Source organism: Aegilops tauschii, chromosome 7 (assembly GCF_002575655.3).
Source record: "Aegilops tauschii subsp. strangulata cultivar AL8/78 chromosome 7, Aet v6.0, whole genome shotgun sequence".
NCBI classification, from domain to species: domain Eukaryota; kingdom Viridiplantae; phylum Streptophyta; class Magnoliopsida; order Poales; family Poaceae; genus Aegilops; species Aegilops tauschii.
Genome location: NC_053041.3, coordinates 23,488,169 through 23,550,391, shown reverse-complemented (window position 1 = coordinate 23,550,391; position 62,223 = coordinate 23,488,169). Strand labels below are relative to the sequence as shown.

The following is a 62,223-nucleotide window of genomic DNA, read 5'->3' as shown; positions in this document are numbered from 1 at the left end:
TAGTGGTTCGCACGATGTTCCTCCTGGACCGAGCAACGCCGTGGTTCCTTATCTGCATGAGGCTACTGCTGAAATGGAGAACACGTTGATTGAGTACACCGCAAATAACGTGTTTGGCGACTTCGACTAGTCCCTCAATCTCCTAGTGATCTACTTAATTATGTCCATTCGTGATGATTGTAATAAGAACATAAGTTTGTTGTTGTCTTTATATTGTATTGTATCAGCACATTTGATATAATGTATTCTATATATTACTATGAGGTTCTCTTATTGAAAATTCTTTGTTTTATATAGTTTTCTACGGGGACAATCCGATGGAAGAGGAATTATGCCTTGTGGACAGTGGTGCCACAAACTCCATACTGAGGGAGATGAAATATTTCCAAACTCTGAAAAAGACGAATGGAGATATTCTAACTATCGTTGGACGCGATACTGTGATTGTTGGTACTGGACGTGCCATATTCACCCTCCCAAGTGGTACGTATGTGACAATTGAGGATGCTTTACTATATCCCGATTCTGCATGTACCCTGATCAGTTATCGAGATATCCGTAAAAATGGTTTTCATATTGAAACCCATGAAGACAACAAAGAGGAGTATCTACTCTTTACTAAAGATGACGGATATGGCAAAAAGGTACATGAGAAAATTCCTTCTCTATCGTCTGGTTTGTACTATACGTACATCAAACCCGTGGAACATGTTGCATACAAAGTAATTTTTCAGAATGTTAACGCATTCCAAACCCGGCATGATCGCCTAGGCCATCCTGGAATAGGGATGATGAGAAAAATTACTAGCAATTCCATTGGTCATAATTTGCTTGAGTCAAAATTTCCTCAATATTTTGATTTTGTGTGCACATCTTGTGCCACGGAAAAGCTAATTTTGAGGCCCTCACACCTCAAAATACAAGCTGAACCACTTCAGTTCCTTGAACATATTCAAGGAGACATTTGTGGTCCCATTCAGCCATTATCTGGACCTTTCCGGTATTTCATGGTTCTGATTGACGCATCTACACGATGGTCACATGTGTGTCTTCTATCCACACGAAACCATGCATTTGCCAAGATAATGAGGCAAGTCATTAAGTTGCAAGCCCATTATCCTGAAAGTCGAATTAAATCAATTCGAATGGACAATGCTGCATAATTCTCCTCACGTGCTTTCAATGATTATTGCATGGCTTTGGGGATTGAAGTCCAGCACTCTGTTCCATATGTCCATACACAAAATGGTTTGGCTGAAGCGTTGATTAAGAGGATCAAACTCATTGCAAGACCTTTGTTGACGAATTGCAACTTGCCAACCTCTTGTTGGGGTCACGCTGTTTTACACGTTGCTGACTTGATACAATTGAGGCCAACTGCATATCACAGTTCTTCCCCTCTGGAATTGGTACGTGGAAATCCTCCAAGCATTTCCCATCTGCGTAAGTTCGGATGTGCTGCATACATCCCGATCTCACCACCACAGCGGGCATCTATGGGCCCACACAGGAAGTTGGGGATCTATGTGGGGTACAAATCGCCGTCGATTATCAAGTACCTGGAACCCCTGACTGGGGATCTGTTCACAGCCCGTCACGCTGATTGCATATTTAATGAGGAACATTTTCCGGCATTAGGGGGAGATTTCAAGTACCAGAAAGAATGCCCGGAAATTGATTGGAATGCTCATGCCATTTCATCCTCTGATCCACGTACCCAAGAGACCGAACTTCAAGTTCAGAAGATCATTAATTTGCAACGTCTTGCAAATAATCTGCCAGATTCATTTACTGATTTGAAAGGTGTTACAAAATCCTTAAACCCGGCCAGAAACGCGCCAGAAAGAGTGGAGGTACCAATAAAAACCACTCAACTCCCTATTCCTAAAAAGAGGGGGAGTAGTACGACCTCTGACCCAAAGCATGCTTCTAGCAAGCAGCAAAGGAAATCGAGGAAAAAAACCTCGGAGTCAGTAAATGCAGGTCAACTCAACGTTGACAAACACCTGATGGGTAGTATACACCCAGTGGAAGGGCAACCTCCACAACCCAGTTCCAGTATGCACAAACTAACTGGGACATCGGAACACCCAGACTCGATCGTATTGGGAAATCACGAAGAGTCACTAGGGATGCAGGAAATTTCCATCAACTATGTTGATTCTGGAGAATCATTTGACCGTAAGACTACGACTGTCGACATATATTTTGCTGAAAAGATTGCAGATACCCTTCTCACTGATCATGATCCAAGGTCTATCGTTGAGTGCCAAAAGCGCTCCGACTGGCCTAAATGGAAGGATGCAATCCAAGCAGAAATTGCCTCGCTTAATAAAAGAAAGGTATTCACTGAAGCAATACCTACACCTCCCAGTGTTTTCCCTGTGGGATTCAAATGGGTTTTTCTACGGAAACGGAATGAGAACAATGAGGTGGTGAGATATAAAGCAAGGCTCGTAGCACAAGGTTTCACGCAAAAACCCGGCATTGATTTCACTGAAACATATTCTCCAGTAATGAGTGCAACCACTTTCCGATATCTTATATCCTTGGCAGTGCAAAATCGTCTATCTATGCAGTTGATGGACGTCGTGACCGCATACCTTTACGGGTCACTACATTCGGACATATATATGAAGGTTCCTGATGGAATCTCTGTCCCGAATAAAAATGCAAAACGCAACATGTATTGTGTAAAGCTGAATAAGTCATTATATGGCTTAAGGCAGTCGGGATGGATGTGGTACAACCGACTCAGTGAGTTCCTTCTTCAGAAAGGTTACTCCAATAGTGCTGATTGCCCATGTGTTCTCATCAAGAAGTCCTCTACGGGATTTTGCATCATTTCTGTGGTTCGATCTCTAGACATAGAGAAAGATCCGTTCAGACCAAGGGATGATGGAGAAGAGGTGTTGGGACCTGAAGTTCCATACCTTAGTGCTGTTGGAGCGCTTATGTATCTTGCAAATTGCACAAGACCTGATATTGCATTTGCAGTGAATCTACTTGCTAGACATAGCGCAGCTCCCACCAAACGTCATTGGTCTGGAGTGAAGAATATCTTTCGATATCTCCAAGGCACAAAGGATCTTAGCCTATTTTTCCAGTTCCAGAAAAATCAGGACTCTGATATGATTAGATATGCAGATGCCGGTTATTTGTCTGATCCCCATAATGCCAGATCTTAGACCGGCTTCGTGTTCCTACATGGTGGCACTGCTATATCATGGAAGTCTTCGAAACAGACTCTGGTGGCAACATCTACCAATCATTCTGAAATAATTTCATTATTTGAAGCAACATGCGAATGTGTATGGCTTCGCAGAATGATAAACCACATACAACAGTCATGTGGAATGGGTTCGATAAAATCACCTACCATTATTTATGAAGATAATGCGGCCTGTGTTGCGCAGATGCAAACATGATACATCAAGAGTAATATCACCAAGCATATTTCTCCTAAATGGTTTTTCCACCATAATCTTCAGAAAAGCGGGGAAATAAGCATTCTGCAAGTCAAATCATGCGACAACCTTGCTGATTTATTTACCAAGTCTCTACCAAATTCTACATTCCAGAAATGTGTTCATGGAATTGGTATGCGAAGACTTAGGGACTTGCAGGTGTCAGGGGGAGTCTCTTCTTGAGATATCCTCATTTTAATGACATCACATTATGCTATCTTTCTTTGTGAGTATATGTTTCAGGATCTCATCAAAGATTTTATGAAGAACTTTTGAAGGAGAATCTTTTGAGATGATAGAGCTTCCCGGATAATCGTGAAGATGGTTCTACATGGTCAAGTGTAGATTAGGGGGAGTGTTAGAATTAATTACAATTTGTAATTAGGGGAAAATCTCCCCTTGCCTAAACCGTCGTGCGGTTTGTCCCGCACAGACTGCTTCTCGCTCCTGCCCCTGGAACTGACGCCTCCCTTCGATCGCGTCTCTCCAGATGGTATAAGTAGCGCCTGTAACCATCAATCAAGACAGAGATTTCACTTTCGATCTCAAACAGAAACAAAGCCACTGAAGCATGCATGTTGGACCCACGCTGGCTTAATCTATGCATGTTCGTACCTACGTAACCAAGAACGGCAGCAACTGTTGATCTTTTATAACATTTAAAAATCACAACATGGGGCCCACCTGAGTTGATTTTCTTAGGTTATTTTTCCTTTTTTTTAGGGAACCTTAGATTATTTTTCCTGAGTACCGAACGTCAACTCTGCAGGGTTATACAACGTATTTCTTTCCTCTGTTTTGCACACCCATTCCTTTCCATTTCCTTTATTTCCCTCCAATCCTCTGGTTTACTCACCTTTGATCCGAACAGGCCCTAATAGTACGACAACATTGCCTTAGTCTTGACAAATCTTGTAAAATCTACACCGAGTAGTACATTGCCTTAGTCTTGGCATTATTAGTAACACAAATCTTGTAAAATCTACACAATTCATGCATGCCAAGAGAGCGTGGAAAGTTTAGTCTCATCGAATAGCCAAGAGGTCCGACATACTGTACATGGTTGGTTTCTTCACACATCATTAAGAGGTTGAAAGAGTACATATACACACATGCTCCTGCGTCGCTGTCCTCGCGACGCCTTGCAAGCGTTGTGTTTCATGATTGAGCCTAGCCGACCACTGATGTCACGTCTCCGCATTGCGAGCCTATATGGGAGAGAGAGAATCGGGTTTTTGGGGGCACTCTAGCGTGTTTGCTCACTTTTCCTCCACCGTGATTGCGTTTGGCTATTCTCCAACAACGGCCATTTCCTCGATGTCGACGATCTGCTCGGCGACATATCTTTCGGTGTTGCCGCCAACACCTCTTCTTCTTGAGCATCATATGTGTTACTAATAATGCCTAGCTTAACTTTTTGTGCGCCGTGAACACATCTTCTGCTAGGGAGTTTTTCTTCGGATTTGTTTTGGCACTAGCGAGCATAAAATTACATGTCTAGTAGGTGTCATGTTTTTTGTTTAATCGGTCATCATGCTTAGTTTTGTTTTATCATAATTTATTAACTGCGTTTCAGAATTAATTTATATGGAAATTGCTCACATATTACAACAGTGCCTAGCTTTGAACCATACTAGATATGTTTGGGTCAACATAAATAGTTGTGAAATGGAGTGAGTATGATGGAATAGCCTACTGGACAAAGCTAGCATTAGAGCATCTACAATCAGGGTCCCATATCGACCCAAACGCCCAGGCGGGCTGTCCGGTCATTGTCCGGTCAGGATTTTGTCACCCAACCGGACCTGGTAAATCCAACCCAAACATCCATGCTATCTGGCAACCCTCATACCCGGCACGCATGTGGGGCGGATATGGGGATGTCTAGACGCACCCGCCACGTTGGATGTGGCCCACTATGGGCCACCACGAGCCCACAAAAAACCCTAGTTATCAGTCCACACTCGACCACTCTGCTCACTCACTGTCCCCTCCCATTCCAGTCCCCTATCCTCCTGGGCAGCATTGGCTGCTCATGCCCGCGCCAAGCCAGAGGATGCGGATGCCCGAGTCAGCGAAAATCGCCCTATGCGAGAGGCAGCGGGCCGCGCAGAGGGAGGCGGATCCCGGCCCTTCCAGCCCAAGCACCAGATCCATGCCTGTCGACCCCGAGGCGAAACTCCTCCGCGAGGTGATGAGACGGTCGTTGACGTCGGTGGTGACGGACACGAGGCACCTCCAACACAAGAAACCGAAGGCACTCCGACTTGGGATCGCAGATTTGGAGCGCCTCGCGATGCAGAAGGAGACCGCCAAGGCCAAGGAGGCACTGCACGCAAAGGAGCAGGCTCGCAACATCCGCCGCCTCTCCAGCTACGTCTCCTCGGCGTCAGACATGGCACAATGAGCAACGGGAAGGGGTCGGCCAAGAGATGGTGATCTCTGCCTCCCCAAACTGTCTAGCTAATATATTTTGTATGTAGTTTAATCTATCCAGCGAAGAACTATGTCCGGTGAACTATCTCTGACAACGAACTATGTTTTTTGGGTCTGATTGTGCTATATATTTCTAGTTTGATCTACGTTACCATGTTGATCTACGTTGATGCATGCTTTGTATCGATTTAGGTGCAGACATATGAGGGTTGCGGTTGTGGACAGGGAGAAATGGGATGTGCCTGGTTACTACCGGCAGACGCGCTCGGCCGCGCCCGCAAGCGTATAGGGCCCGAATTAGGCAACCAGGATTGTAGATGCTCTTAATAGCCAAAGTACGTCTACACATTTTTAGTAAAATTTGACAAAGTTGGGCGAGTGTTTTTTTTTCAAGAGACACGTTTTGCTAGACCCCCATTCAGATAACAAGTTTCAGTGGCAACATGCGCAAATCTATTTTTCTGGCCGGGCACAAATGCTCCTCATTCTTTTTTTGATAGGATCAAATCTGTTATAAAAATTCACTGAAAGTACAAAGCATCTCAAACATAGTTGCATCAGATTCTGAGACCACCGAATGACCACTACTGCCGGCAGAACGAGCCGTCGATGTGCCGCTGGCGCGCTCCCCTAACGGAGCCTGCTTGACCTTCTTGATGACAGCAGATAAGTCTTCGTGCACGCGCCCTAAGGACCAACATCCTAGAGCCACAGTCGTCGCCGTCCCTTGCATAGATCTGAAGCACCTGACACCAAATCCCGCCACATGATGAGAAACCCTAACCTCACCGCCTCAAGAAAATGGCAGGAATCTACGCCGGAGCTCCATCGGCTATGTCCAAACGTACGAACTCGAGAAAGTTTGAAGCCCGGAAGAAAAATTCGAAGAAGAAGTGTCGCCATCGATCCGAGAGTCGCACCTGCGAGGACTAAAAAACTTTAACCTAAATTACTAACTAGAGCGGAGGCACTGAGATTCTTTTTCCCGCCGGAGCAGCAGGCTGAGGGGAGGCGAGGCGAATCCACGGCTCACCGGTGAAGTTTGGAGAAAAAAGTTTGCCATAGCTGCCTAGTGTTAGAGGAGGAAACGAGAGGAGTCCGGTACTTCACAGGGGATCTCTCTCCTCGTATTACTTCGTATGTGTTCACGCAACTTGGAACCAAGCCTCCGCATTAGATCCTGGTCGGTAACGTCAGCGTCGACGCGGTTCATACGATCAGCCTGACCGCAAATGTTGTACTACTACTAGTAAATCAGTACTGAGCATGGTCAACTTTGGCATGCTATATATCAATATATGGCGTGGCTAGCTTTGAATCATAGAGGCCAACATCTCTTTGGGTCAGCAGAAATATTTTTCTGAATGTTGCCGTCAACAGAAATATAGCTAGCAGCTTGTGCGATGGACATATGTGTGCGCACTTGATTACTTGTCCAAATCGTAAAGTGGACAGTTCAACTGAAGAATTAACCCACCAAACATTATGCCTTGTAGGGTAAGTTCTAACGGAAGAGTCTCCGATGCTCGTGCATATATACCTCCGGAGTCTTTACAACCGAGGCACCAAAACACAAGCCATCGTCTACGTGCAAAGCTGAGACCACCTTGAGCAGCTCATAGCCACCACACCAGCAGCAGCAGCAATGGCGGCCGCCGGAGCAGGAGGGGACGACCTGAAGCTGCTGGGCATGTGGGCGAGCCCGGCCGTCCTGCGCGTGCGACTCGCTCTCAGCATCAAGGGCGTCAGCAGCTACGAGTACCAAGAGGAGGACTTCGACAACAAGAGCGAGCTGCTCCTCCGCTCCAACCCCGTCCACAAGATGGTGCCGGTGCTGATCCACGCCGGCAAGCCCGTCTGCGAGTCGACGGTCATCATACAGTACCTCGACGAGGCGTTCGCCGGCGACGGCCGCCCCGCCCTCCTCCCGGCCGACCCCTACGAGCGCGCCGTCGCCCGCTTCTGGGCCGCATTCATCGACGACACGGTATGATCATTACTCCATTGATTTCATTAGATCCGTCGTGTTCGTGGCAAGCATTGACCTCTTGTGAACAATTGTGTCTCACTAGTCACTTCCCTTCTGTGCAATCGAGCGCAGCTGCTGAAGGCCATGTACCAGGCGTCGTGGAGCAAGACGGAGGAGGAGAAAGTGGAGGGGAAGAAGAAGGTGGCCGCCGCCTTGAAGACCCTGGACGGAGCCCTGCGGGACGTCGCCGGAGGGAAGCCGTTCTTTGGAGGCGACGCCCCCGGGTACGTGGACACGGTGCTCGGCGGCCTCCTCGCGTGGGCGCGCTCCATGGACGTGATCAATGGCGTCAAGACCATCGACCCCGTGACGATGCCGCTGCTCGCCGCGTGGGCGGACCGCTTCGGCGCGCTGGACGCGGTGGAGGCGGTCATGCCGGATGTGAACAGGCTGGTGGAGTTCTCCTTGTCCTTGACAACGTAGGCTCATGCTGGGGACGAGGCCGCTCGCCACAGCAAAGCTATTTTGTTTCAAAAGATTGCCGCTATGTTTATTTTGGCTTTTCTCGTTGGAATTGTATTCTCTCTTTCATGTTCCCCACGTAGCGTTCACCATTTAGTTTTGTTGTTGTTGAGTGAGCCATAAAGCTTTATTGGTCATGGAAAATAATATCTGTCTATCTATCTTCAGCCAAACAAGCCACCGTTCGTCTATTTTTCTGACGGTGGGTGAATTTTATTGACTCGTAATGTCGCTTCAAGAGCATACAAGCACTATAAGCACACGCTCGGCCTTTGCACGACTGGAATGCACACAACCTATCATCGCACGCACACACAAAGATACAAAATTGAAACCTCTAAAAGTCAAGTCAAGTCGAATGGAACTCAAGCATACAACAACAACCATCAACATCAACCATGAGCGGTCGCAGCACCCGGAATGTGGGACAAGCATTTCAAAAACGATGCCTCCAATAAGGGATCGACGCAGAAGCGCTATGATCGCTAGATCCACCAATGGAGGTTAGATCTTGGGTTTTCTCCCGATTAAAATATTATAATTGTTGAGATGGAAAGATCTATACGTTACACAAAATTGTATCATGTGCAAATTTTACAAACACATACGGATAAAACCATATTGACGTAGCAATAAAAGTGCTACAACATGTATGGATGTCCTCGCAAAATATGTATATGTGATATGTCCTATGAGTGAGTATCTGATAACAAAACAATTAAGCATTGGATGATAGATAGGCTAGGGTTTCCGAGTGGCTAGTGATTTCGCCGATTCGGCTACGATGGCTATTGACGTTTAGCCGTTGTGCAACCCGCTTTGGGGCTTGCCTCCCAAGGCAACCTTGACATGCTCCTTTATGGGAGACCTCTGGATCAGGGAAGTTTTCTGGAAACAAGCAGCATGCCCGGCAGTGCTCTCGCAAGAAGGCCAAGAAAGATGTTGGCGGAAGACATCCTTGACTTGGAGTTCGCTACGTCCACTCTGACGTCCTGACCATGCCCCCGCCCTATGGCGTTCCGGCTTCGCAACGGCTCGATATCGTGCATGGCTTCACAAAGAAGATCAAGAAGCTCCGGCGCCGGACATGACTACCAATTGTTCGAGGATATTACTCAACCAAATCCGATAGTTTTTTTTTTCACTATATGCATTAACAGACCAATTTTAGGATGGTAGTTTCATTGTAATGCATGTTTACGACTCATTCACGATGGATATGATAAATGGTAGTCAAGATCCTCCAAATTATGAGATGAGTGTTCAAAATTCGTCTTTGTTGGATGTTGGGCAATCATTGGGCACTAGAAAAAGAAGGTGAAGGCAGGAGGAAATGCATACTCAACCCATGAAGATGTTTTATTGTATAAAGCTTGGTTGGCCACAAGTATGAATCCTATATGTGGAACCAAACAAAAGGGCTTGAAATATCGGGAAAAATAATTCATGGATGGTACCATGAACACAAGCACTACATGGAGCCACATGCAATCCATACCATCTGTGATGAGGGTTCTCTCCAATATAGATGGTCCGCCATCCAATAGACTATGAACAAGTTCTGCGGTTTCTATGCACAAGTGGAGAATATGCAGCAAAGTGGTATTGGAGTTACTAGCCATATAAGTTGTGTTTGCTTTACATTGGTCATGATCCTTCTTGCTTGCTTAGTTACTTGCATTATGTTGACATGTGAGTTTTGCTTGCTAGATGGGACTGGCCACCACTTCATACCGTCAAATTGAGAAGAAGCCATTCACTATGGGAAAACAAAGTGGTCAATACACTTTGAAAATCTCAGTAACCCCGCCAAGAAGAAGAAGAATGGTGTCACAAGCTCTGACAAATTATGTTGGATTGAATGAGGATGATGAGACAGGTGGAGGGGCGGGCGGACATGGGCTCGAGCCAATGAAAAATAGACACTAAAGGGGGGAGTAGTGGGAGAAGGATAGGGCCATGCGTGATGGCACGGCAAGAAAAATGACTGCCACATGGATGAACATCTTTTGCAACGAGGGGGGGTTATCAAAACATAGGAAGAGGAAGAGCGGACAAGCTCTTCTTAAATGTGCAAAGGGTGAGGATTGAGTTCAACCGGGAGAGGATGATCATTGAGAGGAAAATGATTGACATGGAGAAGATGGAGAAATGGTAAAAAAAAGGAGCTTGAGAAAGCAAAGACATGTGAGAGAATTGACCCTTGGAAAGGAGAAAGTGATGCTAGCGAGAATCACGGAGAAGTCGAGGATCATATTGGCCGACACTAAACTCGTGGACAACGAAAACAGGAAGTGGTTCATCAATAAATAGAAGGAGGTCAGTGAGCATAACAACGACGATCGCCTATGTATGAATTATTGAATTTCATTTGTCGTGGGTGTTTTTGGCTTGTGTTGAATTGCTTGTCTGCTTATTGGTCGCATGTTCTATGTGCATACCCTTGTATGGATTTGAGGTGTTGGATATGAAACGTGTGGTTGTCTGCATGGACAACTAGGATTGTCGGTTCATGTCTGTGGTAATACAAAGGGTCACATTAGCCAAGTGCGGTTGTAGATAAACCAGATCATATGTCGATCCGGGTTCGAAAAAAGCCCAAACCCGTACTACAGGCTCGATCGTGGCTCGGAGCCCGAAAATGACCCTTTTGCTCAAGCTTGAGCCCGGCCAAAAAAGAAGCCTAGAGTCCACAAGCCCGGGATGAATTTTGTTTTTCCAAACGCACATGTGTAACATGACAACTATATCTTGCATATAACGAGATATATGGTACACTCGCCTGAAGGGTTTCCTTCACGTCTATCTACTCGGACAACTCATTTTTGTCTCTTTCTTTTCCACTGTTTTCGATGGATTCGCTCGCTCATTACTTTTTCTGTTTTTTTTCTTTTCCGTCTTTTAGTTTTCTTTTGACTTTTTCTGTTTCTTTCTTCATGGTTTTTTTTTATTTTTTCTGTTTTTCTTTATTGACTGCTTTTCTTTGTTATTTCATGGTTTCGCTAGTTTTCTTTCCTTTTTTTTCTTCATTTCTTTGTTTCTTTCTCAGTTTTCACATTTTTTTTTGCTTTTCTTTCTTCATTTTTCTTTGTTTCATTCTTGTTTTCATCGCCTTTCCTTGTTTCCTTCTTGGTTTTCACAGTTTCCATAATTTTTCATTAATATTCTTGTTTTTTTTATTGGGTTTCTTTGTTCCTTTGTCAATTTTCATTGGTTTTTTTGTTCAACACATGTCAACTTTGTTCAATACGCATTCAACAATTTTGTATACATCAAAAACATATTTTGTATACATGTTCATTTTTAAAATACATCAATAATTTCCGAAACAAAATCTATGTCTGTTTTTTTCATACACATTGCTAATTTTTGGTATATATCTATTTCGATTTTTAATAAATTTTTAATATTTTATAAATACAAGATCAATATATTTTAAATACATTACCAACTTTTTTAATACATGGTGAACATTTGTTTAATGGCGGTAAACATTTTTTCACACGGAAAATACATTTTCTGTATACATGAGGATATTTTTATGTGCAATGTTTAAAATTTTCTAAATACAGAATTAAAATTTTAAAATATTTGTTTTGTGATGTCTACTATTAGTTAACGTACGTTGTATATTTCTCTTATACACCGGAAATATTTTTATACATATTTAGTAATTTTTTTAATACATGATCAACATTATTTCATACATAGTTGTATGTTTTTTATAAATATTTCGTATACATGACAAACATTTTTATATACATTTAACATTTTTCAAATATTTTATGCAAAGTTTTTGTAATATGATTTTTTAGAACATTTGAAAGTATAAGCAAAAGTTAAAAAAAAAAAGAAAAAGGAAACAAAAATGTGGGCAAAAGAGGCTACGGTCTGTGGCCTCCCGCGCTCCTGGGCCGGCCCATCTCATGCTCGCCTTCAGGCGAGTCTGACCTACGTCTCTCGCTTAGGGAGCTCCTAGTCGCCGCTCGTTGCGTCAAATTGACGTCCGCATGCGGGCCCCGCCGCAAAATTAAAAAAAAAGAGAAAAGAAAAATGTTTTTATAATTAAAACTAATTAATTAATCTAATCACTCACTGACAGGTGGGCCCAGTAGTTAATTAACTAAAAATTAATTAGTTTAATCTTCTGTTAGCCCACTGTCTATGACAGGTGGGGCCCGCTGGTTAGTTTGACCTGGTCAGCTGCTCTGTTGACCTGATGACGTCAGCATTGCCTCATGCTGACGTCATAATTCATTTTTGCTTAATTCAAATAATTCCAGAAATTCAAATAAACTTTGAAAATTCATATCTTTTAAACCGTAACTCGGATGAAAATGTTTTCTATATGAAAGTTGCTCAGAACGACGAGACGAATCCGAATACGCAGTCCGTTCGTCCACCACACCTCCCTAACCTATCGAACTAGAAACTTTCCCCCTCCGGTCCGTCTGTCCGAAAACGCGAAACATCGGGAATACCTCCCGGATGTTCCCCCCCTTCACCGGTACCACCTACTGTCGCGTTAGGACACACCTAGCACCGCTCATTGTCATGTCACGCATCGTCATCCTTATGTTTGCATTGTATTTACTGTTTCTCCCCCCTCTTCTCTCCGGTAGACTACGAGACCGCCCCTGCTGCTGCCCAGTTCGACTACGGAGTCGACGACCCCTCCTACGTGCCAGAGCAACCAGGCAAGCCCCCCCCCCCTTGATCACCAGATATCGCCTATTCTTCTCTATACTACTTGCATTAGAGTAGTGTAGCATGTTACTGCTTTTCGATATCCTATCCTGATGCATAGCCTATCCTTGCTACTACTGTTGATACCTGTACCTGCAATCCTACATGCTTAGTATAGGATGCTAGTTTTCCATCAGTGGCCCTACATTCTTGTCCGTCTGCTGTGCTATACTATCGGGTCGTGATCACCTGGGCGGTGATCACGGGTATATACTTATATACTATATACATGATACATGTGGTGACTAAAGTCGGGTCGGCTCGTAGGAGTACCCGCAAGTGGATCTTTGTGGCGGAGCGACAGGGCAGGTTGAGACCACCTAGGCGAGAGGTGGGCCTGGCCCTGGACGGCGTCCGCGGTTACTTCGACATAACACGCTTAACGAGTTCTTGGTATTTGATCTGAGTCTGGCCATTTGGTCTATACGCACTAACCATCTACGCGGGAGTAGTTATGGGTATCCCGGCGTCGTGGTATCAGCCGAAGCCTTCTTGACGTCAGCGACTGAGTGGCGCGCGCCGGATTGGACTGGAACGCCACTAGGCTAGGTCTGCTTCCGGCCGTGTACGCAACGTGCAGGTGTGCATAGGGCGATGGGCCCAGACCCCTGCGCGCATAGGGTTAGACCGGCGTGCTGACCGCTCTGTTGTGCTTAGGTGGGGCTGCGACGCGTTGATCTTACGAGGCCGGGCATGACCCAGAAAAGTGTGTCCGGCCAAATGGGATCGAGCGTGTTGGGTTATGTGGTGCACCCCTGCAGGGAAGTTTATCTATTCGAATAGCCGTGTCCCTCGGTAAAAGGACGACCCGGAGTTGTACCTTGACCTTATGACAACTAGAACTGGATACTGAATAAAATACACCCTTCCAAGTGCCAGATACAACCCGGTGATCGCTCTCTAACAGGGCGACGAGGAGGGGATCGCCGGGTAGGATTATGCTATGCGATGCTACTTGGAGGACTTCAATCTACTCTCTTCTACATGCTGCAAGATGGAGATGGCCAGAAGCGTAGTCTTCGACAGGACTAGCTATCCCCCTTTTATTCTGGCATTCTGCAGTTCAGTCCACTGATATGCCCCTTTTCACATATACCCATGCATATGTAGTGTAGCTCCTTGCTTGCGAGTACTTTGGATGAGTACTCACGGTTGCTTCTCTCCCTCTTTTCCCCCTTTTCTTTTCTATCTGGTTGTCACAACCAGATGCTGGAGTCCAGGAGCCAGACGCCACCGTCGACGACGACACCTACGACACTGGAGGTGCCTACTACTACGTGCAGGCCGCTGACGACGACCAGGAGTAGTTAGGAGGATCCCGGGCAGGAGGCCTGCGCCTCGTTCGATCTGTATCCTAGTTTGTGCTAGCCTTCTTAAGGCAAACTTGTTTAACTTATGTCTGTACTCAGATATTGTTGCTTCCGCTGACTCGTCTATGATCGAGCACTTGTATTCGAGCCCTCGAGGCCCCTGGCTTGTATTATATTGCTTGTATGACTTATTTATGTTTTAGAGTTGTGTTGTGATATCTACCCGTGAGTCCCTGACCTTGATCGTACACATTTGCGTGCATGATTAGTGTACGGTCAAATCGGGGGCGTCACAAGTTGGTATTAGAGCCGACTGCCTGTAGGAATCCCCCTATCCACACTCCTTGGCCGAAGTCGAGTCTAGACATTACAAAACTTTTACTAACATGGCTGTGTGTCTTACGGGCCCACGTCGCCATTGGGTGGTACTAGTATCTTTTACTCCTCGACCTTTACTCTGGGACTCTGAACTCTCTTCTACTCGGGTTAAACGAATTTACTAACTTTAACACTAGGATCCCGTGACCGCATTCACCCCAAAGTTGGATAAACCATAGTTGTTTCTTAGAGTAGTATTTTGAACAATTCACACACTGTCATTTGACTCCTTTGAAACGTCTTTGCTTTCAGATGGAACCCTCGAGGCAGGTCGTGCGCCACACGACGGCCATTGGTGCCTCGGGATCACCTGCGGTGCTAGCTGAGATGATGACCTATCTGGGTTATCGCTGGCACCCTGAGTACACCGTCTACGAGGAGTACCAGGACTTTAACCAGGAGCAGTACCGTGCCATCGTCCACCTCTACTCTCGGGAGTACGACTCCACTACTGTGCTGCACACCGCACATGGTGTTGGTGTGACCATCGATATGGCTGCCCACGATGCTGCCTATGCTGCTCTGACACGTCTTCGTGGAGAGTATCAGGAGTTGGACACCTCCCCTTTCAGGCACATTGCTATCGCATCTGATGTTGGTGCGGAGGGATACTATACTGCTGCCTACTCCACGGTCACCCGAGAGCCCTTCTACCATCAGCACCTTGTTCTGCATGCTGATGGGCTGGATCGAGCTAACCGAGCTCTTCGCCACGAGATGTACACCACCCGTCAGCACCTTTACCGAGCTCTGACGCTGCTGCACCCCTTTGTCCGATCTGGACAGGTACCGCGTACTGCGATCTACCCAGCCAGGACCGTGATGCCCCACGGTGTCGGTTGGCCAGAGGTGGGAGGCTACTCTCCCACACTTGGCCCTCTTCTGCCACCTGAGCGTCGGGCTCTACACCTGAGTATCCGCGGCCCCCAGTCTGCTGACGTCGAGGGCTATCCGTTGCCTCACTACCAGCTGTCGGGCTACGATTACCTCCACAGTACCTCTTGGGACTGATGTAGGCTTGCTTGTAGTATTAGTGGTAGTCGCCGCGAGCCTGTGTGCCGCCTATGATGTTTTAGTTTATGTACTGAACTCTGTGTGCTGAACTCTATGCATGACCCCTTTTGTAAGTTATGCCGACTACCTATGTAGTAGCTATCGTGCTCCTCTCGTTATGCATGTTTTCATCATGAATGATTCTTGTCTTTGCAATTATTTCCCAATGCTGAACTACCCCTGTTATATATTAGCAGGATGGTTAGACCAGGTGGTCGTGGTCGTGGTGGCGATGCCCCACCACCACCTGAGTACATGGCTGGTATGATCCAACAGTTTGAACTGAACCGCCAGTTCATGGAAAATATGATGGCTCAGTTTCCTCGCCCCAATATGAACCAGCAGCCAGCCCAAGTGACTCTTCAAGATTTCATACGCCTCAACCCAACCATCTACCGCAGCTCAACTCAGCCTCTGGATGCTGATGACTGGCTCCGTGACATCACCTATGAGATGGAGTCTGCCGATGTAGCCCCTGCCAGCTATGTCAACTTTGCTTCCTTCTTTCTGAAGGGACCCGCAGCTCAATGGTGGGACAGCCACAGGCGTACTCTGCCAGCTGGAACAATCATCACATGGCCAGACTTCCAAGCTGCTTTCCGTGCCCGCTTCATTCCTCAGGGAGTCATGGACCGGAAGAAGCGTGAGTTCCGCAACCTCACCCAAGGCAACAAAACTGTCGAAGCTTATCAGCGGGAGTTTCTGGACTTGTCCCGCTATGCTGAAGAAGACATTGCAACTGATGCACGCAGACAGGAGAAGTTCCGTGATGGCCTTCAAGCTGACATCAAGCTCGCACTTCTAGTGCATGACTTTGCTGATTCGCCACCTTGGTGAACAAGGCCATCAATGTCGAAACTGGTCTGCAGGAATACCAGAGCTCTCACAGGCGCAACCGTGACACGGGCTCATCTTCGGGCTCGCCCGCACAGAAGCGTAAGATATGGATCCTGAACAGCATGTACCGACCAAATGCATCTGCCCCAAGGCAGACCTATGCTGCACCTCGTCTGCCTCCACCACCGTCTAGGCAGTCAAGACTTCCAGCTCCACCATCCCAAGCTCCTGTTCCCACTCTGAATAATGGCTTGTGCTTCAGGTGTGGTCAACCAGGACACCGTGCTAAAGAATGCAACCAGAACCAGAATCAACTGGCCCTTCCAGCAACTGGCCGTGGTAACAATCAGCCCCGCAACAACAATGCTAAGTCTTATGGTCGTGCTCATGCCAACCACGTTGATCTCAACGAGGCTCAAGACCAGCCTGCTACTGTGATGGGTACACTCCTCGTAAATTCAGTACCAGCATCCGTTTTATTTGATACAGGTGCATCGCATTCATTCATGTCAGAAGATTTTGCATACAAGCACGACGTTAAATGTGAGGAGATGAACACCTCTGTATTGGTCAAAACCCCCGTGGGACAGTGTCAAACCTCCTTGGTTGGCATCGATGTCCCCGTGGAAATCGAAGGGCTGGAATTCTATGCCTCTCCCATTATTCTGAAGACGTCTAACATCGACCTCATTTTGGGTATGGATTGGTTGAAAGCGCATACTGCTTCTATAGTTTGCGCCACTAAGACCGTCCATCTGCTACACCCTTCAGATGAAATAGTTGCTTACCAAGCTCATCTGGTGCAAAATGCCGAGGCAAGGCTCTATGCATTGAATGCATTGAACGCTGCACCACTTGAGGGCATTGAAAACATTCCCATCGTGCGTGAATTCCTCGACGTCTTCCCTGAAGAACTTCCAGGGATTCCCCCTGCTAGAGCTGTCGAATTCATCATCGACTTGAAACCAGGCACCACTCCTATAGCCAAGCGACCCTACAAAATGCCGCCGCATGAACTCCTTGAGCTTAAGGAGGAAATCGACAAATCTCTTCGCAAAGGATTCATTCGCCCAAGTTGCTCTCCTTGGGGAGCACCTTCTCTCTTTGTCAAGAAGAAGGATGGGACTAACCGATTGGTTCAAGACTACCGTCCTATAAACCAAGCTACCATTCAGAATAAATACCCTCTTCCTCGGATCAATGATCTGTATGATCAACTGGCGGGTTCGTCAGTGTTCTCTAAGCTCGACTTGAGGTTGGGCTACCATCAGATCCGTGTTCGCGAAGAGGATATCCCAAAGACCGCCTTCGTGACTCGCTATGGTTCATACGAGTACACCGTCATGTCTTTCGGTTTAACCAATGCTCCAGCCACCTTCTCTCGTCTGATGAACTATATATTCATGGATTACCTCGACAAGTTCGTCGTGGTTTATCTGGATGATATCCTGGTATTTTCCAAGAACAAAGAAGAACATGCCGAACATCTTCGACTTGTGCTGGAGAAGCTACGAGAGCATCAACTATATGCCAAGTTCTCCAAATGTGAATTCTGGCTACCGGAAGTAACCTATCTTGGGCATGTCATCTCTAAGGATGGTATTGCCGTCAACCCCGAGCGAGTTCAGGCTATTCTTGATTGGACTCCTCCCAAGAACGTTAAGCAAGTCAGAAGTTTTCTCGGTCTCGCCAGCTATTGTCGTCGATTCGTCGAGAACTTCTCTAAGATCGCCAGGCCTCTGACTAACCTGTTGCATAAGGGTGTCAAGTTCCAATGGACAGACAAATGTCAGGAAAGTTTCCAAGCACTCAAAGACAAGTTGACTTCTGCTCCAGTTCTAGCTCCACCTGATACTAAGAAGGACTTTGTCATTTACTGCGACGCTTCCCGTCAAGGATTAGGCTGTGTCCTAATGCAAGACCGCAAAGTGATTGTTTATGCCTCTCGGCAATTGCGCCCTCACGAAGAGAACTACCCAGTTCACGACCTCGAACTTGCTGCTGTCATTCATGCGCTGAAGCAGTGGCGACATTACCTTCTCGGTAATCGTTGCGAGATCTTCACTGACCACCAAAGTCTGAAGTATCTGTTTACTCAGCCAGATCTGAACCTCCGTCAACAGAGATGGATGGAGCTTGTTGCAGACTTTGACTTGGGTATTTCCTATACGCCAGGCAAGGCTAATGTAATGGCTGATGCCTTGAGCCACAAGTCTTACTGCAACCACCTCCAGGTTCACAAAGTTCAGCCCTCGCTTGTTGAAGAATTCAGGAAGCTGAACCTCCATATTGTCCCTTCGGGTGCACTCACTCCCCCTCCTAAGGAGTTTGGCAAGGTGAACCTCCACGTTGTTACCCAGGGTTCCCTCAATACCCTAGTTGCTAAACCAGATCTCGTGGATAGCATCAAAAGGCTACAGAAGTATGACTCTGAAGCCCACAAGATTAAGCGCTACCTCGCAGAAGGAAAGCCCTCATCCTTCACCATTGCTGAAGATGGCACCCTATACTTCAAGGGCCGCCTAGTGGTGCCATGTGCAGAGAAAAACCTGGATATGACACAGGAAGTTATGAAAGAAGCTCATGATACACCTCTGTGTATCCATCCTGGTAGTACAAAGATGTACCAAGACATCCGTCAGAGATTCTGGTGGTCTAATATGAAGCAAGCCATTGCTCGTTATGTTGCTGAGTGTGACGTTTGCCGTCGTATCAAAGCAGAACATCAAAGGCCTGCTGGAACTCTGCAACCTATCTCTATTCCTGAATGGAAATGGGACCATGTTGAAATGGACTTCGTCACTGGATTTCCCAAATCACAGAAAGGTAATGATGCTATTCTTGTCGTCATTGACCGACTTTCCAAAGTTGCACATTTTCTGGCAGTCAAAGAAACGATCACTGCTAGCCAGTTGGCAACGCTCTATATGTCCAGGATTGTTTCACTCCACGGTATTCCATTGGTTATCAGCTCAGACCGTGGCAGCTTATTCACTTCAAGATTCTGGGCAAGTTTCCAAGAAGCTATGGGAACTCATCTGTCATTCAGTACTGCGTTTCATCCTCAATCGCAAGGACAAGTTGAACGCGTCAACCAAGTTCTCGAAGACATGCTTCGAGCTTGCGTTATTTCCTTCGGCAAGAAATGGGAGGAATCTCTCCCGTATGCTGAGTTCTCTTATAACAATAGCTATCAAGCTAGTCTGAAGATGGCCCCCTTTGAAGTGTTATATGGACGAAAGTGCCGAACCCCTCTGAACTGGTCAGAAACTGGGGAACGTCCACTCTTCGGTCCGGATATTATCCAAGATGCCGAAGAACAAGTCCGCATTATTCGTGAGAATCTCAAGACTGCTCAGTCACGTCAGAAGAGTCAGTATGACCGTCATCATAAAGACATGGTCTATCAACCTGGCGAAAAGGCTTATCTTCGAGTCACACCTATGAAGGGTGCTCACCGCTTCGGCATCAAGGGCAAACTAGCTCCTCGCTATATTGGCCCATTCACTATTCTCGAAAGGCGTGGAAAAGTGGCATACCAACTGGAGCTACCGCCGAACCTTTCTCAGGTTCACGATGTGTTCCATGTGTCACAGCTCCGCCGTTGCTTCAAGGATCCAATCCGAGCTGTGGATCATGAAGTGCTCGAATTGCAGCAAGACCTCTCCTATAAGGAGCATCCGGTCCGCATTCTCGACCAAGCTAAACGCCGCACACGTCAGAAGGCGATCAAGTTTCTCAAAGTCCAGTGGTCGCACCATTCTGAAGATGAGGCCACTTGGGAACGAGAGGATCGTCTGCGCGAAGAATACCCCGCACTGTTTCCTTCTACCTCCTAAATCTCGGGACGAGATTTCTTGTAGTGGAGGAGATTTGTAACACCCCGAGAATCATGCTACAGTAACTCCCTGTGATTAAGCTAATCATGTTGCTAAACAGGGCTTGATCACATTTGAATCACATTCCTTTTCAAACTCCTAATTCAAACTTCAATTAAATTTAAAAATGGAAAATAAAAGTTTTCAAAAATTTAAACAAAAATGTTCGGGCCCTGCCAGAAATTGCACTGATAATTATTGTGGAGAAAACACATTTTTATAAAATGCCTAAATACTTTTAAATGAAATAAAACAGAAAAGAAAATAAACAAATAAAAAGAAAACAGAAAACAGAACAGACAAAGAAAAAGAAAAAAGGAGAAGGCCCTCCCCCCCAGTGGACCCCTGGCCCAACTGGGCCGACCCCCGGCCCAGCCGGCCTAGCCCATCTCCCTCTCCCCCTCGCCCCCTTCCCTGTTCCCCCGACCGGGGTCGGAACAGGGGCCGTCCCCGCCGCACGCCGGCGAGGATAAGGACGCCAGCCCCCCCGCCTCCTCGGGCCCCTCTCCCACTCACCCCCGCTCTCCCTCTCCGCCTCTGCGCCTCCCCCGTCAGATCCACCTCCCTCTCCCCTTCGATCCCCACTGCCCGAGCGTGCTCGCCGTCGTTCCCGCGGCCACCGTGCCCCAATCGCCACTTCGCCGTGTCGTACGCCGTCGCCGCCCTCGACTACACCACCTCCACCTCTCCGTTGGAGCTCCGAGCCACTGCAACGGCCTCCCCGAGCTCGTCTTCCCCGCACGGCCGCCGTCGATCGCCGCCCCGTTTCGCCGCCTCGAGCCTCCCCGAGCACGCTGCCGTCCCCCTACAGCCTCGCCGTGAGCCTCTCCCCCTCCTCCCCTGCCCTTTCTCTCTCGCGCGCCCCCTAGCGGCTTCCCCACGCGCGCCCGAACGCCGCGCGCGGAGCTCGTCGCCGGCGGGTCTCCGGTGACCATTTGGTCATGGGCGTATGCCCGTTAGCTCGACCGCACCGTGTAGCACCCGCCTAGCTAGCTAGTTCGGCCGCTCGCGCGCCCTAACGCCGCACCCGCCCCAGCCCGAAGTACCTCGCCGCCGGCGAGCTCGTAGCGCTCGCCCCCGCCCGTTCCAGCCGCTCCGGCCACCACCGTTGGACGCGCGGCGCCGAGCCGCGTCGAACGCGCCCAGCCACGACCCCGCAGACCCCCTGTGCGCGAAACCCGCGCCCCTCCCGAGCCGCGCCGCCGCGTTTGGCTCGTCGGAGTTGCTCCGGCGCCGGCCGCCGACGTGGCTGGCCTGGCCCCCCCCCCCAGTGCCACTGCCCGTGGGCCCCGTGGGCCCCGTTGACTGGGTCAACCCAGTCAACGTGCTGACTGGGCAGGCTCAGCCACTGACATGCGGGCCCCGCCGCAAAATTAAAAAAAAGAGAAAAGAAAAATGTTTTTATAATTAAAACTAATTAATTAATCTAATCACTCACTGACAGGTGGGCCCAGTAGTTAATTAACTAAAAATTAATTAGTTTAATCTTCTGTTAGCCCACTGTCTATGACAGGTGGGGCCCGCTGGTTAGTTTGACCTGGTCAGCCGCTCTGTTGACCTGATGACGTCAGCATTGCCTCATGCTGACGTCATAATTCATTTTTGCTTAATTCAAATAATTCCAGAAATTCAAATAAACTATGAAAATTCATATCTTTTAAACCGTAACTCGGATGAAAATGTTTTCTATATGAAAGTTGCTCAGAACGACGAGACGAATCCGAATACGCAGTCCGTTCGTCCACCACACCTCCCTAACCTATCGAACTAGCAACTTTCCCCCTCCGGTCCGTCTGTCCGAAAACGCAAAACATCGGGAATACCTCCCGGATGTTCCCCCCCTTCACCGGTACCACCTACTGTCGCGTTAGGACACACCTAGCACCGCTCATTGTCATGTCACGCATCGTCATGCTTATGTTTGCATTGTATTTACTGTTTCTTCCCCCTCTTCTCTCCGGTAGACTACGAGACCGCCCCTGCTGCTGCCCAGTTCGACTACGGAGTCGACGACCCCTCCTACTTGCCAGAGCAACCAGGCAAGCCCCCCCCCCTTGATCACCAGATATCGCCTATTCTTCTCTATACTGCTTGCATTAGAGTAGTGTAGCATGTTACTGCTTTTCGATATCCTATCCTGATGCATAGCCTATCCTTGCTACTACTGTTGATACCTGTACCTGCAATCCTACATGCTTAGTATAGGATGCTAGTTTTCCATCAGTGGCCCTACATTCTTGTCCGTCTGCTGTGCTATACTATCGGGTCGTGATCACCTGGGCGGTGATCACGGGTATATACTTATATACTATATACATGATACATGTGGTGACTAAAGTCGGGTCGGCTCGTAGGAGTACCCGCAAGTGGATCTTTGTGGCGGAGCGACAGGGCAGGTTGAGACCACCTAGGCGAGAGGTGGGCCTGGCCCTGGACGGCGTCCGCGGTTACTTCGACATAACACGCTTAACGAGTTCTTGGTATTTGATCTGAGTCTGGCCATTTGGTCTATACGCACTAACCATCTACGCGGGAGTAGTTATGGGTATCCCGGCATCGTGGTATCAGCCGAAGCCTTCTTGACGTCAGCGACTGAGTGGCGCGCGCCGGATTGGATTGGAACGCCACTAGGCTAGGTCTGCTTCCGGCCGCGTACGCAACGTGCAGGTGTGCATAGGGCGATGGGCCCAGACCCCTGCGCGCATAGGGTTAGACCGGCGTGCTGACCGCTCTGTTGTGCTTAGGTGGGGCTGCGACGCGTTGATCTTACGAGGCCGGGCATGACCCAGAAAAGTGTGTCCGGCCAAATGGGATCGAGCGTGTTGGGTTATGTGGTGCACCCCTGCAGGGAAGTTTATCTATTCGAATAGCCGTGTCCCTCGGTAAAAGGATGACCCGGAGTTGTACCTTGACCTTATGACAACTAGAACTGGATACTGAATAAAATACACCCTTCCAAGTGCCAGATACAACCCGGTGATCGCTCTCTAACAGGGCGACGAGGAGGGGATCGCCGGGTAGGATTATGCTATGCGATGCTACTTGGAGGACTTCAATCTACTCTCTTCTACATGCTGCAAGATGGAGATGGCCAGAAGCGTAGTCTTCGACAGGACTAGCTATCCCCCTTTTATTCTGGCATTCTGCAGTTCAGTCCACTGATATGCCCCTTTTCACATATACCCATGCATATGTAGTGTAGCTCCTTGCTTGCGAGTACTTTGGATGAGTACTCACGGTTGCTTCTCTCCCTCTTTTCCCCCTTTTCTTTTCTATCTGGTTGTCACAACCAGATGCTGGAGTCCAGGAGCCAGACGCCACCGTCGACGACGACACCTACGACACTGGAGGTGCCTACTACTACGTGCAGGCCGCTGACGATGACCAGGAGTAGTTAGGAGGATCCCGGGCAGGAGGCCTGCGCCTCGTTCGATCTGTATCCCAGTTTGTGCTAGCCTTCTTAAGGCAAACTTGTTTAACTTATGTCTGTACTCAGATATTGTTGCTTCCGCTGACTCGTCTATGATCGAGCACTTGTATTCGAGCCCTCGAGGCCCCTGGCTTGTATTATATTGCTTGTATGACTTATTTATGTTTTAGAGTTGTGTTGTGATATCTACCCGTGAGTCCCTGACCTTGATCGTACACATTTGCGTGCATGATTAGTGTACGGTCAAATCGGGGGCGTCACAAGTTGGTATCAGAGCCGACTGCCTGTAGGAATCCCCCTATCCACACTCCTTGGCCGAAGTCGAGAATAGACATTACAAAACTTTTACTAACATGGCTGTGTGTCTTACGGGCCCACGTCGCCATTGGGTGGTACTAGTATCTTTTACTCCTCGACCTTTACTCTGGGACTCTGAACTCTCTTCTACTCGGGTTAAACGAATTTACTAACTTTAACACTAGGATCCCGTGACCGCATTCACCCCAAAGTTGGATAAACCATAGTTGTTTCTTAGAGTAGTATTTTGAACAATTCACACACTGTCATTTTTCTCTTTTTTTTTAATTACGTTCTGGGCGCGGGGCCCACCTGTCTATGGCCCATAGGGGGTTCGGGCCCCGGGGCAGTGGCTCAGGGGCGCGCGGTTGCGGGCGCCCGCACTGGACGCAGCCAGTTGGGGCCACGGCAAGGGGGGAGGGTTCGCCGGCGTGGCAGCGGCGAGGCCACGGCAGGGCAAAAGGGGAGGAGCAGGGCGCGGGCGTCGGAGCGCCAGAGGTGGCCATGGGCGTGGGGCGTCGCCTGCGCGTGGGGGAAGGAGGCCGCAGCGAGCGCGAGGACGACGCCGGAGCGGCGCTGTGGACGCCGAGGAGGGAGGTCGGGCACGGCGAGCAGGGGCCCGAGGCGACGGCGGCCTCGCTCGGCAGCGGCAGTGACGGGGTGCAGCTAGGCGGGGCTCGGGCATGGGCGGAGTGGGACGGCCGTGGGCGGCGACCGGACGAGAGGGGAAAGAAGAGGGGGGGTCGTTGCTCACCCCCGTTGCAGGGGATCTGGGGCGGCGAGGCTCGTTGGGGAGGAGGATGGGGACGAGCGGCGGAGACGGGGAGCGATCCGGCGACGATGTGGCGTCCGCGAGGTGGTGGCGGGACGAGGCAGCGACGTCGGGGGCGACGGTGACGAAGAGGAGGCAGTCCGTCGAAGGCGGAGGCGCGTCGAGCTCCGGGCGGCGAGGATCCAGCGACCGGGGCGGCGGGGTGGTTCGGTTCCAGGCGGGGCGGCGTCGGGCGGTGGGGGTCGGGGCATCGCGCCCCGATCCAGATCCAGCGGGGGGGAGTGGGTGCGAGGAGTGGGGAACGTGGGGTGTCGGTGGGGTGGGTAGGGTTTCGGGGTCCAGGGTTAAGGGGAAGTGGGGGGGAGTGGCCGGCTGGGCCTGATGGGTTGGCCCAGTTGGGCCTGTGGTCTGTTGGGCCTGTGGTCTGTTGGGCCGGAGCCCAGTGGGGGGGTTTGCTTTCTCTTTTTTTAGCTTTGTTTTCTGTTTTCTTTTCTTTATATATTTTCTTTTCTTTTTTTTAGTTTTACAAAAATTACCACTAGTGCCTAAATTTGTATTTATCAACAAACTACTGTGAGATTAATCCTTAACCCATAATAAAATAGTTTTAGCATTTTATAAATTCAATAGGCATTTGTTTAATTGTTTTAGAGCCTTTAAACATTTTATCAAAGCTTGGTTTCTCCACCATAATTACTTACGATTTATTTGACACAACCCGAACATTTTAGTTTTGATATTTGAAAATCTTTACCGTTTGACTTTATTTTAAGTTTAAATTTCAAATCGATTTTGAACTAACACGAGATTAACAACAGTAACCGTGGTGACGTGGCATCATTAACGTGGGATTACTGTAGCCTAATTACCCGGGCGTCACACGCCATGAGCCATCAACATTTAATTTCACCCACCCAAGCGGCGGCTTCTTCCAACGCTCCGGCGATTTGCTCGGCCTCACCACAGGCGACTTGTGGCTCCCCTCATGGCCTCTATAAGCAACCACAGTTTTCCCCTTTAAATCATCAGCATGCGGGTGCTGCTGTATGGCCACCAGTGAGTTGATGTAGCCACACAGGAACCTACAAGATGCCTCCACTGGTGGTGCCGGTTTGTTATGATAAACCTCGTTTCTGACATGCCAGTTCCGTCACAAGGTCATGATTATTGGTAGACGTACGTCCGCAGAACAAACATCAAGCAGATGGATGGTCCACTCAGGACCGGTGTTCATGATAGCTTCACCTTGGGCATCCTCCATATGCGCGCCATCACAGTCCATAGCCGCTGAGCTAAAGGGCATCTGCAAAGAGCGTGGAACGTGTCCTCGCATTCCATACCACATAGAGCACATGTATCAGAAATCTCGAGCTTTTTTTCTTTTTATTATGAAGAGTGGCCAATGAATTTGTCGCGACCCGCCATGCAAAAACTCGTACCTTTGGGGGTGCAGGGCACCCCCACACTGCCTTCCAGACGACACGCGTGCCGTCCGGTGCCCTGCTCGTGGCGCACGTAGTGGTGCGGGTACAGTCCTCCAGCGCGAGCTTGTACGCACTTCGAACACTGAAGACACCTCGTGTATCTGGCGCCCATGAGAGGACATCCTCCAGTCGCCGTGGGCTGGCCTTGATCGACAAGATGCACTGTACATCTGGGGCCAAGAAATGCTGCTGAAGGAGATCCGTCCGCCATCGACCATTGTCGTCAAGGAGCTCGGACACCCGCCTAAGCCGACAGGTGGCCCGAGGTGTGATCGGACGATAGGATGTGGGCCTCGGAATCCAAGGATCACGCCATATGCGGATTCGCTCGCCATTCCCCACCCGCCATATGAGTCCTTTTTTGAGGAGCTCAAGGCCGTGATGAATGGCATGCCACGTTGGAGAAGCATTGCCTGAAAAAAAGTATCCTCAAGGGATCCGTTAGGGTAATATTTTGCTTTTAATACCTGAGTGCATAGTGAGTCTGGATTGGTCAATAGACGCCATGCTTGTCTCGCAAGAAGGGCTTGATTAAATAGCCGAAAATCACGGAATCCCAGTCCACCCTTTCCTTTTGGCTCCAGGAGCTTGTCCCAGGCACGCCAATGGGTTTTCCTTTTCCCTTGCTTCGAGCCCCACCAGAAGTTCCGCACTAGCCGCGTGAGGTCATCACAAACAGAATATGGCAATTTAAACACCCCCATTATATAGGTTGGGATGGCCTGCAAGACAGATTTAATTAAGGTCTCCTTTCCTGCCTTTGTGAGGGTGTCCCCCCATGCCATGATCCTCTTGGTTAAGCTTGCTTGCAACATCTGAAATCTCCCCTTATGCATACGCCCATCAGGCATCGGTAGGCCAAGATATTTACCTTCAAATTCAGAATTTTGCACTTGCAATATTTGTCTTACACCGGTCTGTATCATCAAAGGACAGTTATCACCAAATTGTATAGAGCATTTATGTGGGTTTATAAGTTGACCGGTGGCTCGGGCGTATCTCTGAATAACTTCCTTCACATAAGTCGCCTGGGCAACATTAGCCTTAAAAAACAACAGGGTATCATCTGCAAATAGCAAGTGTGATATACCAGGTGCTCTGCTACATATCTTAACAGGTTGGATTGCCTGTGTCTCCACTCCCTGCTTCAGTAATGCGGATAAACCATCAGCCACAATAGAAATAAGAAAGGGGACAATGGGTCACCTTGCCGAAGCCCACGCGACGGCGCAAACGAATCCAAGATGACTCCATTAAATTTGACGGAATATCTCACCGAGGTAACACATGACATTATCCATTGCACCCACTGATGAGAGAAGCCTAACTTGATCATCGCTTGCTCCAAGAAACCCCAATCCACCCTGTCATAAGCCTTAGAGAGATCCAATTTATATGCGCAAAAACTGTTCTCTGGATTTTTCTCATGCTGAAGGAAGTGAAGACACTCAAAAGCTAACAACGCATTATCCGTGATTAAACGTCCTGGGACAAAAGCACTTTGGTACGGTGAAATGATGTCATCAAGCAATGGCCGTAATCTATTCACCAAGCACTTAGCAATAATTTTGTAAATGACATTGCAGAGGCTTATAGGCCTGAAATCAGTGAGACGAGCTGGGTTATCAATTTTTGGGATAAGAACAATTACTGTTTCATTTACCCCTTCTGGCATGCGGCCCGTTCTGAAAAACTCCCTGACGCCCTTGATAATTTCATCTTGACCAACTATATAGAAAAAATTGTAACATATATGACACAAAATTGATATACTATGAAAGTATGTTTCAAAACGGATCTACTCATACTAATTTAATGCCATAAATGTTGCTACCTTTCCTTGAAAAGTTGGTGAAACTTTTAAAAGTTTGACTTAAGATAAAAGCTAGATGTGCTTCGATAGCAGCTTGGAGAAATAAGTAAGAAAAAAAAAACATGGATCCGGATCGGCTGTTCCCAGTGTCATTGTCTGCACGGTCAAGCCAGCTCGGCTGCCGTTCACGGGCTAAAGTACGGTGATTTTACCGATTTGGTTTGGAAGCGCGTGAGCGTTTCGCTGCCCGACACCTTTTGTTTGGTTTTCTAGAAGGCGACGAGCGCTGCGCGTACGGTTGATGCCTTCGGAGCGTGGGCACGTCCGGCTTCCCGGCTGCTTCCGCCCCGTGAGGGAGGCCGTGACACACACACACACATGCGTGCCGTGTGCCCACAAGCAATTCCACAGGTCACGCCCGCACCGCAACCAATTAATCGATTGATTTCATTTAACCACGGTCATGTCACGTCTCCTTCCTGTTTTTTTAGAGGTAATAGCACCCCGAGGTACCCTAACTTGTACAGAATGTGATGATTTAGTCCCAAACTTGCAAAACTTGACTCCACCATACCCCAACTTGCACCTCATGTGATGATTTAGTCCCAGGTCAATCACAGCTCGACAATTGGCAGCCAGGTGGCTGGACCGGTCAGCGCACACACTTTTGCATAAAACCCCCTGCCGTTTCCTTTAATCAACCCGCACTCACCTCCACCTGAATTAAATCTGTATCGAGTTCACGTCCGTTCGAGCTCTATCCACCTGAATAATCTAGCTGCCGCTGTTTCAGTTACATTGTTTGACTGGTAGGCATAATCTAACGACGGTCGAATGCCCCTATCGTGTCATCTTAAGCTCTGTTGTACTGTGGGCTTGCAGTATGCATTCAGTCATGTGGTGATGTTGGTTTGCTGTACTTGGTAGTTGTGTTGTCTGACGTGGTTAGTATGTTGGCCCGAATGAAATTGTGATGCCATGTTCTGATGTCAAAATTAAAAAGGAAATGCGAGTCTTTACCTGTATGCGATGAGCATGTAACCCTCTGAATCTGAAGTATAGCACATGTCAGGCCCCATCCCCTTCGATCTTTGAAGAAATTGACACTCCGTTCTGCTTAGCTGAAGAAACCAAGCAGTCCCAGCTGTTGGATCTGCATCTAACGGCAACTTACTGCTTCGTTGACTTGCCTCGATGCACTACAGCCCTTCATCGCGGCTAATGCTGGTCTTCATGTCTGTTTGAAATACGAGAAGAGCACTTGTGGCACTTTTTAATTTTCAGTCTCTGTTTCTCTTACTTTCTACAAAATGTAAGGCTATAAAAAGCCCAGGATCCCGATGGGGAAGAGACATCCATCTTGCACCGGGTATAAACCCTAGCCCCCATGTTCTGCTTGGCCTAAGCACGTATCCTAAATCGCCCTAAATTCCTCGCAATCGTCCCACAAAGTATGCTACTTTGAGTGATTTTGACTGAATTTCTCCCCTCTTTAGTTCTTCAGGCTAGTAGCGCCTAATATGGCAGATCGTCCGCGCGTTCGTCTCACCAGGGCTTCAGGAGCAATTCAAGTCATGTGTGATACAAGTTGAAGTTGAAGCCATGTCCGCGTTGGATACGATCCCCTCCTGATACGAATTCTACATATCCTGAGATTGTAGTACGCTATAGCTAGTCGAGTCGATTCTCGCGGCGTGAGGTTCTCTCGTGCGCGATCGTCGAACCCCGTACGTACGTATCACCATGTGGCTCCTAATCAAGATCATCTACCACATGATCACGTTCAAAGGGGCCATCACGAAGCTCGAGGAGGCGGCGGCGCGCGCCCACGGCCGTCCGGCGAGGCTGGACCGGCTGCGCTCGGCCTGCCGCCACCTGCGAGGTGTGGACAGCCACCTCACCAGAATGCACGACTTCCTCGAGAGCGACCTCCCCGACGACGACCGGCTGGGGGTCTGGGGCCGGCGGGGCGCCGGCAAGACGTCGCTCCTCACGCCGCTCCGGCAGCCCAGCCCGTACCAAGCCCTCTTCGACCGCGTGCTCTATTTGGAGGTGGGTAGCAGGTGGTCGGTGACGGACGTGCAGCTCGGCATCTGCTGCACCTGCCTGGGCTGCAGCTACGGCGTGATGTCGTCGGCGGACGACCGGAGCCGGGCCTGCCTCATTCGCGCGGAACTCTCGCGCAAAAGCTTCCTGCTGCTGATCGACGGGCCGCTGGAGGCGCCCGTCGACCTGGCGGCGGTCGGCCTGTCGACGCCGCTCGGGAAGGGCGGCCGGCGCCAGAAGGTCGTCGTGTCCACTAGAAGCCCGGACGTGTGTGCGCCGCGGACAACGTCGTCGAGATCGGGCGCCTGGGGGAAGACGACGCGTGGGGCCTCTTCAGAGACAGCGTTGGGGATAAAATCATCACGCGTGGGGCCTATTCAGGGGATAGAGCTCGAACGGACGTGAACTCGATTCGACACATATTTAATTCAGGTGGAGGTGAGTGCGGGTTGATTAAAGGAAACGGCAGGGGATTTTGTGCAAAAGTGCGTGCGCTAACCGGTCCAGCCACCTGACTGCCAATTGTCGAGTTGTGATTGGCCTGGCACTAAATCATCACATGAGGTGCAAGTTGGGGCTATTACCTCTTTTTAGGGGATGTCACGTCTCCTTCCTACCATACCCATCACCACCCCAGGTCCGGTCCGCGCTTGACCCAGCCAGCCACAGCACCACCGCGTGCGCGTGCGCGTGCGCGAGCCGGAGGGGGTAGGGGCAAGGCAATCGACGACACGACCGGGTCCCCTTCCCCTTCCCCCGGCCCGCTGCTGCTGCTTCATACTACTCCTCCTGTTTTATAGCCGCCGCGCTCGAGTTTTCTTCCTCCTCATCCTTCTTCCTTGCCCGATCCCCAGGCGCTCGATCTACCATCTACCAGCTGCGCTCCGTCCGTTTCCGGGAGCATTTCTTCTGAACTCTGCCACGCGCGAGTCGCCGCGGAATTTTACTGAATTACCAGCACCAGAGCAGAGATCTCGGTCGGCTCGGCGCCAGGGGCAACTTCCGCCATGAGCGCCACGAGCTCGTCCTTCTTCGGGTCAAACGGGAAGAAGAAGCCCGCCGCCCGGAACCCCTTCGACTCCGACTCCGACGACGACGGCGGCATGGTCCAGCAGAGGCCGCCCGCGCGGGCCTCCTCCGTCCCGACCCCCGCCGTCGAGGCCGACCAGCGGGGCGCCCTATTCGCCGGCGCCGCCGCCGCGGGCCCCGGGCCGTCCGGGTTCGCGTCCTCGTCGTCCGCGGCGGCGGCCAGGGGCCGGTACAGGAACGACTTCCGGGACTCGGGGGGCGTGGAGGCGCAGTCGGTGCAGGAGCTGGAGGGCTACGCGGCGTACAAGGCCGAGGAGACCACGCGCCGGGTCGACGGCTGCCTCCGGGTCGCCGAGGAGATGCGGGACACCGCGTCAAAGACCCTGCTCCAGGTGCACCAGCAGGGCCAGCAGATCAGGCGCACCCACGCCATGGCCCTCGACATCGACCAGGATCTATCCAGGGTAACAAGAAGAACAATTCATCCCTTAACTAGCTATTCTTACTTACCAAACTTACCAATTGAGTTATTACCTACCCTGTTGTTGCTCCTTACTGGTGAATACTAGTAGTAGCCTAATTTTGATATTCTGAAGTAAGATCAATGTTTCAATCTTGGAACTACAGTTTATGGCATGCCTGCAAGTATTAGTTCCACTAACCCTTAAGAACAACATGTTTTGGAAATGTTTAACCTGGAACTGTCTGCCGGGGGAAACTTGTTTGATTGCGACATTAGTTTAGTCAAATTCATGGTGGCGGCGAATTGCTCCTAATAAGATGGATAAGTTTGTGACAAGAGGCTTTGTTCTCCAAACCTTTTTCAGGGGGAAAAGCTACTAGGGGATCTTGGTGGTTTGTTTTCCAAGAAGTGGAAGCCAAAGAAGAATGGAGCAATCAGGGGCCCTATGCTGACCAGAGGTAATTTCCAGTGCGATCTTAAACAATGTTTCATAAATGTATGTAATCTTAAAGAAGGCTGCAAGAACACATGTGTCTGACTGACATGTTAAAATATGGACTATATATGTGATGATATACGTTCTGTTTTGTAACTCAATGGATGCAACAACATGGATGCAGATGATTCCTTCATACGCAAGGGCAGCCATATGGAGCAGAGGCATAAACTGGGGCTGTCAGATCGTCCGCGTCGATCCAATGCACGTCAATTCCTATCCGAACCCACGTCAGAGCTTGAGAAAGTCGAGGTACATAGAAATTGCTATGAATGAATACCTCAAAATTTTCATCTCAGGATCACATATGGAAAATACCAGATTTTATTTCGATATTGTGTAGTTTCTGATCATGTGGTTTTTTCGTCAGGTGGAGAAGGCAAAGCAGGATGATGGCCTATCTGATCTTAGCGACATACTGACCGAGTTGAAAGGAATGGCCATTGACATGGGAACTGAGATTGAGGGGTAAATTCATGTGACACTTCACTCTTAGTTCTTACTTACTGCTCATAGCCTAATAAACACTTCTCCCCAGATTGTTCAACTTACACAGAATACGTGTTGTTAATCACTAATCCATAGTACTTTTATACTAATAAATATCCATTGCACATTTTCGTCCATGGCCGCCCATGGAAATACTGTAGTAGCTCCACAATCCAGAAACAATTTACCATCTGACATTGTCGATATCTGAATATCTTATGGAACATTTCTCTAGTTATGGTTTAGCACTGTTGCTTCATTCTTCAAGGTGCAACCTTTACACAGGCTGAGTGTGACATGCTCTTCTGTACATTTGTTGATTTCAGGCAAACAAAGGATCTGGGTCATGCAGAGAAGGACTTTGACGAACTTAACTACAGGGTCAAGGGGGCGAACACTCGAACCCGTCGTCTGCTTGGGAGATAGACGGAAAGCATATGTTGTTGTCACCGGAGGATTCCTGCGACACTCGTTATCTTCTGCACTTTGCTTTCGTGGGTTGTTAATTCAGATCATTTTGTGCATACGACTCTGATCAGGATGGTTTGTTGGGGAGGTGGCCGGGGAGTTGTATCAGGGTTTATTGTGTAAATGCTAGACGGCGGTTCATTTTCTATGTTGCAGTTGTAGTACAATTTGCTATGGACAGTAGATAAGTCTGTATTCGGTTTTCTTGTTTTGTAATCTCTATGCTACAGGAAAGCACAACAATTTCACATTGGTTTATGGAGTTGCTAATTCTGGGTGGACTCAGAATTTGGTATTTCTCAGTTGACCCGCACACCCGTTGGATCATGGCTTTGAGATCCGTGTTGTTTTCTTCTGTAATTCTTGTTCACTTTTTGGGGATTCTTGTTCACTTTTTGGGGAGTGGGTGGGGGAAATTATTTACGCACATACTACCTCCGTCTCAAAAGTACAAAACGTGCCTACAAAAACGTCTTATGTTTTGAGATGGAGGTAGTATTAAATAGTGGTGCTACAAGCATCGACTGGCATGCGGCATAAGTCTGATTCAGCGATTTGCTACGGCCAATGGGTATTTGTTTCATGTATACAAAATTTTGCTGCATGTGCGTGTTCAAAATATTGAGACATTTTTGTGTGTGCTTTCAACACATTGCAAGTAAAATGTTGCTACAAAATGCTACAAGCGAGTATTTTCTGCAGCAAGGTCCGGATGGCTCAATGTTGTGCAACCATTTTTCCTCCTTTCACCCAATTGAGGCCTAGCGCTAGCCATAATAATCGCACCACAGAAGCAATGTCAATGATTGTATTTAGTGCTCAGTCCCAATCTTGGGAATATCTCTATTGAGAACAAAATAATTTCATGAGCTAAAAATGAATTTGGGAACAATAAAGTGGAAATGGTGAAAGTGTATCTTATTTACCCCTATTTTTTTGGGGTGATTAATGACAATGCAATGGAGAGGACTAATTTATCGAGTTTATTTTAGGAAAAGTACTGATTTCCTATCCTCCTATGCGAGCGTAAACATCCATGGTGGCCCCTATTTTTATATCTTAAACTACCTTGATAATAATGCTTACCTCCTTCAAGCTTTTAGTATTAGTGCAAAAACGTCCTATATTTAGTTACGGATGTAGTAGTGCTTACCTCCTTCAAGCTTTTAGTATTAGTATGTGTTCTGTATGTCTTATGATGAATCCAAACTTCACACTGAGTTTAAAGACAACTGTTCTATCAAGAGGGGTGTAAGCAAATGAACAATGGTCGTACTCCAAGATAAGATTATCAACCCAAAGTCCCAATAATTCCACTCGTGCCACTCTATCCCTTGTCTTTCCTAGCCCCGGTATTTCTAAGTGTTTCTATTTGGTACTGCGAGCCCGTAAGGAGAGTGTGTTCCTTGTTGAGGGAACACTATATTTTCCCTGGTCGAAATTGTTGAGAAATTATATAATTATGTTCCTTTGACACAAGATTTGTAAATAGCGCGCTATAGCAAAATAATGTCACCCTTAAAATATGTTGCTAACGTGCTATATCACGCTATAGTGTGCTATATCGCGCTATTAGTGAGGCATTGTACGGTTATTTATTTAGCGAGAGATTGCTCAGAATGCTATCGTGCTATTTTTTCAACGGTATTAGCTTATGTGCCTCCGAACAATAACTTTTTTCCTGACACTTCTGAACCCTCCTTGCTTTGCTTCAGTCCTTTGATTCTTGATATAGCTTTGGTACTTTCGAGCAAATCCACCTAGAACCTCCAGGCTGGGACTTAGCCTTCTTCTGCACCATTCCTCTTTGATAACATCTCTGTTGACCCCCGATACCTTTGAGGCTTCATTTTCTCTGGGACTATCAAACATTTTTCTATATGGCTTTGAGATCCGTGTTGTTTTCTTCTGTAATTCTTGTTCACTTATATGGATAGGCTTTTTGGCATGCCGCGGGGAGTTTCATGGCCCAGGGAGGCTGTTTGTGTGTTGGGCTCGTAGCAGTCTATAGTTTACCAGGCTGATTGTTTTTCTATATATGTTCAAACTACTGGAAACACAAAAGCTGATCTACAAGACATCAGTTGCACGTTTGTTACAGTCAGAGTTGCATAAATTTTTTCGGGGAGAGAGAGGAGGGTGGGAGGCAATTATTTGCATACATATGAATGACCACCCGTATGAATTAGAGGTGCTATAAGCGTTCACTTCCATCTTGCATAAGACCAATGGGAGTTTGTTTCATGTATACAAAATTTTGCTGCATGTGTGTGTCTGAAATGTTGCGACAATATTAGAAACGTTCTCAATTGAATACAGAAAATGCTACAAGTGAGGATTTTCTGCAGCAACGTTCAAATGGCTCAAGGTCGTGCAGCCCTAGCGCTAGCCATAATAATTGCAGGGATTGTAAATTTCTTTTGTCTATTTTGTTCCTGCGGGAATGGACTATTTTAGGTACAAAATCAAGCTATAAATACTACCTCCATTCCAAAATATAAAATGTTTTGGTAGGCTAGTTTAGCCTACCAAAACGTCTTATATTTTGAAAATGGCGGTAGTAGAAGATAATAGGTGCGGTGATACACCCCGACCGATTGGAGGCGCACAACCGAGTTCAAAGGAGAAAACGACGCATGCTACGACTATGAGCGGTCGCACCACGTGTTGCCGCCTTCGTGACATCATCCCCGGCATCTTCTGTCATGTGAAGGCACCTAGGGTCAATTCGCATCGCATGCGTCCCGAGACCCTATTTCCCACCCACCCACCGTATAAAGGAGAGAAAACCCTTTGGCAAGAGGATTCACTCATCCACCAATCCATCCCTTCGCAGTCGTTGTCACCATTCCCATCTACAACAGCAATCGCCATTTCAATAGCCATCTCCACCTTGTAGTCTCCATCTCCATTAGGCATAATACTTCTAATCGAGAACACATCGTAATCAGCAGACATTGTGAGACATATAAGCATTCATCTTCAAGTATCAATCTCTACAATGTATCTTGTTTGTGATTCATAGGCAATGTGCATGTAGTTGTTGGAAATATGAGCAATTTACCGAATGATTTTATTAACAGAAATACTAGATAAAGCATGACCAGAATAATAGTGATAAAACAAGCCATGCGATTTGACAAAGAGAAGGTAAACAACATCTTCATATATGAACTGTAACTAAACATATCTAGAGCAGACAGTATAGCAAGTTGCATATATGAAATAGAGTCTAACATATCTAAGGCAAATATTAGAACAAGGAACTATAGCAGGACCTCTAATAGAAAGGAGAAAAACACGTACGGGACAGCAGCAGCAGAAGCGCTGGACTTGGGGTCGGTGTCCTTGCCTGCCATGTCGTCGAGGAGGTTGTGGACGTCGGGGAAGAAGTCGTCGTCGGGGAAGTAGTCGTCGGCAACCGGATCGTCCGTGATGAAGCAGCCAGTAGTCGCGCTGAGCGCTCCCCAAAAACCTTATCACCCTTCTCCCGTACAGGACTCAAAAGGTGCGGTTTCGGAGGCCTACTGTCCCGACGTGCGGTTCACGCCGCAAGCCGGGATGAGGAAGACAACAGCAGCTCAGAGATGGAACCGATGGCGAGGGAAGGAGTAGTTCTGGTACGTCTCTCTGGGAGGAGCGACCTCCCTTTTATAGGCGCAGGAGAAGGAGGCGAGAGGGCAGCGACGGGAGGCGAAACGAACAGCCAGCAGCCGAAGAGCTGCACCGTTCGCATTCGAACTCCACTTTCGCAAAAAGCTTTTCAGCTTCCGTGTGACCTTTCGTATACCCGTAGTGCGTGGAAAAAATTTAGACATCGACTCGGCTCATTCCCGCAACCCGCAACCCGCGGCGCGGCACGTCTTGACGAGGCGGGCGGCGGAGGAGGAGGAGCGCGCGTGGATGTCCCTCTTGTTCTCATGCTCATACAAGTGGGGAAAGAACCTCCCTTATAAGGAGGTCCAACTCCCACTCAACTAGCAATGTGGGACTAAACTTTAGTAGTATCCCTTGCCTTGCACAAATGGGCTAAGTGGGCCGCTAGGATTTATTAGGAATTTCTGAAACTGCTATTGGGCTAGGCCCAAAATAGACAAAATTCCAGCAATCCCCCACCAGATCCCAGAGGCACACAAAAATTGCCTTTGGTTCCAAAACACTGTTTTATATACCGGTACTGTAGTGGAGACTGTTAAGTTGAACTTCCACCTAGAACTCTATGCTACACTAGTAAGCAACTTGAACAGTGGACTGGGCCTTGAACTGCAAGTTTTCTGCGAATCTAGCTTCACATAAAGCCTTGACCGATATGTGGCTACCGTGGGTCTTCCCCGCAGGTGGAGCTTATCCGTCATACTCCGAGACCTTTCATGAGTTTACTAGAGAGAACCCTACTCTCATAGATTGCGACGTTTGACAATCAGACTCATATAGGTGTGTTCTTCAAAAGATGTTCTGCAGGACAACATCTCTGCTTAAATGAGCCATTTAGAACACATTAAGATATACATCAACCTGCCATGCAGTTTTAGGAGAGTATTGCATCTTCATGGAGTGGTATTGTTAATAGTAAGGATACTCTCCTCTCAGTTGACCAACAGCTTGTCTTCCACATCTAATTCACGGGATCTCCGATCACAAAAAATAGGTTACCACTGTGAACAACTCATATTGTGGGTCTCATACCCATCTCCCTCGATGCATTATCTATCACATTACGTGATAGACCCTTCGTAAAAGGATCTGCCAGATTTTTAGATGTTTGGATATAATCCAATGCAATAACTCCGGAGTTTCTCATTTTTCTGACAGACTTTAACCTTCTCTGAACGTGTCTTGATGACTTCATGTTATCCTTTGAGCTGCTCATTTTCGTGATCACAATTTGATTGTCGCAGTTCATAAGGACACCCGGTACAGGTTTCTCAACGACCGGCAAGTCATTCAAGAGCCGACGAAGCCAATCTGCTTCGACCGTAGTTGTATCCAGTGTTGTGAGTTCTGCTTCCATTGTTGACCTTGTTAAGATGGTCTGCTTGCAAGACTTCCAAGAAACAGCGCCACCTCCATGAGTGAATACATATCCGCTCGTGGCCTTTATCTCATCAGCATCTGAGATCCAGTTTGAGTCACTATACCCTTCAAGCACCTTTGGGTGCCCGGTGTAGTGAATTCCAATATTTGCAGTGCCTTTCAAATAACGCAAAAATCTCTCTAGAGCTTTCCAATGCACATCTCCTGGTTTTGAGACAAACCGACTCAGTTTGCTAATAGCAAAAGAGATGTCAGGTCTTGTAGCACTTGCTAAGTACATAAGCGAGCCAATAATCTGAGAATATTTCAATTGATCTCTAGCAATTCTTCGATTCTTTCGAAGTAACACACTTGCATCATAAGGTGTTGGAGAGGGCTTGCAGTCACTATAGCCAAAGCGACTCAAGATCTTTTCCACCTAGTGAGATTGAAGCAATGTAATCCCACCATCATCGTCTCTCAACAACTTGATGTTCAGAATGACATCAGCCACTCCTAAATCCTTCATCTCAAAGCAGCGAGATAGGAAATTCTTGACCTCCTTAATAACATTCAGATTTGTTCCGAATATCAGTACGTCATCAACATACAAGCAAAGGATAACTCCCTCTCCCCCACCATGGCGATAGTACACACATTTGTCAGCTTCGTTCACAACAAAGCCTGCAGCTGTTAAAGTTCTTTTAAACTTCTCATGCCACTGTTTGGGTGCTTGCTTAAGTCCATACAAAGACTTCAGCAACTTGCACAATTTTCCTTCCTGGCCATCTAGTACAAACCGATCTGGTTGTTCCATATAAATTTCCTCGTCCAACTCTCCATTTAGGAAAGCAGTCTTAACATCCATTTGATGAACGAGAAGACCATGCGAGGCAGCTAGTGAAAGTAGAACTCGAATAGTGGTCAGTCGAGCCACAGGTGAGTAAGTATCAAAGAAGTCTTCACCTTCCTTTTGGGTATAACCCTTAGCCACGAGCCGAGCCTTGTACTTTTCAATAGTACCATCAGGCCTAAGCTTCTTCTTGAATACCCATTTGCATCCTATAGGTTTGCACCCATAAGGACGATCAGTTATCTCCCAAGTTTCATTCGCCAAGATGGAATCCATCTCGCTACGAACCGCTTCCTTCCAGTAGTCAGCATCTTTAGATGCATAGGCCTCTGAAATAGAACTGGGAGTGTCATCTATGAGATACACAAGAAAATCATCACCAAAGGACTTTGCAGTCCTCTGTCTCTTGCTCCTAGTAGGAACTTCATTGTTCTCCTCCACAGGAATTTCAAAGTGTTCCATCGAAATGGCAGGTTCGGTAATTGTAACTGGTTCCTGATTCGATGAACTAGGCATCTCCTGATTAGATGAGGTAGCCATATCCTTCATGGGAAATATATCTTCAAAGAAAGTCGCATCATTTGACTCCATGATCGTACCGACATGCATGTCAGGTACCTCAGATTTTACAACCAAGAATCTATAGCCAATGCTATGAAAAGCATATCCCAGGAAAACACAATCCACAGTCTTTGGTCCAAGCTTCCGCTTCTTTGGAATTGGAACATTGACTTTCGCCAAACAACCCCATGTTCGTAGATAAGAGAGTTTTAACCTTTACTTCTCCCAATCCTCGAATGGAGTTATCTCTTTGTTCTTTGTGGGAACTCGGTTTAGGACATGACATGCCGTCAATATCGCCTCCCCCCACCATGCCTTGGAGAGACCCGATGTGTCTAACATGGCGTTAACCAAATCAGTTAGAGTAGGGTTCTTTCTTTCGGCCACCCCATTTGACTGAGGTGAATAGGGAGGCGTCCTCTCATGGATTATACCATGTTCCGCACAAAAAGCATCAAATTCATTGGAAAAATACTCTTCACCACGGTCGGACCTAAGCCTCTTGATTTTTCGATCAAGTTGGTTTTCCACTTCAGCTTTATAGATCTTGGAAAAGTTCAAAGCCTCATCCTTAGATTTCAGAAGATACACACGGCAGTATCTAGTGGAGTCATCAATTAACGTCATGAAATATTTCTTTCCACCTTTTGTTAAAACACCATTCATTTCACATAGATCTGAATGTATGAGCTCTAGTGGTGCAAGATTTCTCGTTTCCGCAGTCATGTAAGACTTACGAGGTTGCTTAGCTTGCACACACACTTGACACTTAGATCCCTTGACTGTGGTGAAACTAGGGATTAAGTTCAACTTCGCTAGTCGCGACATGCAACCAAAGTTAACATGACAAAGACGTGAATGCCACACATTTGATTCACTATTGTTGCAAATATGATTAACAACTTTATTGCAAACATCTGATAAGGATAAACGAAACAGGCCTCCTAACTCATAACCTTTACCAACAAAGGTTCCATACTTGGATATTACAAATTTATTCGACTCAACGACAAGCTTGTAGCTATCTCTACACAGAAGAGATCCGCTAACAAGATTTTTATTGACGGAGGGGACATAATGCACGTTCTTCAGCCGCACAATCTTCCCCGAAGTAAACTTCAGATCGACCGTGCCAACACCACGAACAGAAGCACTTGAACCGTTGCCCATCAGCACGGTTGAAGTCCCTGCGCTCTGATAAGACGAAAACATGGAAATATCACCGCATACATGCACATTAGCACCCGTGTCAATCAACCAATCAGGAGAATGACATACTGAAAGAATAGTGGGAAATATATCATACCCATCATCCTTCATGTCAGTGTCTCCAATGACAACATTAGCGGTCTTTCCGCCTTTCCCAGGGTGACGCTTGTCATAGCGATTAGGGCAACTAGGAGCCCAATGATCAGGATCGCCGCACACATGACAAGCACCTTTCTTCTTGTCATTCTTCTTCTTGAAGTTCGTGTGCTGCACAGCCTTGTTCTTCCCATCAAACTTTGCTTTACCATCAAACTTGCCCTTGTTCTTGAACTTGTGGGGCTGGAAGTTCTTCTTTTGTACCAGATTGGCACTAGATCCTCCCTCAATACCTCGAGCACGTGTATCCTTTGCTCTCGCCTTTTCTTCCACATCAAGAGTGCCAATGAGATCCGGGACGGAAAACTCCTGTCTCTTATGCTTCAGTAAGGTAGCAAAGTTCCTCCACGAAGGAGGAAGCTTAGTGATGATACCTCCGGCAACAAACTTGTCCGGTAGCATACAACTAAAGTGCTCAAGTTCTCTAGCAAATGACTGTATCTCATGAGCTTGCTCAACCACGGAGCGCTCTTCAGTCATCCTGTAATCATAGAATTGCTCCGTGATGTACAGCTCAGTGCCAGCATCCGAGACCCCAAACTTGGCCTCGAGTGCATCCCACATATCTTTTCCATTATCAATTGAAGCATAAGCATCAACTATGTTCTCACCAAGAACACTCAAGAGAGCAGCCTTAAACAGAGTATCCATTTTCTGAAAAGCTTGTGCCTGTTGAGCATCAAGCTCTCCTTCAGGTTTGCCGAGAGTGGCGTCATAGCAACTCATGGTTTGAAACCATAAGACTGCTCTCATGCGCCACCTCTTATAGTGGATACCCTCAAACATAGGAGGTCTCATGGAAGCAGCAAAACCACTCAGGGTAAATTGCCTATAATAAGGTTTTTGGATTGTTGGAAATATGAGCAATTTACCGAATGATTTTATTAACAGAAATACTAGATAAAGCATGACCAGAATAGTAGTGATAAAACAAGCCATGCGATTTGACAAAGAGAAGGTAAACAACATCTTCATATATGAACTGTAACTAAACATATCTAGAGCAGACAGTATAGCAAGTTGCATATATGAAATAGAGTCTAACATATCTAGGGCAAATATTAGAACAAGGAACTGTAGCAGGACCTCTAATAGAAAGGAGAAAAACATGTACGGGACAGCAGCAGCAAAAGCGCTGGACTTGGGGTCGGTGTCCTCGCCTGCCATGTCATCGAGGAGGTCGTGGACGTCGGGGAAGAAGTCGTCGTCGGGGAAGTAGTCGTCGGCAGCCGGATCGTCCGTGATGAAGCAGCCAGTAGTCGCGCTGAGCGCTCCCCAAAAACCTTATCACCCTTCTCCCGTACAGGACTCAAAAGAGGCCTACTGTCCCGACGTGCGGTGCACGCCGCAAGCCGGGATGAGGAAGACAATAGCAGCTCAGAGATGGAACCGATGGCGAAATGAACAACCAGCAGCCGAAGAGCTGCACCGTTCGCATTCGAACTCCACTTTCGCAAAAAGCTTTTCAGCTTCCGTGTGACCTTTTGTATACCCCTAGTGCGTGGCAAAAATTTAGACATCGGCTCGGCTCATTCCCGCAACCCGCGTCGCGTCGCGTCGCGTCGCGTCGCGTCGCGTCGTGACGGGCGGCGGAGGAGGAGCGCGCGTGGATGTCCCTCTTGTTCTCATGCTCATACAAGTGGGGAAAGAACCTCCCTTATAAGGAGGTCCAACTCCCACTCAACTAGCAATGTGGGACTAAACTTTAGTAGTATCCCTTGCCTTGCACAAATGGGCTAAGTGGGCCTCTAGGATTTATTAGGAATTTCTGAAACTGCTATTGGGCTAGGCCCAAAATAGACAAAATTCCGGCAGTAGTCCCCTTGGGTTAAGAGTTGTGGCCTAGCCTCGTAGACACATGTATGCACGCCAAGTGATTGTTGGTTTACTTTAAAGTTAACATTACTTGATGTGTTATGCAACGGTTTTTGTCTCTTGTCTCTACCTCATTCTAAGGCCTCGTAGGTGCTTGGGATACCGAAGATCAATCAAGGAGATGTTAAGTGCAGAGAGAAGTAGAAGGCTATGTCGAACGTCGGTTACATTAAGATTAGTATGGTACCTGGAAACTATTCTCTAGGGGTACATATGGTGGTCATCAAACACCCAATGTGTTGATGAGGTTAATTCCTTAATAATTGAGATGACCATGCGAGACTCTAAGGCATTGGTTGGACAACAGAACCTCGATGCGGTGATAGTCGGTTATGGGGTTATCTGGACGCATCTCTCACAAACAACACATTGAAAATAGATAATTAACATTGTTTACTAGTACCATGTTGATTATCTAGATATGATCCTGAGCATGTGTATACGGTTGCAGGTGAAGGAATCAAGAACTTTGTGCAAGGTTTGAAGATCGTCTTCATTATGGAAGATATGTTGCCATTGAGGCTTTGACCTTTGTGGTACCGAGCATGGTGAAATAGGTGGGCATGCATTCCACAAAAAAGTAAAAAATAGATGGGAATGCTCTAACTGGGCTCTTTGTGAGCGATGATATCGAGACCTTTGTGGTCTGAACCTATATCAATGAGGACTAGGATAGTGCCAGCTATCCAAACCTCACTAAAACACCGTCGAGCCCCTACGTTTCACTTTCTTACTCAACTCTTACATTCATGCAAGTTATGCTTTCACAATTGTGCACTTTGTTTTTCTTGCTTGTGTAATTGTTGATAATGACTCAACTAGCTTTAGCCTAACACCCATCAACATAAAATTTGGAGTAGAAATTGTGATATGTCTATTCACAACCACCACCCCTCCAGACCTTGATCCTTACGACATGTAGTAGAAAAGTGATCAGCGCACATTCAACCAATGCTAACAGTTTAATGTAAACTCTAGAAGTTTCTAAAATTTTGTTTAGCTTGTCATTCACTAGAAACTGGTATTATGATATTGGTTGATTGTATACTTTATATATTTCTACTATGATATTTAAGATAATAACACACACACACACACACACAGAGCAACAATAAGAAGAAACACACTATAGTTTATGCAATTGTTGAAAACATTTCAAGAAACAATACAAAATGCAATTTAAATTAAGCACAACACAAATGTACTTTGAAATCATATGAATTAGAATTAATATATAACAAATAAACTATATTACTTCCTCCATTCCCTTATACAAGGCCACTTCATGTTTTTTATGTCTAACTTTGACCATTAATTTTACCAACAAAAAGTGAGTTATATGCCACAAAAAATATTTCATTGGATGTACATTTGAAAGAACTTGTCGATGATATATTTTATGACATATAATCCATATCTTATTGACCAAAACTATAAGTCAAAGCTTGACACGGAAAACGAAGTGACCTTGTATAAGGGAATGGAGTGAGTACTAATTTAGCTATAGGGTTACGTGGTAAGGTACACAAACTAAGTAAGTGTACTTGTCAAGACTACCATGTGATAAAAACAAGTTATACATAAATACAAAATTTTAGTATAAATTATATTCTAATTAACTATCAGGGAGGAGGCGCACCGTGTATTAGCTCGTCGTTGGCTCTGTTTTAACTTAATTTGTTGGTGCTCATGTTCATCATTGTTAGTTTGGTGTGTCTTTCATAGTGTGGGAATAGCACAACAGAAAATTCATGTACATCAGATTTAGGTAAACCATTTGAGCACAAAGTAAATATTAAAAAAAAAATAAGTATTGTGATGGACCAAAATACATATCAATTTCATTTGGAGGAATGCATTTTAGGAAATATATATGAAAACCAGTCAACCCCCTTTTGTTCAAATTTTCCTTGGCCAAGATACTATTTTTTATCATTAACAAAAGGAAAACTCTATTATTAAGGGGAATCTTCAGTTTCCAAATGCCTCTGAACCCAACAACCAAGGGAGAGGATTTCAGAAACAAATATATATCTTTTACCACCAATTTGTTCTTATTGTTCAACAGCCAAAAAGCTCTATCATTGTCCCCATACAGCTCAACCTCATCCACCAAATTTCTCAACTCTTCCCACCGAGCCAGATAATCACCATGTAAGATTCTCTTGAAAATGAAACACTCCCAACGAGAATCTTTAACCACTTGGTGAAAGTAATACTATATAGCCTAGGAAAGATATCTACTAGCTTCCTCTTCCCTAGCCAGACATCTTCCCCGAAAAGAGCTCTAGCTCCACTACCCACCACCATCCTAATAAGGCTAACAAAAGTATATTTGACTTTCTTTAATCCTTGCCAAATATGAATCATTGTTGCCACTAGTTACAACAGACAGTGTTTGAATATTCAAATGTTTTTTATGCGGCAAGTCTTGCCAAAGACCTCCAGAATTCTCTAGCTTCTAGAGCCACTTCATTAACATGCTGATAACCCACGAGTATAGGGGATCGCAACAATTTTCGAGGGTATAGTATTCAACCCAAATTTATTGATTCGACACAAGGGGAGCCAAAGAATATTTGCAAGTATTAGCAGCTGAGTTGTCAATTCAACCACACCTGGAGATTGATTAATTATCTGCAGCAAAGTGATCAATAGCAAAGTAGTATGATAGTTTTGATAGTAGTGGCAACAGCAATAGGAACAGTAGCAGTGATAGCAATAATTTTGTAGCAAGTGTGACAGTAACGATAGCAGTAGTAACTTAGCAGGAACAATATAAGAGAAACTCGTAGGCATTGGATCAGTGAATTCGTTGGATGATATTCATCATATAATAGTCATAACCTAGGGCGATATGGCACTAGCTCCAGTTCATAAATATAATGTAGGCATGTATTCCGTAAATAGTCATAGCTTATGGAAAGAACTTGCATGACATCTTTTGTCCTACCCTCCCGTGGCTGCGGGGTCCTATTGGAAACTAAGGGATATTGAGGCCTCCTTTTAATAGAGAACCGGAACAAAGCATTAACACATAGTGAATACATGAACTCCTCAAACTACGGTCATCACCGGAAAGTATCCCGACTTCTATCACTCCAGGATTTGCGGATCATAACACGTAATAGGTGACTATAACTTGCAAGATTGGATCTAGAACATAGATATAATGGTGATAACATAAACGGTTCAGATCTGAAATCATGGCACCCGGGCCCAAAGTGACAAGCATTAAGCATGGAAAAGTCATAGCAACATCAATCTCAGAATATAATGGATACTAGGGATCAAGCCCTAATAAAACTAACTCGATTACATGATGAATCTCATCCAACTCCTCACCGACCAGCGAGCCTACAAAGGAATTACTCACTCCCGGTGGGGAGCATCATGGAACTGGCGATGGAGAAGGGTTGGTGATGACGAAGATCCCCCTCTCCGGAGCCCCAAACGAACTCTAGATCTGGCCTCCCAATGAAGAACATGAGGTGGCGGCGGCTCCGCCTCGCGAAACATGATAATTCTTTCTCCCTCATTTTTTCTGGAAAAATAGGTATTTATGGAGTTGGATTAAGGGTCTGCGGGGCCACCAAGTGGGCACAACCCACCTGGATGCGCTAGGAGGGGGGGGGGCACCCTGGTGGGTTGTGCTCACCCAGGGGCCCCCTCCGGTGGTTCTTGGCTCCAGTAATTCTCTTTTATTGTACACAAATCCTCGCAAGTTTCGTTCCAATCCAAGAACTTTTATTTCTACACAAAAACAACATCATGGTAGTTCTGTTGAAAACATCGTCAGTTCGGGTTAGTTTCATTCAAATCATGCAAATTAGAGTCCAAAACAAGAGGAAAAGTGTTAGGAAAAGAAGATACGATGGAGACGTATCACATGCATTTATTCATCACCTCCAAGTCCAAAATGCCCAGGCCAACACAACTTTTGGGAAAACAAATTGCAAGTGGTATGTTTTCTTATCCCTAGTTTCTTGCCAAACCATCGTGGATTTGCTAGCATTCATATTTTTTATCACCCCTTTAGGAGCCTTTAGAAAGGAGAGCGTGGACAGGGGGATACTACTAAGGCAGGAATTAACCAAGGTCACCCTATCACCAATGGATTGCAGGTTTCCAATCTAGCCAGCCATTCTCTTCTCAATTTTTTCTTCAGTTGGAGCAAAGTCTTTTACCATCAACAGGGAGTCCAAGGTAAACTAAATGTAGACTCCGCTCTTTACAAGAAAAGATCTCCTTTTATTTCTGAATCTTATCTCCAGCACCCCCTAGGAAAAAAATATCACTCTTGTGGAAATTTATTTTTAACCCAGAGAGCTGTTCAAAGATACATAACAAAAATTTCAAATTCTTGGCTTTCTCCACCAAGAAATAGTGGCATCCACATATTGCAAAATAGCCAAACCCTCATTAACCAGATGTGGCATGAGTCCATCTATCGGTACTTGCTCCTGGGCCTTCTTGACCAAAATGGCCACGCGATCTACAATGATGTTGAACAGAAGTGGAGACAGGGTTCCCCTCTCTCACCCCTTTGAGAGTAGGGAATTATGGCCTAATGTGATCATTGACTTTCACTGCCACTCTTCCTCCTCCCACAAGCTTCATCACCCAGTCACATCACACATCTCCAAAGCCTTTAGCCTGGACCATTTGGTATAGAAAGGGTCATTTAACCTTATCATAGGCTTCTCAAAATCTATTTTAAGAAGCAGGTCAGCCCTCTTGTTCACCTGCATATCATGCACAGTCTCATGTAAGAGCACAACACCCTTCATAATAAATCTCTCTTTGGTGGAATCAGTCTGGGTCAGAGAAATATATCTATCAATAATATTCCTCAGCCTGATTGATAGAAGTTTTGTCAGTATTTTATAACTGACATTTAACAAGCATTATATGTCTAAATTTCCTAATCACATCAAAATCCTGAACTTTAGGGATAAGAACAATTATCACATGGAAAGCATCAAACATTTCCTCGAGATCAACCTTAACAACTTCCCAAAACTTGTTGATTTTTTTAGGGATTCTAAACTTTTTGATAAAACTTAGCAGGTAACCCATCAGGGCCTGCTGCTCAGTTATGTTTTTAGGGCAGCTTACATATGTTTCAAACCAAAGATCATATCCTCGAAATCAATAATTGAGGAGTACTCCTTCCAAATATCACTCTCACCTCCTCAGCTTGTGACAAGTGGCGCGCTGCATGTGCGCAACTTGTCGCAACCTGAGAGCTTTTCCTTTTTTCGTAGGTTCGTTTATTCAAAATGTTTTATCTCTTAAACCATGCATCCAAATCTCGAACTGTTTTCATCGTTGGATTCCTCGTGTCGAGATCTTCAAAATTAGAACCCATGTTGATAGTTTTTGACGAACATTTTTTTCACGAAATAAATCGGATGAAAAAATCGAACAGGGTGCATGTTTTTCCCCTTTCTGGAAGCCGTTTCCGAGAGGCACGACCGTGTCTCTAGCGAAAGCGAATCCATGCCTCTCGCGGAAGCAAAGCTGTGCCTCTCGCAGAAGCAAAACCGTACCTCTCATAAAAAAAAGAAAACATGTTTTTTTGTATTTTCGAGAGGCACAGTTGTGCCTCTCGCGGAAGCAAACCCGTGCCTCTTGTGGAAGAAAAAAAAGAGAATTTTTCTGTTATCGAGAGGCACGGCCACGTCTCTCGCGGAAGCAAAAAAAAAGGAGAAAAACGCTTTTTTTGTTTTCGAGAGGCACAGCCGTGCCTCTCGCGAAAACAAAGCCGTGCCTCTCACAGAAGTAACAAAAAAGAGAAAACACATTGTTTACGCAAAAAATTGATTTGTTTTGTCGAAAAGCTAAGAAAAGCTGTGGAAAACCGGAAAGTAAAAAAATACAAAGCCGTAAACACATAGGGAAAATTTTAAGAAGATTCTGAGGAAGCGCCTAGAACATGACACATGGCAGTGGCTGAGAGCGTGCTACTTGGGGCATTCTCAGCCCACCCCATGTGATCGTTGAGGGTGCTGGAGCACTCCTCAATTTGCTTTTTTTTAAGGATTGTCTACACTTTATTGATCAATATGCATGTTTATGGGAATACAAGCTGAGTCATGAGGATGAATAAGTCACAAATATGGAGCGCTCCTCAATTAGTTGCCCTCGTTAATTTCGTCAGGCCGTTTTTTTGAAAAAAGACGGGCCGGTCATTTATACGTCGGCCCAACTGAGCGCAAACTCTTTCCTCACACCTTCCCGGCCCGGCCCGGACAGCCCGGTCAGCAGCAGCAGCTGGCCTCCCCCTCCCCTCACCTTCCTTGGTGGCGAAGTGTCTCCCAACTCCGCACGGTCGGCTCGCACCAACTGCCCCCCACCCGATCCCTCCCCTCCCTCCTCCGCGGTGCCTCGCCGTCCGACGAGATCTCGCCCGCCGCCTCCGAACCCCGCCGCTCCCCGCCGGCCATGGCGACGCGGAACCGGACGCCGCTCTTCCGCAAGTACCGCGACGCGCTGCGCCACGTCCGCGCGCCGGCCGGGGCGCCCTCCGCCTCCTCCTCCTCCTCCTCCCCCGGCGGCGGGCCGGCGGTGGTCGAGATGGCCTCGCTGCTGCGGCCCGACCGCAACTACGCCCCCCTCAGCACCGACGACCCCTCCGCCTCCTCCAGGTCACCCGCCCCCCCTCCCCTCCCCCTCGCATCTCGTCCCGCCTCACCCCACTAGAGACCAGATCAGTTAAGGTAGTGAGCGTAGCTAGCTAATCGCGACGCGGGGTTGTCAAATTGCGGCACGGGCAGCGGGAGATCGCTGGAAATGCTGGATTGCACACCACCAGACTTGTCAATCAGCTAGTCTCCTCGTCCATGGCACCCTTGTAGTAGTACATTAGCTAGTTATTTCGAGCATGTGCATCGGCTAATTGACCTCCATCAGTTAGTCTGATCTAAGCTACCCTCGTGTGTTAGCTAATTCGAGCCAAGGTGCATGGCCGCGTGCACCGGTACTGGGAAATGGCAATTGGTATCTTGATTGGAGCCCTACGGTAGAAAGCGGCCTGACACAGACAGCAGGGTGGAATAGCATTGTCTTGAAAAGCTTAAGCTCCTGCTAAGGAAGTCCGGGCGGGATCTTTCGGCCTCATTTTCTTAATCGCTTGAGAGGAGAAGTTGAGATCTACTAGGTTCAGTGCTTCCTCGATCTTTAGTAGCTATGCAGTAGAGCTTGTCATATGAAAAGCACTTCCTTGGACTTCTGACTAGTGATCAGATCAATTGTACGGTACTGACACGCGATCACTGTTGTGCAGTAGAGGCGCGGCGACGGTTGGGCTGCCCCCGGCCTGGGTGGATGTCTCCGAAGAGATATCTGCGAACATGCAGCGGGCAAAGACGAAGATGGCTGAGCTGGCTAAGGCGCACGCCAAGGCCTTGATGCCGTCCTTCGGCGATGGCAGAGATGATCAGCGAGCAATTGAGATTCTCACGCATGAGATAACTGACCTGCTGAAGAGGTCAGAAAAGAAGCTGCAGAAGCTGTCCATGAAAGACTCCTCAGAAGATTCGAATGTCAGAAAGAATGTCCAGGTGATGACTCACCCCTGATGTTTTATTTATTAACAGCCACAAAAGCGGCAACTGCTATGAATGTTTGTGCTGATGGACCAAATGCCTTTCACTGTTATCTGCAGCGTTCCCTTGCTACAGACCTGCAAACTCTTTCGATGGAGTTCAGGAAAAAGCAGTCAACTTATTTGAAGCAGCTTCGCCAACAGAAAGAGGTTTGCCACTCTGTCTTAAGATGTTTCAGAAATTCAGACGCTTGTGCTACTTATCTCACTCTAATAAAGAATCTTGGTTAATGAAATGCGATTTCAGGGGCAAGATGGTGTTGATTTAGAAATGAATATGAATGGGTCTAAGTCGACGTTTGAACTTGAAGATGATGAATTTGAGGATGTGGTACGCTTTTTCATTGTCTTTACTTACCATAGACTCTCTTTTTCATGAAGTTGTTTGCTTCTGAGCACTGGCAGCTTTATTATAGGCTTATTTATAGCAGCCTACGTCAGCTGTATGAATTTGACATTGTTTTCTGTGTGCTGCTCACTCGCTCTCTGTTGTGTAACTGTAAGTTTTATTGGAACAAACTCAAGGTTTTTACTGGAATGCTTCACTTCAGATCCATAAGTAATAAAGTAAAACTGAAAATTGAGAACACAGAAGGCAAAAACAACAATCACACAATTATGTAAAGTGAAGGCTGCGTTGGTTTTAAATTAAGATATCAATGATGTAATTCTTGGATCTTTTATTTTCAGGGTTTCACTGAGGTTCAGATGTCAAAACTTAAGAAAAGCGAAGCGTTCACTAGAGAAAGGGAGAGAGAAATCGAACAGGTGAGTTTTATTTGTTCAGTATGGATATGATTTATGTAAAGGAAAAATAGGTTACTGATGCCTTGAAATTCACTTTCATTATCTGCTTGTTGTTTGAAGGTTGCCCAATCAGTCAATGAGCTTGCACAGATCATGAAGGATCTTTCAGTTCTTGTGATTGATCAGGTATGAAAATCCTAACTTAATTGGGTCATTGATGGTAAGTTATGATAACTAGTGCAGATTTCAGACTATTCATTTCTTCATTTGAACAGGGAACAATTGTTGATCGGATAGACTACAATGTACAGAATGTTGCGGCCTCAGTCGAAGAGGGCTATAAACAGTTGCAAAAGGTTTCATCCTCACCCCCATTTGCCGCTTCTCTGATAATAGTTATTTCGTTTCATTGGGCTGGAAAAACCATAATGTTGCCACACTCTAAACAACATTTTTTTATCAGTGGGGAGAAGAAGTTAGACCTTTGACCAGTAAATCTAATCAGTCTATAAAAAGGACTGGTACTTTAGTCATTTTAAAATATATGGAAAGTTAGCCACGTGTTTAAAGTTGCATCCCCCAGACCATAAGAATGTGAAGGCATCCAGTAAAAAGTAAAAACGATCAAGTTTTTGGGCCAGAGACTAGATTTTAAACTAATCCCAAAATTTACCTCAAGTACTTGCTTTTACTCTCTCTCTCTCTCTCTCTCTGCGCATTCATATTTAACTGCCTGCCGACATAATTTAAAGAAACCCACATCAGTCCCTGGTGTTTTCACCTGCAGCACCTTTATATATCCACGAGCTTCTGCAAAGGAAGAAAAATAGGAGCTAGCGTCAGTCCCTGAAGGTCGCAGTCTAATATGTTGGTCTGATCTCTGTTATGCAGGCTGAGAGGACGCAGAAGAAAGGGGGCATGGTGATGTGTGCCACTGTCCTGGTCATTCTTATCTTCATCCTGATAATCCTCCTGGTTTTGAAGAAGATCCTTTTCTGACTTAGCCCCCTCTTCTTACGGTCGTCGACGAACGCCTTCCAAGTGAACGCCATTCACATATACTCTTATGTGGGTAGCGACTGTGCAGTGCCGTCACATTGGAATTCAGGAAAGCCGCTGCCCATTTGCACCATATGCAATACGATTTAGCGATCCCAAAAGATGGTTCATCCGCCTGTGTTAATAGTGGCTGGGCCAGCAGCTCCCTTGAGTCTTCCACATTTTTTGCAGCACTGCTGAGTGTAGAGATGTCGTATTCATACGGGTACCAAATTTTTTTTCAAGTGAAGGGTTCTGTTGATACAGTTCACACCTGCCTGCTTGTCTTGGAGCAACCAGGTCTGGTTTTGTATGATCTGTATAAAGTTGTACCATCATCCAGTTATTAGAAATTGAAAAGTAGCTTCACTCTCTGTGCCATCATTATTCTGTCTAGGTATTGAAGCCGCATTTCAGTGTACCAGAAAATAGCTCCCATTCCTGTATCAACTTTATTTTTTCCATCTTATTGCTTTCTAAGGTCTTGTCTGACTAACTGTGTTCCCCTTCAATATGGGAAGGGTTGCGAGTCCTCAGTCGATTCTCCTGTAGGGTGGTTCAGTGGAAATGCAATGTGGATTCTTCCTCCTTCTTTTTCAGGTGTCGGCACGCCGATGCTGTCAGTTCACCACTCAAGCTCCTCCGACGATCTCGGTGCCGATTTGTCGCCGCAATCAGCCTGGAGCCGGAAGGGGGTTTGTCTGCCCGTCTTCGGCCGGAGCTGGGAGGTGGGAGCCAAGAAGCCCAAAGCCATGGATGATGGATCTGAGCGGACCACCATTTACTACTCCCCCAGCCCCTTCCATAAATCAGGTTTGCAGGCTTTGGTGTCTTCTTGTTGCCCTCACCTCACCTCACCTCATTGCTGCTGCCTCAGTTTGACCGGCTGGTCCCAAAACCGCGCAGCATTTGTACTGCTAGTGGTGATGTAGGGTGTGTATCATATCATATGCGCTGCGCCCCACATGTAAAACTCAATCCAGCCTTGTGTGTGTGTGTGTGTGTGTGTGTGTGTGTGTGTGTGTGTCCTTTTGTCCCCATTAATGGCGCTGTGGTCTCCTCAGCCGCTGTTGCAAGCCGGGCAGGGGCCATCAGCTATGTGTGCATGCATGTTTCTCCTGCTAGGCGCCTGTCTAGGCTAGGCTAAATTTTCTTTTCTTTCTCCTGCCTCGCTTGCGTGGTACTATGCCGCTGGTAGGGGCATGCCCTACGGCCCATCGAATGTGATAGGAGAGGCCAGACCAGGAGGGTGAGCTATGCTTTGTGGTACTACTATTATTTTTCCTAGATGGCCCTTTCCTAAACTTAATCGGTTCATTGGCCCCTCCAAGAACTTGCTTGGAAATCTGGCCCCTGATATAGACACCAAACCGTCTGGCGTGTCTAATCCACGTGCCGGTGCCAAATCGTCTGGCGTCACCATGTGCATTAGAAACGCCAAACGGATGGGCGTCTACACGGGGCCAGATTTCGAAATAAGTTTTTTGGAGGGGGGGACCAGTGAAGCAATTAAGTCTGGGAAAGGGCCATTTAGGAGAAGTAATACCTAGGGTTTGGTTTGCTCCAGCAAGAGTATGCAGGTAGTTCTAACACTCAAACATTCAAATGTGATACTGGTTAGGATGGTCATGGTAGCAGCAGTAATAGCAACCGTACAAGGACTCAGAACCTTGAATGCCTCTGCATCCCCTGTCCCTTGCCCTCTCCAGCTCTCATGTCCATCTTCTTCTCCCCTACCCAGGGGATGGGGTAGACTAGCACAGCAGCAATTTTTTACTTATGCTTCAAGTCTGCATGAGAGATCTTTGTAGCTGCTCTAGGCGTCTACTAGACCTGTGTCCGTGTGTGTGTGGTGGTGACGCAGGCTGGAAGCAAATGCAAGGGCGGGGTAGTACGGGCCAGGTGAGGTCAAGGCGAGGGAGGGGTCTGGGCCTGGGTCTCTTGTGCAGATTGGTTGCGCTGTGCAAGTATCCGTTTCTGTATGGTACTGTGCGTGATACAATGATGTAGCCTCTGTACTTGCGTATTGTACACACAGATTATATTTGGCCCTGCTCGACGCTTTCAAGGGCGTGGGACTTGACTGCCTGCCTGGATCATCAATCATCACGTATGTTGTGTTCCGTATGAATGTTTGTTTGGAGATTTGCAATGTTTAGACGAAGATGGACCTATATGATGGTCGTTTGAATCGCTACGCTCGCTCAGATCCCATGGGATTTGACAAGCCTGGATATTCGCGTCTTGTTTGTTTGATCTTTGCGTTTTTCTTGAAATCATGCGAATCAAAGAGGCCTTCTTCATTGTGCGTGCGCTTGAGCTTTTGAGGATGTTCTTGATTGAGTGCGTCTGTTGTTATACCATCCGACTCGTTTGCGACATCGAAATGTTACTTGAAGTGGTTTTCCGCAGACGTTCTTGCTACGTGCTCATGCCTGGTCATAAGGTCATTCATCCCATCATCAAAGCATTTGGTCACCTATGATAAATATCCAACGGTATGTTTTCCTTGTGTGTTTGATAGAAGATAAAAATCGACCCGATTAGATCTCTGGTGTTTTCTATATGTGGCATCGACCATATCTGTGCTGTACAAGCATCCCTTCCTGAGTAGCGCGGTAGTACGTGATAAAATAAGTGGCCTCTGTACTTGTGTATCGTATACACAGATTATTATTATTATTATTGGCCCTGATGGATGCTTTGAAGGCTGCCTGCGGCTGGATCATATCGTGCTCCGTGGATTCAACAAGTTATGACGCTCTAATCATGTTTGTTCTCTGTTCTTAATTAAATGTGCCTGCTACACAAGCTGAATTCTGCCAAAATGATGCTTCAAATGGTTCTCAGGACATCTTGCACACTATATGTTGAACTTCCTGTTTGTGATCTTCTTTTATACTAGCATATACTCCCTCCGTCCCAAAATCAGTGTCTCAGCCTTAGCGAGTTCATAAAAGATAAAATCAATCCAAGTAAATCTCAACCGTATTTTTGGCCACCATTAGTATCCAAATAAAAAAAAAGGTGGTCCATTTCGCGTGAACAGATTACGAAGGAGAAACGCAAGGGTTTCGACTCCATCGTCATGCTAATAATCTGTTGCAGCATATGGAAGCAACGGAACGGCGGAGTGTTTGCGAGATCGGGCAATGTGAATGAACATGACCGATTGCCGAGCTCATCTTTCAGGAGCTCAACCTGTAGGGGCCCGATATATAGATAGTAGGAGAGGAGTTAGACCGATTGCCGAAAAATAATATCTCACCGTCAGAAGCACCTCACATGCTCTTACCCCAAAAGGCACACATAATATCTCTTCACAATGACAAGCAAGGGTGACATGTCACCTAACCTTGAGAAAAAAGAAACAAATAGGGTGACATACACATATCAGCCAGAGGAGCAGGGGAGGTGTGGTGGCTGGATTTCATGATGCAGGATGGATGGCAGGGGAAGAAGAAAAAAAGAAGAAAAGAAAAGGTGAAACATACAAAAGTAAAAAATGGCAGTTTTGCCCCTGGGGGGGTGCAGGCAGTACAAGTAAAGACAGACAGGCAGGCGATGAGGGAGTCGGAGCCACCAAATAGATCCCCCCCTACCCTCCCCTCTCTGCTCCGCTCTGCCTTGCTTCCCCTCCCACCGACTCCTCCCTCCTCCATTGATGGCCGCCACCAAGAACCCCCCAACCCCCACCTGACCGCCGCGCGTTCTCGCCCGCCTTGCGCCGAGAGGAGGAGCCGGACCTGTTGTTATTATCTTGTTTCAAGGCGGGGGCTTTAAGCTGCTTGAGATGCTGAGCTCGTCGGCGGCGATGGGGATGGGGCTGGGCGGGTACGGCCAGCAGCAGCAGATGCAGATGCAGATGCAGCGGGGGGCGGGGCCGGTGTTCACGCCGGCGCAGTGGGCCGAGCTGGAGCAGCAGGCGCTGATTTACAAGTACCTCATGGCGGGCGTGCCCGTGCCGCCCGATCTCCTGCTCCCCATCCGCCCCCACCCCGCCGGCGCCGCCGGAACCACCTTCTCCTTCGCCAACCCCGCCGCCTCGCCCTTCTACCACCACCACCACCCCTCCAGTAAGCCCCGCTTTCGCTTTCGCTTTACTTATTCGTCGAGAATCTCGCGGAAATGGATTGGATTGGATTGGATGCTCCCTGTTGGGCATTTAAAAAAGCGCTTCTCTTTCTTGGGAGACGGAAATGGTGGTGCTTTGATGCTTAATATTGGGATCGATTTGATTGAGCGCTGGTACTTTTATTCATGGGTAAACATGTCTGCGGTTGCAACTTGCATGGATCTTTGCTTATCTATGCATATATTTGGTCAAGCAAGCTAGCTGTTTGATTCTTTGCTCACACCTGTGGCCAAGGGAAAGCATCTCTGTATGGTTGGTGAGATGTTAATGTGGTTTGGTTCTGATCTATACCTCTTGATTGGAATCAACTGATTACTGATAGATGAATGAATGGTGATGGTTGTGTGGATTGAATGTGCTGATTCATGGGTGGATTGGTGCTGTTGTTGCAGTGAGTTACTACGCCTACTATGGCAAGAAGCTCGACCCGGAGCCATGGCGGTGCCGGCGCACCGACGGCAAGAAGTGGCGGTGCTCCAAGGAGGCGCACCCCGACTCCAAGTACTGCGAGCGCCACATGCACCGTGGCCGCAACCGTTCAAGAAAGCCTGTGGAATCCAAGTCTGCTTCCCCTGCGCACCAGTCGCAGCAGCCCCAGTTGTCCGCCGTCACGTCCGCGGCCCGCGACGCCGAGCCTCTCCCCTCCCTCCCGGCGGGGGCTAAAACCCATGGCCTGTCCCTCGGCGGGGCTGGCTCGTCGCAGATGCACGTCGACGCCTCGTCATACGGCGGCAAGTATGTTTATGCTCCCATTTTGTTGACGTTGGATGCTTATTTGAAATAGGCTTGCCAGCATTGTTTAGTTGATCCTATGTTTGCTGCACTAGACCTGCTCATGATTCAGTGATGCTTATTTTAATTGTGTTACTGCTGGTCATGATATTGATTGCCATGCTTGTTTTTGTTGCACGTTAAGAGCTAAGTCTCATAATTAATAGTGCCATGATCTTCCTTATTTCTTTCTCCGCTGCTACTGCAGTATCAGCATTACCACAGCTGAGACTTTTTGTAGTCACTTTATGGCTTATTCTTGAGGCTGCAATCATATTATCTGTGTGATGCTTGTACTTGTAGCCCGTGCTATATTGTTGTTTTTTCTAGTGTTATTATTGTAAGAGCAACTTTCCCTGGCCTCTTGTACCCTAACTGGTGCTTTTATGATGTAATTAATTATTAAATCTGAAGCAGCCTGCTGCCTGTACCATGTACTATACTTTTTTGGTACATAATCTCTAAAGTCTAGCTCCTTCCTTTTTGAGTAATTTGCTTTGTGGTCTTTTGCACATCATCTCATATTTCAACTGCATGCCCACTTTCAAATGTAGTTTTTTCCCTATAGGCAAGCAATGCTCTTCTGCCTTTGTATATGCTGTATGGGGAAGCTTTTTTGAATGATTTGCCCTTGTTTCAGAGTTTGCGAGCATTTTAGCTTATGCATCTTATATTTTTCAATGGCTCTCCTTTTCAAATTAAATAAAACAGTCTGTATACCAGCTTGGTATCAGTACCTTGTCTGTGCTGCCGACTAGATTCTCTACATTCAAGTGTGGTCCAGCCTATAAACCACTACGGACTTGGAACTGTCTTGTGATCTTATCACCAGCACATGTTTATTTTATCTCATTTCATGCCACAAGGATCCTAATGCTAGAGCTGGACCTGTCTAGATTTTTGGTTGGTTCACCTTTTCCTTTTCTTGTAGAAACTAACAGTTTTAATGTATTTCATGATGATGCAGATACTCCCTTGGAGCTAAATCTGATGTGGGTGAACTGAGCTTCTTCTCTGGAGCATCAGGAAACAACAACAGGGGATTCACCATCGATTCCCCAACGGACAGCTCGTGGCACTCAATGGGATCCAGCCTGACCCCATACCAACTGTCGAAACCTAGAGATTCCGGCCTCATGCAGGGCGGCTTCTCGTATTCCCACTTTGAGCCGTCGCAGGAGCTCGGGCAGGTAACCATCGCCTCACTGTCCCACTCCCAGGAGCAGGACCGCCGCTCTTTCGGGGGCGGTGGTGGAGGTGGGGGTGGAGGGGCAGGGCTCATGGGAAATGTTAAGCAGGAGAACCAGCCGCTGAGGCCCTTCTTCGACGAGTGGCCGGGGAGGCGGGACTCGTGGTCGGAGATGGACGACGAGCGCTCCAACGGCACCTCCTTCTCGACGACCCAGCTCTCGATCTCCATCCCAATGCCTCGATGTGGGTCCTCTATTGAACTTGCTTATCGCCTTCCCTCTTTCAGATCTTTTGAATTTGCTCATCGTGTTTCCTCTGTTGTTGCAGGCGATTGACGGGTGCGAACGGCAGGTGCAGGGCCGCGTGTGCCTGTGCTGTGGCCTCTCCTGGTTCTTTGTCGTTCGTCCATTGTATTCGTGCTATGAACTCGGTTTAAGAGCAAAACCCTTGCGTGTCGATGTTGTTGGCGGAGATAAGAGGAACCTGTAGCTGTTTTCAAGATTCCACGTTGCTTTGTACGCTCACTCAAGAACAAGTTTGTGTGTTGTTGCGGTAGATCATCATCTTGTGGAATGTATCATGTAACTGCCTATTTGTTTGTGTTGGATGACTCTGATGTTGCTTACTTGGACACGGAGATGCGGTCTGTCTTATGTTTCTTGTGAAGCTTGCCGTAACCCTGATTCATCTTTTCTATTTGCATAAAGGTCAATTTGATTCATCGGGATTTTGTGTGTGTAAGCTATTGTGTCGTATTTGACTGAAACCAGAGCTTGCAGTAACCCTGATTCATTTTCATAGTATTTGATTCATGTTTGACCAAATTCATATTAAAAAACATCAACATCTACAATACCAAATATATATATACTCCCTCCGTTCCAAAATAAGTGTCTCGAGCTTAGTATATTAGAGCTAGTACAAAGTTGAGACACTTATTTTGGGACGGAGGGATACTATGAACTTACATTTCATGATGAATCTAACAATATTTATTTGACATTACGAATGTTAATATTTTTTTTTCTATAAGTTTGGTTAAAGTAGAGATACTTTGACTTTGGACAAAACTTATATGAAGACTTGAAAGGACAGGGAGGAGTACTAGATAAGACTCGTCTTTGGTGTAAAGAATTTTGGATGTGCCATGAGGCTTCTTGGTTTGATGCAAATTAGTATTTGGCATGCCAAATCTTACCATGGATTCAAAGCTGGAAAAGAATAAAAAATGACCCAGCACGCAGGGTAGCGTGAACAACGCACACGGGACGACGGTGTTTCTCCTGGTCAAGAAGAAGAAGATGCACGTGATGATGGGGGAGGGGGAGCACGGCGCTGAAGCAACGCAGCAGGCAGCTTTTGGTGCTGAGACCATCTGGGGAATGCCTACGAACCAGCGGCGAAAGGATGGATGGAGGCTCAGTTTCGGCAGCGGCGGACGTCGCCTCGGTCCCAAAAGGCCTACGTACTGTACTAGTTTCACTGCTGCTGCTCTGGGGCTGCTACGTAGTCAAACAGTACACACATGATGCCCACGCGGTCTGACCGTAACGCCCACAGAAATCAATCCATCACCCCTCGCGTCGTCGGTACTCGCAACTGAAAAATAATACGCGATCCATGACAGCTCTCGCAGCATCTGTCTAGTACGGAGTAGACAAGAGTAACACCCACAGGAGTAAATAAAATACGGATACGAAGCAGCAACCGCGTAAGAGAAGAAACATCACCAGTCATGCAGATGCAGGAGGACATGTCGAACCATGCGAGCAAGCAAAGCATCCAAATGGATCAACGACCAAAGTAAAATCAACAAGTTTAGCCACGATACACCAGCGGCTACACAGGTCACATGAACAAGCGATCGTCGGTAGGTTCGCACACAAATCACAAAGCATACATCATCATCCACGTTTCTGACAAAGCTCAAAGGAAACACGCAGTACTCTTCACTCCCACCGCCGACGCCAGGGCCGGGGGAGAGTGGGCTTTTATTTTCAAATCACAACACCAACGACCAAAGGGAGACACAAACTTGGAAGGAGGCCGCTGGATTATTGTGGTCGGTGGTGGTGGTGGCGGCGATGATGCCAAGGGGCACATGGACGGCGTTGGTGGGATGGTCCTCAGCTGACGAGCTTCCTTTGGAGGAGAGCCCTCTCGCCCGGCATCTCATAGGTGCGCCGGAAGGGGTCGTTCCGGGCATGCCACGTGTCCCTGGGTCCCAGAGGCACGGGCCGCCTCACGGGCTCCGGTTGGTGGGCTCTAGTAGTGCCCTTCAGGTCAGCAAACCTGTCCGAAGGCACGATCGGCGCCCGGTTGGTGGTGGAGGCCATCGACAGCTGGGACAGCTTCTCGGCTATGTCAGGCGCGCCGCCCCGAGGGATCTGCTCCTTGGCAGCAAGGTAGTTGTTCCCTGCACAATGGAATTGATTTGCATTACAGAAGCGGAAAAACGCGACTCTGAACAAAACGGAAGCGCCATTCAAAAACATGATTTAGGAACAAAACAATAATACTCACCTTTGCTCCTCACTGGTGCTGGTGGTAGTCTGGACCAGGGCTGGTTCATAGCGTTCTCCTTCGTCAGCTTATGGTTGCTCTCTGGTTTCACCTGATGATCCAACTCTAGCTTCCTTTGCACGCCAGCTGCTCTTGCTGGGACGTTATTAGTGCTCAAGTACGAGTTATTGACTGCCGGCCTCCCATTGGATAAAGACCCCACAGGGTATCTCCTAGCATTCTTCTGGTCCATAGCTCCTTTAGCCCCAACTGCAGAATCCATCATTTGAATTGCTTCAACAACAGTATTCTAGTGAAAATGATCCAAGTCATATAAGCGTGAGAATATTTGGCAAACCTGATGGTGGTGTTGTTGCATATCCGGTCGATCTGAAACGAAGTGAAGGGGGGACATAGAAGCATGGCTGTGACATAAACAGTTATGGTCAGGCCATGAAACGAGTCAATGCATCATCTGATGTGGTACGGAAAGACATTGGAAATATTATGACCTGAAAGAAGGGATGCTGCAAAACCTCCACTGCGGTTGGCCGTTTACGTGGGTCCCATGAGCAAAGCCACTGTGGCAAATGCAAAAGTTGAGGCCAATCATTAATCTGAACATGATCACTTCGCCACTACTTTAAGGACAGACAAAAACTGCTGATGTGATACTTACCGAAATAAGGTTCAGCGCATCTTCACTTGCTGTGGGAACCACTTCTGAAAGATTTATGCTTCCAGACTGTTGAGAATATGAAACAGCATTTAGCCATCAATAGCTCCTAATAATCTCAGAACTGGAGAGGAGGGGTATCAAAAGATTCTACCTGAGGAAACTGAAAATTGATAGATGCTGCCAGCTGCAGTCCTCCAGCCCAAGTATGCTGATTTGGTGTGCCAAGAATGCTACAGATTTTGTATATCTCGTCTGCTTCACTGTGGGACAAAGAACAAAGTTATAAAAATGCCCTCACTTGAGCAATTACTTGGATGAACATACCACAAAAGAATCACCACATCATTTTTTTCACATTATGGGGTGATTTCTAGACTAAAAAAATGGTTTTACTTGTTAAAATGGTCGATGATGGTTATTTCATATATAATCAACAGCATCTTTGGCTAATATTTAGCTCCCAGCAACTATTAGGACCAAACTTAGATCTTCAATTAAATG

At 47.0% G+C, this 62,223-nt stretch overlaps 5 protein-coding genes and 1 pseudogene across 8 annotated transcripts in view; 5 read left to right on the top strand and 1 right to left on the bottom strand.

Annotated features, from left to right (window-relative positions):
• The first annotated feature begins 7,339 nt into the window (after positions 1-7,339).
• Positions 7,340-8,556, top strand: LOC109743925 (probable glutathione S-transferase GSTU6). The gene is made up of 2 exons (XM_020303018.4): positions 7,340-7,890; positions 8,005-8,556. The coding sequence occupies exons 1-2, from the start codon at positions 7,549-7,551 to the stop codon at positions 8,353-8,355; spliced, it is 693 nt and encodes a 230-aa protein (XP_020158607.1). The 5' UTR covers positions 7,340-7,548; the 3' UTR covers positions 8,356-8,556.
• Positions 8,557-30,135: 21,579 nt separating this feature from the next.
• Positions 30,136-30,953, top strand: LOC141026678 (probable disease resistance protein At5g43740; annotated as a pseudogene).
• Positions 30,954-31,084: 131 nt separating this feature from the next.
• Positions 31,085-33,685, top strand: LOC109743924 (SNAP25 homologous protein SNAP32). Its single transcript, XM_020303016.4, has 5 exons — positions 31,085-31,931; positions 32,295-32,388; positions 32,551-32,678; positions 32,797-32,894; positions 33,242-33,685. The coding sequence occupies exons 1-5, from the start codon at positions 31,446-31,448 to the stop codon at positions 33,339-33,341; spliced, it is 906 nt and encodes a 301-aa protein (XP_020158605.1). The 5' UTR covers positions 31,085-31,445; the 3' UTR covers positions 33,342-33,685.
• A 15,675-nt stretch (positions 33,686-49,360) lies between these two features.
• Positions 49,361-52,813, top strand: LOC109743937 (syntaxin-43). Its single transcript, XM_020303033.4, has 8 exons — positions 49,361-49,700; positions 50,339-50,615; positions 50,720-50,809; positions 50,907-50,990; positions 51,350-51,427; positions 51,527-51,592; positions 51,682-51,762; positions 52,298-52,813. Exons 1-8 carry the CDS (start codon positions 49,498-49,500, stop codon positions 52,403-52,405), a joined length of 987 nt encoding a protein of 328 aa, XP_020158622.1. The 5' UTR covers positions 49,361-49,497; the 3' UTR covers positions 52,406-52,813.
• Positions 52,814-56,001: 3,188 nt separating this feature from the next.
• Positions 56,002-59,166, top strand: LOC109743933 (growth-regulating factor 5). Of its 2 annotated transcripts, XM_040395388.3 has the most exons (5): positions 56,020-56,520; positions 56,972-57,314; positions 58,318-58,540; positions 58,649-58,784; positions 58,869-59,166. In XM_040395388.3, the coding sequence occupies exons 1-5, from the start codon at positions 56,238-56,240 to the stop codon at positions 58,874-58,876; spliced, it is 993 nt and encodes a 330-aa protein (XP_040251322.1). In that variant the 5' UTR covers positions 56,020-56,237; the 3' UTR covers positions 58,877-59,166. The 2 variants fall into 2 exon arrangements, with proteins under 2 accessions (XP_020158618.1, XP_040251322.1); XM_020303029.4 differs by having other exon boundaries at positions 56,002-56,520; positions 58,318-58,784.
• Positions 59,167-60,328: 1,162 nt separating this feature from the next.
• Positions 60,329-62,223, bottom strand: part of LOC109743936 (cyclin-dependent kinase F-4) — a 4,810-nt gene continuing 2,915 nt past the window's right edge. For all 3 annotated transcript variants that reach the window (XM_020303032.4, XM_020303031.4, XM_073504517.1), the window contains 6 exons: positions 61,874-61,982; positions 61,723-61,788; positions 61,556-61,624; positions 61,402-61,468; positions 61,065-61,313; positions 60,329-60,957 (listed from right to left, as the gene is read on the bottom strand). In XM_020303032.4, the coding sequence (XP_020158621.1) occupies positions 60,668-60,957; positions 61,065-61,313; positions 61,402-61,468; positions 61,556-61,624; positions 61,723-61,788; positions 61,874-61,982 (850 nt within the window). In that variant the 3' untranslated portion in view covers positions 60,329-60,667. The remainder of the gene's footprint in view (positions 60,958-61,064; positions 61,314-61,401; positions 61,469-61,555; positions 61,625-61,722; positions 61,789-61,873; positions 61,983-62,223) is intronic.

Excerpts from the sequence above, each read along its gene's own strand:
- LOC109743925 (XM_020303018.4), top strand. The coding sequence starts at position 7,549 with ATGGCGGCCGCCGGAGCAGGAGGGGACGACCTGAAGCTGCTGGGCATG. Across the intron at positions 7,891-8,004 it reads CCGCATTCATCGACGACACG|CTGCTGAAGGCCATGTACCA; the intron begins GTATGATCATTA and ends AATCGAGCGCAG.
- LOC109743933 (XM_020303029.4), top strand. The coding sequence starts at position 56,238 with ATGCTGAGCTCGTCGGCGGCGATGGGGATGGGGCTGGGCGGGTACGGC. Across the intron at positions 56,521-56,971 it reads CCACCACCACCACCCCTCCA|TGAGTTACTACGCCTACTAT; the intron begins GTAAGCCCCGCT and ends CTGTTGTTGCAG. Across the intron at positions 57,315-58,317 it reads GCCTCGTCATACGGCGGCAA|ATACTCCCTTGGAGCTAAAT; the intron begins GTATGTTTATGC and ends ATGATGATGCAG.
- LOC109743937 (XM_020303033.4), top strand. The coding sequence starts at position 49,498 with ATGGCGACGCGGAACCGGACGCCGCTCTTCCGCAAGTACCGCGACGCG. Across the intron at positions 49,701-50,338 it reads GACCCCTCCGCCTCCTCCAG|TAGAGGCGCGGCGACGGTTG; the intron begins GTCACCCGCCCC and ends ACTGTTGTGCAG. Across the intron at positions 50,616-50,719 it reads ATGTCAGAAAGAATGTCCAG|CGTTCCCTTGCTACAGACCT; the intron begins GTGATGACTCAC and ends TGTTATCTGCAG.
- LOC109743924 (XM_020303016.4), top strand. The coding sequence starts at position 31,446 with ATGAGCGCCACGAGCTCGTCCTTCTTCGGGTCAAACGGGAAGAAGAAG. Across the intron at positions 31,932-32,294 it reads TCGACCAGGATCTATCCAGG|GGGGAAAAGCTACTAGGGGA; the intron begins GTAACAAGAAGA and ends AACCTTTTTCAG. Across the intron at positions 32,389-32,550 it reads GGGCCCTATGCTGACCAGAG|ATGATTCCTTCATACGCAAG; the intron begins GTAATTTCCAGT and ends ACATGGATGCAG.